At 43.2% G+C, this 72,089-nt stretch overlaps 1 protein-coding gene across 3 annotated transcripts; it reads right to left on the reverse strand.

Moving 5' to 3' along the window:
- Positions 1 to 20,048: 20,048 nt before the first annotated feature.
- kbtbd8 (kelch repeat and BTB (POZ) domain containing 8) lies at positions 20,049 to 52,638 on the reverse strand. Of its 3 annotated transcripts, none has more exons than XM_068051567.1 (4): positions 52,557 to 52,638; positions 30,949 to 31,050; positions 28,505 to 29,622; positions 20,049 to 25,194 (listed from the first exon to the last, which is right to left on the reverse strand). In XM_068051567.1, coding segments are annotated over exons 2-4 (1,584 nt in total). In that variant the 5' UTR covers positions 30,951 to 31,050; positions 52,557 to 52,638; the 3' UTR covers positions 20,049 to 24,730. The 3 variants fall into 3 exon arrangements, with proteins under 3 accessions (XP_067907668.1, XP_067907666.1, XP_067907667.1); XM_068051565.1 differs by having other exon boundaries at positions 30,843 to 31,050; positions 52,557 to 52,632; XM_068051566.1 differs by lacking the exon at positions 52,557 to 52,638 and adding an exon at positions 32,168 to 32,243 and having other exon boundaries at positions 30,843 to 31,050.
- Positions 52,639 to 72,089: the final 19,451 nt, after the last annotated feature.

The following is a 72,089-nucleotide window of genomic DNA, read 5'->3' on the forward strand; positions in this document are numbered from 1 at the left end:
TGCTGGTTTCCAAACAATTTGGATGCTTTCAATGAGGAAAACAAGGTCATGAAGAGCTGCCAAGTGAGTCTGCAGTGACACTTGAAGCATTGGCCAGAGTTTTCCCTGGCCCTTCGGGGACAGTTTGGGAGGCAGGAAAGCTGGCAAAATGGCATGGGAAGATGTCCAACATCAGCCACATCAGTGGCAGGAAAGTTAGCAGAATGGCTGTCCACTGGGAGGCCAATTAAGCCACTTAAGTGACCTATTAAGGGCCACTTCCTTCTTCCGCAGGTATTTTGCCCACATCGGGGGAGCCCACTGCCACATGGGGAGACCACCCAGTGAAACCTAGCGGCCTCCCAATGGATTCTGTTGGGATATCCCTCTTTTATAGACACTTTGTGGCCCACGGAGGGGCCCCCCCAGTTGTCGCCCTTGCAGTAACAGCGCCACTGCGCTCATTGACATTCTCCCGCCCATCCCAATCACCGGGGCCTGCATGTCTGGCCCCGGTGTCCCCCAACCCCACTTACCTTCCTTTGATGACGCCCGTCCATTGAGGCACCCTCTCCCTGATGTTGCAGCCTCAGCACTGGCCACTGCTAGCACTGGCACTGCAGAGGCTGCTGAGCTGCTGACCCTCTGATTGAGCTGGCAACTCTTTGGGGGTGGGCCGCTGTCCTTACTTGGATGGCAACCCTGGCAGCAGCCACTTAATTAGCCATCAGCAATATGCCTCCCCGGACCTCTGCCGTCTCCACAAAATTCAGGCCTTTGTGTCCGCACCTGTCATTACCTTGCAACTGACAATCATAGATCTCTCCGCATGCACATGTCTTCACCAGATGGTACATTTCCCTTGAGTGCAAGATGTCACAGATGGCACTCATTGGATGTCAGAATTCCTGTGTCAACCCTCGGCCTATATCTAAAGAAAGGGTTTTTACTCAATATTGAAGTATAATACCACAGAAATATCATTATACACATTAATGGTCATTACCCAGGAAGAAGTCATGGTGTCATCAGTAAACAACAAATTATGGTGGCTGCGATTTTGGAAGGAGTAAAACATTGCATGAGGGTGGCTTTTAGAGGACCTTGGTTAACCTCTACATCCATGGTGACTGACACCAATGAACAACCCAACAGCAGTGATGGGGACCATGTTGAAAGCCTGAGCACTAGCTTGCTGTCCATATCGACTGCCTTCACATGTGAAGTGTGCCATGCAGCTTTGGTACAATGGAAGTGTTCAAAAGGGTAATGGCTAGAAATACAACTTAAAATGGCATATCGTACAGGGGATGGGAGTTTTTACTATGGGTTTGTACAATTCTAGACAGACATCACAGCAACAGGTATTGGCACCAACATGTTGCACCATGGACATTCAACAAAATTATTGGACTCAGCCACAGACATGGGGGAAATTAATCTATATAAAGTGTATAGTCAACCTAATGGCATCAAAACACAGTCTGATTTAAAACATATTTCTCCCTATAAATAAAGTAGCTAAGCATACAAACATCAAAGAACAGCAGTACAACTAGATTAGCTAGCTAGCAAGCAAAACAGTATGCAACGCCAATGCAAATTACTTTTGTTGACAGAATAACACTGCATGTGTAACAGCCCCGACAAACACATTTTTCTGCAGCACCTGTGGAAGAGCCTGTCACTCTAGAATTGGACTTTATAGCCACTCCAGGCGCTGCTCCACACACCACTGACCACCTCCAGGCGCTTACCCATTGTCTCTCGAGATAAGGAAGCCAAAGAAGAAGAAGAAGTTAGCTAAACCATTACATGATAAAAACTAGCACTGAGAAGTAACTTTATGTTATTCAACCAGTAAAATAGCAAATAGTTTTCCACACTGGAAAAAATGATTAGCTAGCTGTCCTAGTTAGCCAGCAAGCTAACACTAATAATAAATTCAACTCACTTTAATGTTTTCAAATGTACCTCACTGCCACAGCTACAAAAAAAATTCTGTTTCCCAAGCTGGGTTGAAAGATTTTTTTTCAAATTTGACCCCATTTTTCTCTTCACGGGTAAGAAAAAAAACGTGAAAAAGGTGAACACAGCTAACGCTTTGTCTGGTTGGATAACAAAGCTTCTTTGGTTCAGTGTCGTCAAGATTCTACAGTAACTATGGCTACTGTAGAATCTTGGCGTCATTATCACTTTACGGGGAGAAGCAGAAGCCAAATCTGGCCCATCTGCTTCGCACTTGTAAAATGTACACAGATAAATCGTATCTTTTTTCGCCAGAGCTTGTAAGTCGTGTACGGACACGTTGCCGACCCCTGCACAAAAAATAGTTTGGATGACACTTACGTTACTTCTTCCTCACTTGCAGCCAGTGAAAAGGATCTGAATTTCTTGCTCCAATGCAGCTTGCACTTGTGCTTTTACTGCAGGGTGGTCTTCCACCTCAAATAGGTCCACTGTCCTTTTGTGCATCTCCTGTAGCAGGGTCCCCAACTATTCAGTACCAAAGGGAACAGTGTTACCAACACAATTACTCCACTTCTCAAAAGAAATCTGTGTAGTAATTTACCATAGAGGAGATGTAAGCATACTAACTACAGAACTTTACCAACCACATTATCTTAAACTGATTATCTACCATGTCACTGGAGGTTGTCAGATTAGTTTTGTAGACCAATAAAGCAGAGGGGTGATATTCCCCATTTTGTGTTTTTTTACATTTGTTGTCAGGGCTTGCAGTATCCTACTTGTCTGGGTGGGAAATTTAGCATCTCATATTGTTTACATCCAGAAATAGGCCAATGGAAGATCCTGCCTAGGGGCAATGTCCTCCTGCTACCCAATGGCACTGTGTGATTCTAGCACCCAGAGTCTTTTTGAGGTGTGGTCTACTCCCTTTACCAGAAATGTTGCAACCCCCACCATCATAAGTCTCCTTATATGATCCACTGATAGCTGATAGATAAATGGAACAAAAAGGAATTGTTTGTGCAAACATGAAAAGAATGTTCATTTCAACACTTTAGGCTATGAATAAATTGCAGATTCCTACTATTGAAGTGTTTCAGAAGACAAAGACCCATCTGTAACTATTTATATATAATAAAAAAGCTTCTATCCAGTTCCTGTCAAATGTCTTCTTTCTTGTCAATCCTCAAATGCCACACTCATATTTCCATGTTATATTAAAAAAAAAGTAAAGAAACAAAGGAAATCATTTCCATATACAGAAGAACATCCTATCAATAGAAAGCATCAGTAAGAATATCTATATCTGTTTAATTCCTCTTAGCAATTAAACTAAAATGCCACCTCAATATCTGTGATGATCAGGAGACTGTGGGAGGGATAGCCAGAATATGCACCATGGAGCAGGAGGCTGCCAAGAGGAGGAGGTGCAAAGTAGAAGGTTTATAGTTAAAGGGGATTCTACAATTAGGGGATAGATGGTACTCTTTGCAATTAGGATCGACAGTCCAGAAGGGTGTGTTGCCTTCCTGGCAGCAGGGCAAGTTACATCTCAAAATGACTGGATAATAATCTGCGAAAAGGAGGGAGAGGATTCATTCCACCCTTCTCTCACCTTTACATGGTCCATCTCTGACACTTCCCTTCCCTTCCTCGACTTCTCTGTCTCCATCTCTGGGGATAGGTTGTCTACCAATATCCATTATAAGCCCACTGACTCCCACAGCTACCTCGACTACACTTCTTCACACCCTACCTCCTGTAAGGACTCCATTCCATTCTCCCAGTTTCTCCGTCTCCGACGCATCTGCTCTGATGATGCTACCTTCCATGACGGTGCTTCTGATATGACCTCCTTTTTCCTCAACCGAGGATTTCCCCCCACTGTGGTTGACAGGGCCCTCAACCGTGTCCGACCCATTCCCCGCACCTCTACCCTCACCCCTTCCCCTCCCTCCCAGAACCGTGACAGGGTTCCCCTTGTCCTCACTTTTCATCCCACCAGCCTCCATATCCAAAGGATCATCCTCCGCCATTTTCGCCACCTCCAGCGTGATGCCACTACCAGTCGCATCTTCCCCTCCCTTCCCCTGTCAGCATTCCGAAGGGATCGTTCCCTCCGCGACACCCTGGTCCACTCCTCCATTACCCCCACCACCTCGTCCCCATCCCAGGGCACCTTCCCTTGCAATCGCAGGAGGTGTAATACCTGTCCCTTTACCTCCTCTCTCCTCACTATCCCAGGCCCCAAACACTCCTTTCAGGTGAAGCAGCGATTTACTTGTACTTCTTTCAATGTAGTATACTGTATTCGCTGCTCACAGTGTGGTCTCCTCTACATTGGGGAGACCAAGCGCAGACTGGGTGACCGCTTTGCGGAACATCTCCGCTCAGTCCGCAAGCAGGACCCTGAGCTTCCGGTTGCTTGCCATTTCAACACTCCCCCCTGCTCTCATGCTCACATCTCTGTCCTGGGATTGCTGCAGTGTTCCAGTGAACATCAACGCAAGCTCGAGGAACAGCATCTCATCTACCGATTAGGCACACTACAGCCTGCCGGTCTGAACATTGAGTTCAATAATTTCAGAGCATGACAGCCCCCCACTTTACTTTCATTTTTAGTCATTTTTAGTTATTTTTTCTTCCTTTTTTTTTTTTTTGGCATTCCTTTTTACATTTTTTACAATCTTTTTTTGTATTTATTTCAGTTCATCTTAGTTTGTTCAGTTTGCTCACCCACTGTTTTTTTCAGGTTGTTTTTCTTCAGGTTTGCACTTGCTGATGTTCAATATTCAGTATATTCACACCTAATCTGTACTAATGCTTTGTCTTTCAACACACCATTAACATATTGTTTGCCTTTGCTCCGTGACCTTTTGGTCAGCTATGTGGCCTGGTCCAATCTGCACCTTCTCCTTTGTTATCTCTTGCCCAACCCCCACCTCACTTGTTTATAATCTGTGACTTTTCTAATATTTGTCAGTTCCGAAGAAGGGTCACTGATCCGAAACGTTAACTCTGCTTCTCTTTCCACAGATGCTGCCAGACCTGCTGAGTGAATCCAGCATTTCTTGTTTTTGTGTGAGAGGATTCATTTGTTGGGCTCCAAGTCAAAACCAATGACATTGGAAAGATTAGAGAAGAAGTCCTGTTAAGGGAATATCAGGAGATAGGAAAGCAGGACCTCAGGGGTAATACTCACACAATTAGTACCCGAGCCATGAGAAAATTGGCACTGGAACAAACAGATTAGGAAAGTCAACATATGGCTAAAGGAGTAGTTTGGCAAGGAAGGTTTCATTTACATGGAAAACTGGCATCAGTACTGGGACATGAAGGAGCTGTACTGTTGGGATGGGCTGCACCTGAACCTGACCTTGGGGTCCTAGAAGAAAGGATAACTAGGCTAGAAATGATTGTAAACTAATTACAATGGGGGGGGGGGGGGGAGGGAAATGCTTGCAATTACAGAAACCAAACAATAAAATAATCTGAACTGCCATACATTATTCCCGGACTGCCATGCACTGTTTCTGGACTGCCAGACCTTATTTACAACCCAAACCTGCCCTAGCCCACTTTGGCCCTGATGCATCCCTGACCTATCCTGCCCCCTGACTAAGTAGGCAATAGCCTGAGAGGCCACAAACAGGTTGGGGCGAGAGTAGAGGTTGGATATGGCCCAAGGCAGTGATTCAGCCCACCTCACTCCAGTGCTGCCAGAACACGAGATAAAAGCCTCCTCCTGCTCCCAGCAGTGCATCAGACTCTGGTGCTCCCAAATTTCAGGATTATTGTCTAGTGCTATTGAACTCTGGGACATTTTTAGTGCTGTTTGTGGAAGCATATTGGATAAAATGGCTGCAATATTTGCCTAGATATTAGCCATTACACTTCTAAGTAGTTTAGTTTGTGTGAAAGTTCGGTGTTAACCTTTCTCTTTCTTTCCCACAGAAAATACTAAGGCCGGGATTTTCACTTGGCACTGGGGGTCTCGACCACTGGCAAAAGCGTTGGCAAGAGCCCTGTCTCACCTCCTCTGGGGATCTGCTGGATCAAGTGACAATTAGGCATTTAAGTTGACAGCGGCAAGCCTTTCCCGGGATCAAGGAGCCCAGCAGCCGAAGTCCTGCCCTCTCACTGGCCAGCAGCTCTTTCACTGAGTAGCGCCACCGTGGATGTGGTGGCTGCTGCCGGTACAGGACTCACTCAAGACCCTGGAACCAGGCCACAGGTAAGTCATGGCGGAGGGGTTTCAATGGTAGGGTTCGCGGGGAGGTGGGCATAGGGGATTCGGCAGCAAAGGCAGGGTTGGCTCTCAGCGAGACCCCCCATTGCCGATGCTAGGTCCCTTGTTCAGAGACTATGCCTTTTAATGAGAGACCCCACCCCAGAGGCGGCAAGCAACCCATATGGGTTTGCTTGACATGTTCCCCGTGTGGCGACAGGTTCGCCTGCCGCTGGTCTAATTCTGGCAGCAGCTGGATGAGGCCCTTAATTGGGCACTAATTTCCCACTTCCTCAATTGGCAGTGGGGTGGGAAGGCCGCTGTCAGGCCTTCCTGCCCAGACTCAATTTGAGTCCCCTCCCACCCCCACCGCCATCACCCCACCTGATTATATGCTCTCCCTGCCTCCAAACCCGACATGGGGGAGAGTATAAAATTCCCCGAAATTCATCTCCATAGCACTACTGGATGTGGCACTAGAGAGCCCTTGTGCCCTTTTTCTGGGGTGCACTGCTCAACCAGCCACTTCTGGCCTGGCCCATGTGGTTGACCCTCTTGAGAGGGGTGCCCACACAGGCATCTCCAGCATGCGCCAGATACCTCAGAAGGAGCACATTTCTGATATCACAGCCCTACCAGCTGATGTGACACCAGAATGCCTAATTCAGACTAGGTGTATCCACACAACAAACTTGTGTGTCACTCTAAAAAGAGCAAGCGCTGGGCTTAACTAGCATTATTTAAAGAGCCAGACATCCAACTTTCAGGTAAGAAAATTTTAAAGAACTTCTGCTATTGCAAAGCGTCTGGAAGTACTCTGGAGTGCTTTTGGAGGTGTAATGGTGGGTTCCTGGATTTGTCAGAAAGTGTTGCTGCATCCTCACAAGATTCACTGTGCACGATCCCTTCTGCCAACTTGGAGCTGAACTCCTCCATTCTCCTTGACAGTGACAGGAGGCAGTCTGGCAGGCCAGCCTATACACCCAGCATTTCATTGTGTATTCTCATTAGCGCTCTCCGATATGCTACCCATTGAGGTCCTCACCCGAGTCCTCTGCAGCAGAACGCATCTGCGACCTCGCCCTCCAGTGAACTGGCAGTGAACCATCCTTTCTCCTTGCTGTGGCTGCAGCCCACTCTACCTAGTGACTCACCATGTACTGATCCAAACTCTGTACTATCTTCCAATGTACGTGCAGTACCAGTATCTTATCTGGTGGCTGCAAGCGTTTGATCAAGTAACAGGATCTTTTCATCAGTCCTTTGCTGTTGCTCTCTCTCTCTTCCTCCTTGGGCTGCTATGGCTGGTCAGGCAGAATTCCCTTCTATTTTGTACAACCTTATCCTGAAAGAGAAAGGGCAGAATACCAGTGATTGTGCAGTGCTGCGTTGGGGTGACATGCCTGCCATAATCGAAGAGATGGAGATATGTGGACGCAATGAGAGGCCGGCAGCATGGTGGGTGTGTGAAATTGAGGTGGAGTATCTGGATATTAGGCATGAGTCCTGACTGCCAGGGAGTGCTGCTGGGTGATTGATAGGAGGTGACGCATTGAGCAGCATGAGAGACTGGTGGAGCGGTGGGTAGGAGATGCCATGTGAAGACAAATTCACTGACCTTCACCACCCACATGAAGTCATTAGACTTCTTATGGCATTGCTGCCAGGCCGTCGGGGGTCCTAACGGCAGGATTGGCCTTGCTCGCCACCTGTTCCCACTCCCTTCTGGGAATAGTGCTTGAGGGTCTCCTGGCACTTGGCAGAACCATGGCATCTCTCCTCCTGTCCACTTCCTCCATTAATGCCTCCAGCCTGCATCAGTCACCCTGGAACCCTCTTTCTGTTCTGGTGTTTCATTTTCCATATTTTAAATTGCTGCAATATTACTCCCTGCAGCTTCCCTTTAAGAGGGACTGCCTGCCTTTGAGAAGGGCAGGCTGGCTGCACCACATGCTCTCAGCACAGGCTGTTCGCAACCCGCTCACACCATCGCCCGCCCAAACCCGCTGCTGAGTGCAGAAGTAACTATCAGTACAAAGAGGCAGCTAGCAGCGAGAAGTCCACTCAGCCCTACACTACAATCATGGTAATGAGGTGGGAACACCAAATTTATGTGTTGTTCACCTGCAACGGAATTGGTGCAGGTATGTCATGAATCACAACCCCCATACTCAAAAAACGGGCTAGGCCAATATTTTCCTCCATTGAAAGCCTGTGAAATGATCTTCCTAATTGTGCGTGAAGGTTGAAGAATGAGTAGTATATTTTTCAGCACCTTAACGCATGTCACTTTACATCTTCTGCTGTACACTGCATTTTTATTTTAGCACTTTTGTGTTTTTATTCCTCCACTCCCAGGAAAAATCTAAGTGGTAGAAATTCCCCTGCTGCACTTTATTTTATTTGATATTTAGAGATACAGCACTGAAACAGGCCCTTCGGCCCACCGAGTCTGTGCCGACCAAGAACCACCCATTTACACTAACCCTACAGTAATCTCATACCACCTACCTATACTAGGGGCAATTTACAATGGCCAATTTTACCTATCACCTGCAAGTCTTTGGTGGTGGGAGGAAACCGGAGCACCCAGCGAAAACCCATGTGGTCACAGGGAGAACTTGCAAAGTCCGTACAGGCAGTACCCAGAATTGAACCTGGGTCCCTGGAGCTGTGAGGCTGTGGTGCTAACCACTGCGCCACTGTGCCGCACTTGCCAGGCTATGATTTTTCACTCAGTCAATTTAAAAGAGGAAAATTTGTGGTTGGTGGGTACAGAAGCGGAATTTCTAAGTGCAGCCATACCCCTCCCCCGTAATAAGCACTGTTTGTTCGCTTTCCCAGAAAAGCGTGCTTAATTCTTTGTACTGATTATTACAAATAACTCTCACTGAAATCTGTTCTTGTGCATCTTTTCTGTTTGATCTTAAGCCACTTACACATACACATTGCTTTCCCCGTTTTGTTCATTAAATCTGTAAATTTGAATAACTTCAACTAAAATGTGACTAAATTATTTAACTTACTATCAGCAATAAGTTGAATCATGGAGGGCCCCAATACAGGGTGCGAGTGGTTCAGCGGCACATTTATGATGTGTTTGGGCCTGTCGTGCAAATATTTAGCCCAAAAGTTGTAGCATCAAAGTCTTACCCAGAAAAAAAGTCTCATCTGTTACATGACATTGAAGAAAACGGATCTTTTAAAAATCAAAATATGTGAATTTCAGTACCTAAAGCTATGGATATCATAGTTTTATTGCTTATGATGTCTTTCAATTGTGTCATAAGTCCCTTTAAAAGCTATCTCTAAAATGTAAATTTCCGTTAAAAATCTAGTCATTTCCTTTCAAAAGCTACAATTTGAAGGGATGCAAACTGCGTTAAAATTTTTTGGCAGACTCATGGCACATGACATCATCTGCATAAAACATGCTATTCTGTCATAAAAACGTAATTGTATCGCTTGTGTTTTATATTATGCTCAATTTCCCACCTCTGCTTCCCCATGACATATTCCTTTGACACAGCACAAAAGAGCTTCTTCCAATCTCAAATTCAGGTGATGCTCCTAGATTTGTAAACAGATTTCATTTAAGCTGCTGCTGTGAGCCCAAGTATTAAGCAGCTGGTGGATTTAAAAATGATACATCAAAGTTCAAGGGTAATTCTGACCCACCGTATCACAAGGATGCGACTGATGCTGAGATGGAAGTTTAAGTAGTTAGAAGTTAAGAAAACATTCGTAACACATTTCATATGATATGCCCTGCCTTTGCTGGCAGCAGCATATTTATCATGTAAAATCTTAAATAGCCATTGCAAATGACTATATATGATGTGACAAAATTTGGACTGCTCATTGCTTACACTGACAGTAAGCTGCATAGATTTGGACATGCGGTCCAGTTTCATGATCTTCATAACATTGTAACATTTTGTTTGTCAAATCTGATTTAGTAAACTACAAGAAGGGACGTCTTTGAACTTCAATGAGGTCTTGATTCATGGCCACACAAAAATGGGTTCTCATCTTTGATAGGTACAATTTAAGAGTTAGCCTGCTTTTTTATATCATTCTAAATTGTGCATTATGTTTATTGTTACATTTCTTAGTTATGCTTTGAACACATTGATTTAAGGGCTACTTTTATCTACTGTGTGTGTTTGTTTTTAGTATGATCTTTTACTAGAGTCAAGATTGGACTTATTAGGGACTATTATGTCCTTTTTATAGGCCAAAGAAAAACTTGTGCAGAATTACATAGGAGGGAACGGATACAATTTTGAACTCATTCAAATCTGAGGTAGTTGTGCAAAAGATAAAGTTAGATTTGCATGTTCCACCACAACATTGTCAGAAGTGACTAGGGTAGCACTTTTCATCTCCATATTGTGGGTGTAGTACCAATTACCAATTATCTCATTGTAAAGCTGGTTTAGGAAATTAAGACCCAGGAGCACTAGGTGTATAGGAAATGTACCACTTGTGGATGGGGAGCCAATCAAGCAGGCTGCTTTGTCCTGGATAGTGTCGAGCTTCTTGAGTATTGTTGGAGCTGCACCCATTCAGGCGAGTGGAGAGTATTCCATCACACTTCTGACTGTGATATGCAACCACCACCAGAAAATAATGCTTTCTAGCGTGTATGCATGATGGTTTCATTCTGAGGCAATGAAACATGGCACAGCATAAGAAGGATGATTGACAAATTAGCTCCTCTGAGGTATTGGTTATACAGTGCTAACACTGCACAACTCCTGTGTCCCAGCAAAATTATTTCTGCAGTTCATTTGCCTTACTCCAATGTGTTAAGCCAGCTGAGGGAGGAGTGACACTTAGCTAGTAAACTGCCTGAGAGTCAGAAGCTATAATACCTGCATTTGCATCCATCTCTGATGCATTAGTCTTCTGAAGACTGTAGAGGCTTTAATTTTTCAGGTGGTCCTGATAGTCAGATTGCACCCAAATGTACATCCATTCGGGGAAGTCTGCTTTATGATCAATAATGGAACATTCATATACAATCAATATGTTTAGACATAGAAAGCATAGATTATATAGGCCTTGTGTTCCTCAGCCTCCCAAGGATTGGATTATTTAGGTTTTGTGCAGTTAAAAGGCTTCCTGTAAGGATCCACTAGCTGTTCCACCCCTTACCCCTCTGATCAGTGCAAATTTGCATTTAAACATAGCAGTATGAATTTAATATCTTTATTTCATTTGCAATCTTTGAAACATTGACTTTATTTACATACATGTTCATCATATTAAAATAAGGAAATATCCTTCCTTTATATTGGTGCTCTTACACAACTTTAGACTTCCTCCCAGGTCCGAAGTGGCTGACGCCAAAGCAACTCAATCTGATCATCCTCTCTGGGACAAATTTGTCACCCATCCACTAAAACATAACACTAAACACATTTTTCTATAACACTATTCCTAATATGCAAAAATTGGCTGCTGCATTTCCTTACACGACCAGTGATTACTCTTCAAAAATAAAGCACCTGTGTAAGGTTCTATATAGATGCAAGTTTCCTTTAGTCACCATTTTGTACAATAAAAACTTGTATTGATGAACCCACCATGGGCAATGCCACAGGCAATAATCATATCTAGTATGACATGCTAGGCAAGAATGAGGCAAGAATTTTGTCATGAACATTGATTTTTAGCTGTTGTTGGGGTGAGGAAATGACTTGTTAAACAGGTCAGCTGTGGCTGGAAAAAAACATTTACTTACTAATAGACATCAAAGGTGAGGAAGCGCATTCCAGGGCCTGCTAAGGAGGATGTAATCCACAAGGGCCTGGACTGGTTAGACCAGCTGGTCACATGACTGTTCCAGGGTTTTCTTGTGAACTGGCCACAGAGAGTTTGAAGGCAGAAAGCTGTTTGCTCCTGGACTGAGATCTCTCCTGTCTGCTCCCATCTCTTTCTCACAAGCCTCTGAATCCACTGAAGACACATGAACCCCAAGAGAGAAAAGTCTCCTACAGCAAACAAGGTTTAAGAAGAATACTGGGCCCCAACGAAAAGCAAGAGATACCTACAATCAAGGACTCTATAGTGAGCTCGAAGAACCTTAATAACACTTCAGATATTGCCTCAAGCTTTTCCACTTTATTTTTCTTCTGCTCTTTGCTGTCACTATTAGAATGTAGGTATTGTGTATGCATGCTAGCATGGGGCGCTCGTGTATCCGTAGGCATTAACTAAATTAGAGTTTAAGTTTAAAAAATTTCAACTTTTCTTCTTTAAACCTAAGAAAGCCTGTTTGTGCTGGTTTCTTTGCCTTATAATTGAAAAGCAGTGAACAAGGATTCACCAAGGGGGAGCTAAAAACAGTGTGTTTAAAATTAAACCCTGTTGCAGTAAGACCAGGTGAAAGCTGAAAGGGAACCCTAGACCTCTTTCTCACCTGGTCGTAACAAGTAATACAGATCATATCACTTCCACAGATGCCAAGAATAGATTCCAATATCAAAACTGAACCAGGAGTATACTTCAATTTTTAATATTTACTGAAAAGTAACAATCTTATTCTTAAGTGCTAAAGGACCAACTGAAGTCTAGCAATAGAATTCCAAGTTTTCTTGTAACTGATCACAAGTTAACAATTCTTCAAAAGGTTCATGCCAAATACTACTAGCTCTTGTAGCTAAAATGCTTAAATTGCTGACACCATTATTCAAGGAACTAGCTGTTCCACTAGAATATCTAGCATTATATAGAATGGTACAACACAGAAACAGGTCATTTAGCCTAACTAGTCCATGTTGATGTCTATACTCCACACAGGCCTCCTCCCACCTCTTCAGCTAACCCTATCAGCATAACTTCCTTTCTCATCTAGCTTCCCCATAAATGAATCTGTGCTTTCTGTGTTAACTATACCTCATCTCCATATTCCACATTCTAATCAGTGAGTAAAGATGTTTCTCTTGAATTCTCTATTGGATTTAGTAGTAACCATCTTATATTTTGGCCTCTAGTTTTAATTTCCCCCACAAGTGGAAACATCTCTACGATTATCCTACCAAACCCTTTCATAATCTTAAGAGCGTCTCATCATGTCACCCCTCAGCCTCCTCTCGGAGAAAAAAGCCCCAGCTTGTTCAATTTTTCCTGATAAGTCATCTCAGTTCTGGTATTATCCTGGAAAACCTATCTTGCACTTTCTCGGTGTCTCTTATAATATGGAGACCGAGAAATGTAGTACTTTGGTCTAACCAAGGCTCTATAAAGTTTAACAACTTCCGCTTTTCAATTCTATCCCTCTGGAAATGAACCCAGTGCTTTCTTTTATATTCTTTTGGGCCTCCTTATCTCGAGAGACAATGGATACGCGCCTGGAGGTGGTCAGTGGTTTGTGAAGCAGCGCCTGGAGTGGCTATAAAGGCCAATTCTGGAGTGACAGGCTCTTCCACAGGTGCTGCAGAGAAATTTGTTTGTTGGGGCTGTTGCACAGTTGGCTCTCCCCTTGCGCCTCTGTCTTTTTTCCTGCCAACTACTAAGTCTCTTCGACTCGCCACAATTTAGCCCTGTCTTTATGGCTGCCCGCCAGCTCTGGCGAATGCTGGCAACTGACTCCCACGACTTGTGATCAATGTCACACGATTTCATGTCGCGTTTGCAGACGTCTTTATAACGGAGACATGGACGGCCGGTGGGTCTGATACCAGTGGCGAGCTCGCTGTACAATGTGTCTTTGGGGATCCTGCCATCTTCCATGCGGCTCACATGGCCAAGCCATCTCAAGCGCCGCTGACTCAGTAGTGTGTATAAGCTGGGGGTGTTGGCCGCTTCAAGGACTTCTGTGTTGGAGATATAGTCCTGCCACCTGATGCCAAGTATTCTCCGAAGGCAGCGAAGATGGAATGAATTGAGACGTCGCTCTTGGCTGGCATACGTTGTCCAGGCCTCGCTGCCATAGAGCAAGGTACTGAGGACACAGGCCTGATACACTCGGACTTTTGTGTTCCGTGTCAGTGCGCCATTTTCCCACACTCTCTTGGCCAGTCTGGACATAGCAGTGGAAGCCTTACCCATGCGCTTGTTGATTTCTGCATCTAGAGACAGGTTACTGGTGATAGTTGAGCCTAGGTAGGTGAACTCTTGAACCACTTCCAGAGCGTGGTCGCCAATATTGATGGATGGAGCATTTCTGACATCCTGCCCCATGATGTTCGTTTTCTTGAGGCTGATGGTTAGGCCAAATTCATTGCAGGCAGACGCAAACCTGTCGATGAGACTCTGCAGGCATTCTTCAGTGTGAGATGTTAAAGCAGCATCGTCAGCAAAGAGGAGTTCTCTGATGAGGACTTTCCGTACTTTGGACTTCGCTCTTAGACGGGCAAGGTTGAACAACCTGCCCCCTGATCTTGTGTGGAGGAAAATTCCTTCTTCAGAGGATTTGAACGCATGTGAAAGCAGCAGGGAGAAGAAAATCCCAAAAAGTGTGGGTGCGAGAACACAGCCCTGTTTCACACCACTCAGGATAGGAAAGGGCTCTGATGAGGAGCCACCATGTTGAATTGTGCCTTTCATATTGTCATGGAATGAGGTGATGATACTTAGTAGCTTTGGTGGACATCCGATCTTTTCTAGTAGTCTGAAGAGACCACGTCTGCTGACGAGGTCAAAGGCTTTGGTGAGATCAATGAAAGCAATGTAGAGGGGCATCTGTTGTTCACGGCATTTCTCCTGTATCTGACGAAGGGAGAACAGCATGTCAATAGTCGATCTCTCTGCACGAAAGCCACACTGTGCCTCAGGGTAGACGCGCTCGGCCAGCTTCTGGAGCCTGTTCAGAGCGACTCGAGCAAAGACTTTCCCCACTATGCTGAGCAGGGAGATTCCACGGTAGTTGTTGCAGTCACCGCGGTCACCTTTGTTTTTATAGAGGGTGATGATGTTGGCATCGCGCATGTCCTGGGGTACTGCTCCCTCGTCCCAGCACAGGCATAGCAGTTCATGTAGTGCTGAGAGTATAGCAGGCTTGGCACTCTTGATTATTTCAGGGGTAATGCTGTCCTTCCCAGGGGCTTTTCCGCTGGCTAGGGAATCAATGGCATCACTGAGTTCCGATTTGGTTGGCTGTATGTCCAGCTCATCCATGACTGGTAGAGGCTGGGCTGCATTGAGGGCAGTCTCAGTGACAGCATTCTCCCTGGAGTACAGTTCTAGGTAGTGCTCAACCCAGCGGTCCATCTGTTTGCGTTGGTCAGTGATTATGTCCCCCGATTTAGATTTGAGGGGGGTGATCTTCTTGATGGTTGGCCCAAGAGCTCTCTTCATGCCATCATACATTCCTCTGATGTTTCCGGTGTCTGAGGCCAGCTGAATATGACTGCATAGGTGTTGCCAGTAGTCGTTTGCGCAACGCCTAGCTGTTCTTTGTGCAGTACTTCTGGCTGCTTTAAGTGCTGCGGATGTTAAATCGCTGGGGGCTTTCTTGTAGTTCAAAAGTGCAATGCGCTTAGCGGCTATGACAGGTTCCAGCTCTTCGTTATGAGATTGAAACCAGTCTGCATTTCTCTTCGCACTTTTGCCGTAGGTGGTCAAAGCTGACTCATAGATGGCGTCTCTGATGTGGGCCCACTTGGTCTCAGCATCCCCTGTGGGAGTGTTTTGAAGGGCTGTTACAAGTGAATTTAGAAATTTTTGTAACAGCTGTGGGTGAGAAATTCTGCTCGTGTTGATGCGCGGGTGGCCCTTCTGCTTGGAATGATGCAACTTCTTTGGTCTGAGTCTAACCTTGCTGCACACCAGGGAGTGGTCGGTGTCGCAGTCCGCACTGTGGAAGCTGCGTGTGATTTGAACACTGTTTAAGGCGGCTCGCCTTGTGACAATGAGGTCTAGCTGGTGCCAACGACGTGATCTTGGGTGCCTCCATGAAACCTGGTGACAGGGTTTAGTGTGAAAGAACGAGTTGGTGATGCAGAGGTTATGATAGGTACACAACTCAAGCAGTCTCTGCCCGTTCTCATTCATCCTTCCAACGCCATAGCGCCCAAGGCAGGAGGGCCATGAGTCATGGTCGGCCCCAACCCTGGCATTAAAGTCCCCCAGCAGGAATAGGTGTTCGGTGTTGGGGATGCTGCTAATGATGTTATGGAGTTGTTCATAGAACTGGTCTTTAGCTTCAGGTGCGGAGCAGAGTGTTGGAGCATAGATGCTGAGTAGGTGTACTGGACCAGAGGTGGTGAGCAGTCGGATGGACAGTATGCGTTCCGAGCCATTTGAGGGAGGCTCTATCATGCTGAGCAAGGAGTTTCTGATGGCGAAGCCCACTCCATGCTGTCTTGGTTCTTCAGGATCCCTGCCCTGCCAGAAGAAGGTGTAGTCTTGCTCTGCTAGAGAGCCACTCGCGGGGAGGCGAGTCTCCTGAAGTGCTGCAATGTCCACATTGAATCTACTGAGCTCGTTGTTAATGATGGCGGTCTTCCGAGAATCGTTGATTTGTGTAAGGTCTTCCGACAGGCCAGGACACATAGTTCTGACGTTCCAGCTTGCAAAGCGAAGGGCTGGTACCTTCTTTCCTTTTTTCATGTTGTTTGGTGCGGTGTATCAGTCCACCTTTCGGGCAATGACCCTGAGCTCCAAGCACCCATTGAAGCAGGCAGACTGTGGCGGGACAGAACCTTATTGACCGGGGGCTGCCCGGTTTGAGGCGGGCGGTAGCTGTCCAGTGAGGTGCAATGACCTCTCCCACCGACAAAGGCAACCCGTGGCGCCCAGTTTCTACGCCAATTTATCTGGACTTATAACCCGTAACTGCTGCCTTCCGTGTTGTTTTAGTCGCTGTGAGGCAACTATGGAGTGACCTCTCCATGGCGCATGCCTGGGCAAATTTATGGAGGTTGAGAGTTGCCCAGTCGTCAAAACCCCCCTCTCGGCCTTTCTGGTGGGGTCCAAAGGAGTGCAGGACACGACGTTTGGCACCAGTATGGCTGCAGGAACTGCCGGAAACATGCCAAAGGTGACACATGACCGCCTACGGGGTTCCGCTCCGGATTTTCTGTTAGGGTTTACTCCCTTAGCCTTGGTCTCTCCCGAGACGCCCACAAGGCAGTGGGGTTGTTGGGGCCCCTACACAGGTGTAGGATGGTGCTGGTGGGAGGAGGGGATGCAAGGGGGAGGGGTAGAGGGAGGGGGTGGGGGGGGGGGTGCAGGGGAAGGGGGTGCGGGGTGGAGATGGTGCGAGGGGGGGGCGGGCTGGGACGGGGTTGTGAGGGGGTGAGCTGAGAGGGTGGAGCAGGGAAGGGGACGGGGTGGGGGGGGGGGGTGGAAGGGGGGTAAAGGGGGGGGGAGGGGGGGTGGAATCTGGTGCAGGTAATAAGCCATTTCCTCAGTGCCCACCATCGACGTCCGGAAAGCTCATCCACGTCCTTCGGGAGGTGAAGCATCATTTGGCAGACTTAGAGGTGATTACATTTGCTAAGGGTTTTTTTTTTGCAGTGGTTTAAATAAAGGCATGCAGCATTGCCGACAGTGCGCTGCAGATGCTCTCCGAGCCATCTCCCGCGGGCGCTTTGAAGTTGCGGCCGAGGGGGGCCGTTCGTGGATGTTTTGGGTGTTCGGGGCACCTTTTCACAGGACTTCTCTCGGGTCCCGCAGCTCCTTCTTCACCTCAATGGACTTACCGCATGCCGTGGCTGCAGACACTCTGGACTGTGAAGACAGCAGGATCGGAGATTAAAGTATCGGCAGCTGTTCTCGTCAGTTACATCCGGATCAATTTCATTGAGAAAACAAAGAGCAGGTGTGGCTGGGGGAGGGCAGTGGGCCCAGGTAACATACACTAAACTAACTGTTAACTTTTAGATAGGGCTAAAATGAACTGATTTAAAGAGCCAGGGGAATTTAAACAGTTTAAGAGGGCAGATTGGGGGAGAAAACGTTAGGGATGGGAGCAGATGGCCATGGATAGAGTTGAACAGCAAGGGAGCTTCCTCGGGAGCTTCCAGCCCAGGAGCCATCTTGAAATATTAAAAATTGTCTTATTAACCTGTGTCACTACTTTCAGTGATGTTTCCCTTTGTGCTCTGCTCCATTTAGACGCCTATTTCCCATTCTTTCTACCAAAATGCACCACTTCACATTTATCTACATTGCAATTCTATTTCATCTCAACCTTGCTTGTATTAGACCCAGCGGACAATGCCCAAAGTATCAAGAAGTATCAGTAGTCTCCTTACTTCAAAACATGTGAAGTGCCAGAGACGGCATACTCAGAGCTACTGCATCTAAATTAATGACTTCTGAACAAACTGGTCAAATTTTTACAATATTCTGGTCCAAAATGTATTGATTCCAAAACAAAAGTAAAGAAGCCTTATATAAGGATATGGCATCCTGACCTACTTGAGAAACTGGCCTCTTAACTAAACTACATATAGATTAATTGGGGACTCAACTGTACTCATGAGGCTGAAAGTTGAATTATTCATTAGAAGTGCATGATATGTAATGAGCAAAGGTAAATAAAAGTTTGTGTATGGCTCATTCTTCGCCTGGCTATCGGAGTTCTAACAACCTGTCTGAAGAAATGTTTGCATCCCTGTAGGTGTTGACTGATCTGTTGTTTTCTAGTATGTATACTGATGCGTTAGTTTGCTTTTACCTCTTTGATAAGTCATATTGTGAACCTACATCACATTAATTCCTTCTTCTATGGAGGCACTGCATGGCGAGTTGCTGGGTTTCACCTCCTGCCTCATGAGTTACTCGAGTGGTCGCCTGCAGATGACTAAATAATGACCCCAGCATAACCAGAATATGGACAGAGGAAGGCAGAGCCTGTGGCAGAAGCCGGATCTGCTGGGGAAGGGCCAGGTACAAATCATTCAGTTAATTATCAATTCCTCCCCCCACGCCAGGGGAAATTGTGGGCTTACTGTCTCCAGGTGAGCTGCTAGGACTATCCCCACGCATGCTGTCGCCAAGTACATTCTTCACCATCGTGCTGCTAACTTCCAATCGCTGTCCACTTTCCAGTGACCTCACTAAACCACATGCACACTCTGCAGCTGTGAAAATTTGAGAATGGGGACCATTTTATTTCGTTAGGGTAAATAAAGGATTACTTTTGCTCACATATTGGCAGAACCCATGGAACTTTATGAAAACTTGGTTGAGAACCCCTGCTGTAAACTACTTTGGCAAATGGTCAATTTCTCCACCCCGGACTTGGCCAAGAAACAAATCTAAAGGTCACAAGCGATGGTGAGGCATCCTTGCTGTTTACCACATCAAACAGTTTGCCCTTCACTAAAGATTAAGGCAGTACATTGCTTGGTACCAAAGTTGCAATTTCTAATACCACTGGACAAGTCATTCATATCAAAGAGAAGCACCAAAGGTACATTCCTTGGTGGCAATGCCAAAGTAAACTCAGCAACAGCCAGTAGTTGGGACTATTTATGTAATCTAATTAACTTTTTAAAAAGCCTTCTGCAGGATATTAACCTGTGATTTCCTCAAGACATTTAGTCATTCAACTCAATGTTGAAGTACGGCTAGACGTCACTTTACAATTTATTCACCAGCAAATAATGATCCCTCGAGCAGAAAAGCCACAAGCTTATACTGTACTTAATGGCAAACACCATAATTATCTAAAGCTTGAAACTAAGATATTAGGCAAACTACTTTTGCAGTAGATGCTGGTAAAATGCCCTTTAAACATTCCATAAGGAAATCAGACAGTGCTCCTAAAAAGGTGCTGGTCGGAGTGTCATGTTCCCAACTATATCCATTGGACTTACTGTGTGGGGTGTGGGGAAGATGTAAAATAGGAAAGGAATAGCCAATCAAAATAATTACTGTTTACAGAATTCAGGAAAGGTCAACCATCCATCTTTTAATCAGTTTATTTCAAGAATATAGTTTCATTTTGTTACAAGTCACACAGTACTTTTAAACTACATCACATATCAAGTAAACCAGCTTAACCCATCTGAACACCAATTCTGAAGCATTCAATTCAAATCATGTGCAAGTACAGCTAGATGTCTTTTTACATTTCTCAAAAGATTCAAGTGATTACATATAAAACTGAACATACATTTAAAGTCACATCAAAAATGTTAACTATAGCCAAGTCTTTGCACACAATGGAATGAGCAGCTTCGATAGCTGAAGCAAAGAACAAATAATTCAGCAAATCTACAGTGCAAATATATCTAAATGCTACAAATTCTTTTACAAAAATGCAGATTCAACTTCACAAATCAGAAACCAGCTTTTGTATTTGTACAATGCAAGTCAGATGGTTTGAATATCACATGGTGCAATGAGGACTTGTTTGCTAAACCAATTCTATTTTATATATTTACTTTTTCAGGCCAATTCAAATTTTTCCAAAAGTCAATCAATCCTCTATAAATAAAAAGATTGTCCTAAACAGCAGCAATGTTGTCTAATAAAGAAAATGACAGGATTTCTGAAAATTAAACATTACACTCTTCCATAGTACAGCTTCTTACACTACTTAATGTAACACTATAGCTGGAAAGGTGCTTCAAAAAGTTTGCAGTTACAGAGTTGTACAGTGGTTAAAAATACAAAGATTGGAGCTAAAGTACTTCAATGAAAATTCAATGAACTAAAAAGTAAATCATTTTGAACTATTAGGGGATTTCTTTGTGGTGCACTGCTGTAACTAACCAGTGTTGCAAACAACTGTCAAGTTGGTATCACCAACTTTTGTAAAACAATGCCACACCTAAAATGTTACTGCCCATAAACTGTTTTCTGGAACTTCATTATTGCTTTTAACCTAATTTAATACATAACATTCAGTATACTCCCACATTCAGCATTGAAGGAAAACTTACGTTTTGCCATTTTGATTTCATAAGACATAGCTGCCATATTAACATTTTTCCAGGCAGTACCTTTTGAATGTTTATTTCAGATTTCCTCCATTTCTATTAAGGTGTGGGTAAAACACAAGTCAAGTTTCAGGGCAGAACTCCCCCTTCAAAGAGGTTTTAATAACTTCAAGCATTTATAGGACAAAAAAAAACACGGAGATATTTTGGAAGTATATAAAATTGTTAAATTGGAAAATGTGCAATACCAGCTAGAACAAAGGCATTACACCTATTCAAGATGCATCATCTGGTAAATAAAGACTACCTACATGGCAACTAATCATGTGCTATAGTTGGGGCTGTGTATTAGTTTGAAGCAACAACTGAAAGTGAAAGATCAAGTTTACTTATTAGCTAGTGGCTTACTTACCAGTTCACTTGAGGTAATGTATGCTTCAGAGTTTCTAAATGCTAGTTAATATAACTGGTATCGACTGTGGATGTTCAACAGAATATTGCCACATGTACTACTACACAATTGCAGGGCTTCGGAGATTTTGCATTTTGCCACAAGAAACTGTGGCAAGCCCAAGGTAGGATGGAGCTCTGGAATTCAAAGCTGTAAGACGCCAGATACAGGAAAGTCACAAGAAAAAAAATCCCTAGGCAAGGATGGAATTGGGATCAAAAGGCAGTGATACTTGCATCCAGTTGTAGATAGCAGCTCCCTACAGATGCAATTTTGCTGTTTGTATAACTCAATTTATTTCCTGGGAAATTTTGCATGCTAATGCAGAGCACAATAATTTAGTGACATCTTTTAATGAATGGAGCAACAAGTTAAAGACAAGGGTTTCTGTTGGAGATGGAACATGTAGCCATTTGAAATTCCAGTGTCAGCCATCTCCAGTTTACCTATAGCACTCATATGGAGCCTCTGACCTCAAATTGCAGTCTAATTGGGTATTCAGAAGAGTATTCCCTATGTAGCTAGGGCACTTTTTTCTAAAAAGGTCTGAATCTGTCTAATTTGTGGGTAGCTCTGGACACTGACCAGGTTCCCACAGTCATTGCCTGTAGTACCTTGATAGCCAAAGAACGCTCCCATCAGTGTCAACTAGAGTTCAGGTTCATAAGAGTGTAAGCAAACCCACTGCACCACCCAGTCCCTAAAGGCAACAACCATACTCCTCATACATCTATTTCCAGAAGCAATACTCACTGAAGATGCCCAGCTCCTGAGTTAACAGTTAAAACCCATCTAATTACAACTGACTGCATTGTTGAACTACTTACAAGTGTGGTGAACACCATGCACAGAATCAGTGATGTGCACTGCTCAACTGGTTGAAAAAATACAATGCAAAGTTATGAAATTATTTTCATGCCAAGACTGGAGTGGGGTGGAACTACTAGATATCCATCAATATAGGGATTTAATTATTCACTGACAGTTTGATTGACTAGCTCTGCTTAGATTACATTGACTTATCTGGTTCTCAGACCATCATTCCATTTTAGGTAATTTTTCAACGAGATGATTCTGGCATTGTTATGGACATTAGGAATTTTAAATTTATCTTCACCTTGAATGAAATGCAAAGACACTTTCAAGGATTGAATGTTGCAATTTATACAATCATTAGGTTTTAATTCACTAAAACGTTCTGCCAAGGTGTCCAATATACTATTGTTTCACTGTAATTTTATTTAATAATTATACAAGATGTAGAACGCAATCAATTCTACAGGTTGCAGACTAGGATAGTTCAAATCAGTGCCGTTGACCTCAAATTATTTAAAGAGGAAATGTAAAAACTTGGAAGGAATTAGGATTGACTTGCTCAACTAAAGTTACTGCTTGCTGATGGGCAAGGATGGAATTGACCACAAGCTAGTGTGGTACTTCCATCCATCTGTAGATACCAATTCCCCAGATGTAATTTTACTGCTTGTATAACTTTTTCCTGGGAAGGTTGTGCATGTTAATGCAGAGCAAGATGATTTAGTGCCATCTAGTGCATGCAAACTATTTGCTGCATTAGGTAGCACGTTTGTTATTTCCATTCAATTTTAAACAGCTTGCCAACTTGGTGTAGCACATAAAATATCTGTTACAGGTGCACAGGACATGGTTTTAGGCTATACAAGGTAAGAGTTATTTTTAGCAATTTTAAAAACATAAAAGGAAATGCAGCTTTAATAAGTGACATACTTATACGAACAGCTCATCAGAACAGTTAGTATTTGGAAATATTTTGGGTAGGTTAGTTTGCTTTAGCTGTACTTGGCAAGACAAGGATATTTTTAAATTAAAAATCCATGCGTGATATGCATATCTGCATTAATGAGCAGTATGTAGATGATAATTAAAATAGGGCAATCAATACTTTAAGTTACAGAGTTAGGAAAATTGTGCTCATGTGAAATCAGTCAGAGATATGGATGGATTTCATCTGTGCCAATTCACACCTTAGGTGGATTATGCTGCATATTCAAAAAAGGTAAGTATACAGTGGATATGAAAATAAGATTTACTTCATGCAAAATGCACAAAAATAACACTGCTCCATAGAAGAAAGGCAATCATAGTTTTCAGCTTCTGTAGTAGTTAGAGGCGTATTCAAGAGGGAAAAATTCACAACACATTATCCACTTCATTCTCAAGTTACAAAATGCCAGACTCACCACTGCAATTCCAGTCTGTTTAAAATTAAGTGAAGGAGACATTGAATGCTGCCCCACGAAATTAAGTTGATTGGTAAAGTTCTGGTTTTACTGCAGCACCAAGAACTGACCACAATACTTGAAGCCATTTCTTGCCAAAAGATTTAGTTTGCAAAGTGGATACATCAATGTCTTTTACCCCCACCTCCCACCCCCTCCACCGCAGTCTGCTCCACTCAAACTATATACCCTGTTATCACAGTAGGTAGATGCACCAAGTAGTTGTTATATCCATTTCATTATCTGGCAAAGGCTTGTCACTCGTTAATTACATATTTTCAGTCTTTCAGTTTTATCTGCACAGCTGTGAAAGATTTACTCAGGTTTTTAAGCAATGAAGGGACAGTGTGAAATAATTTTACATACCTGCTATTCTATACAGTTTGTACTAATTCCAAGGCTTGATCCCAGTATAACATTTCAATTGTTACATCACTGGTTATTCTAGGTCATATAGAAACCTTTCAATTCACTTGCTTCCCATTAAGATCTAGCCATCAAAATACCTTCACATTTGAGTCAGGTAACTAAATGTAAAATGGTCAATTCTCAAATACAGACACTTAAAAATACAGATGCTATTAATTTTGAACAAATTTATACCCGTATGTCTTATTAAAGGCTTTAGTTTTTCCATACCATTGGGCAAAGCAACTTCTTAGTGCCAAGCTGAATTTTGTCTACTAGTCTGCATAGTTTTAAGATTGCCAGGCAATGGACAACTGCTATATAATTCAAGAAATGCCATTGAATGAGCTGGTTAAAAATAATAAGCTATAATCCATGTAAGTAATTGCACTTTTATATTCCCCAGCACCAGTGAAAAGTTAGTAAAATTTGATTATAAAACTAAACTTCTGAACAAGTTCAAAAAACACTGCTACTTTCAAAAGCACCTATCCGGTTTCATTAGTGCTTTTAAAACAGCCATTTTGATTACACAAAATACTGTTAGCCCATGTCACACCATTAATTCATGCAAGTTGCCAGAAGAAAATCAAAACACTTTCTGAAGACATTGGGGATAAAGTTTGGCAACAACACATTCAAAATGGCGGCCAAGGTCCCATAGCTTGTCTGGTGACTCATACACTTTCTTCCACTGATCAGATTCTTCATCATATTGGTACAAAGAGTTCTTGCGGCTTGTCCGAAAAACATGTTCCTCCACTACCACTTGCGTAGCTCGCACAAAAAGGTGCAGTTTGTTAAGGAGCAAGAAGAGTTTAATGTAGGGATTTGTGGACTGATCCAGTGGAAGGTCCTTCTTCCGCACCCATTTATTAAGTTGGATGTCATAGGTCTCTACTGTAAGTATTCGTTGATGTGCTTTACAAATTCCAGCTACATAGTAGATAGAACCTTTGCAGACAGCTGACAGCCCCTGGGATCTAGGCACATTCATTGGGGTCAAACAGCCCCAGTAGTCTTTATGAGGGTTGTAGCACAGGAAAAATTCACCTAAACAAAGGAAATAGGCAATTTAGACTTTGAAGCTGGAGTTCTGTTATCAAATTCATTAACCTAGATGTTAAAAAATAATTAGTTCACTACCCATAGAGCTCATCGTATGCATTGGACCACCGACCAACTGCACCACAGTGACGGATGAGTTCACACATAATTGTTATAGTGCTGAACTCTCGATTTCAACCACATCACTGTGGGACTAGGACATCCCTAGACATTTCCTCATACCCCTAGCTCAGACCACTTGACAAGGTGTGGGAACTGATCACCTATCTAGTCCCAGTTGATGCATATCAGAGGAGGTAGTGATATAAACCTTGCAACTCAAATTATTCCACACATGGATAATTTTTTTGTAGTTCACCAACTTGATTCATCCTTTATATGACAAAATGCAAAGGAGAAGCTCAACTGTTCCATCTTGGCGGGGGGGGGGGGGGGGGTGGCGGGGGATGTGTAGTTAAAAAAAAAACAAAAGCACCTCACCGTGATGGTGAAAAATGACTAGGCCTGGGGTCAGCAACTTTAATAACAAGAGCCATTTTTAAAATGTAGTCAAAAATGAACTGCAACGCTGTTACTCAAATGTCAATAATGAAAAACAAAACTCTAATATAATAACCTTTAAAACGTTGTTGAAATTGTGTTACAAAAAAGTTGGTAATTGAATACTTTCTCACAGGTACAATCTTAATAAAATTTTAACAAAAAACAAAACAAGTCATTTAATTATCATCAAAACAGATTCAATCAATCAAGGTTGGGAGCTGTGAAAATCCTTAATGAGCTGCATGCATCTTTGGAGCCACAGGTCGCAGACCCCTGGAATATGCATTTAACCTTTGGTATTCTACATTTCATTTAAATTCTCTATCACAACCCCTTACTAGGCCAATACATTTTTTATGCCACACTCAATTTTCATTTTTAATTTCAGGATCATAGCAATGGGAGGGGCGCATTTGCACACAAGGTTGGTCAACATTGACATTCATGCAACATTAATGACCAGCTTCCCACTGATGGTTAAGACAATTTAAATTGCACAAATACATATGGTAGTCTCCAACTCGAGTACACATTACACAAGCATAAAAGTACATCAAGATTACACCATTAGAACTTAGATTGTCCTACTTCATAATCAAGTAATAGATAAAAAGCTGAAACAAGTGCTATTTAATGGGACACCATTGTCAGAATGTTAATAGAATGATTCCCTATGGTATGTATAATGGCACAGGTGACAATATTTTAGCATTATAACCTGCTAGCATACTCAATGTTTGCAGAAAATTCTTGGTGGTTCAGTCTGTTCCCTGTTAGCTAGTTTTAAAAATATTGCAAAGATGTGCAACATACCAAAGAAAAATGTATTAAGCTGCAAAACCCAATGCACACAAAACCACTGATGACTGGCTAAGTTCCATCTAGACAGTCCAGACCCATGCTTAAAATATATACTGCCAACTCGTACACTGCATGGAGATTTATTTTTGGCACTCATGCTGTGACGAGGACATAAAACCATTCCAATTAAACAGATATTATTTAACCAGTGATTTTCTTCAGAAACTATACTGTAAATAATTTTCAAATTCCAATACAAAACAAAAGGCATAGAAGATATTCTGCAGCTTGAAGCAAGAGAAGTACAGTTAATTTTTTGAAGTGTTAAAGGTAAAATAAATAAGCTGAAAATGCACAACTATATATCAGAAGCAGCAAAGGGATGTGCGTCACCCCACCCATTGTCATATGGTCATGCTTTTATTTTCAACATTCTGGTTTCGATGACAATTAGCTATTCTGTTTACTCAATTTTGTTAACTTCCAAGTGAAAGATGAATTGCAGGAAAAAGAATAGTTTAAAAGTTAATGCTTCTTTTGCATAACCAATTGTGATATCAGTATTTGAGCTTCTGCAACCAAATTCCTAACTGCCCCTGCACTAAAAATCTATTACCCATTATGTAGTAGAGGGAAAATAGTGCTTTAAAAAGATCATTTAGAATTAAAAATAAAGATGTTTGGATACAAAACTAGCATTTAAGTTGCGACTTGCCATATGGGAAACCACTAACTACAAGTTCCCGTCTAAGTCACACACCATCCTGACCTGGAAATATATCATTCTTCACAGTTGCTGGGTCAAAATTCTGGAACTCCCTACCTAAAAGTACTGTGGGCATACCTTCACCACACGGATTGCAGCAGTTCAAAAAGGTGGCTCACCACCACCACCACCACCTTCTCAAGGGCAATTAGGAATGGGCAATATATTCTGGCCTTGCCAGTGACGCCACATCAATTGAATAAAAAAAATTACACAAAAACCATGCAAGGTGCTTCAAAAGGTGTGATCAGAAAAATGAATGCCAAACCAAAGTGGTACGGTATTGGCAAGGGCAGTCATCATCAAATAAGCCTCAAAATGATAGATAGGATAAATCCAATTTTTGAATGTGGTCTCCTGCCAGGATGTCATCATACCGGTGATCAAGATGATCAGTTCAAGCAAAACACTAATGAATTAACCTTTTATAGGTCACCAAAACAAGTTACCCATTACTTGAAAGCAGGTTGGTGGCACAGTAGCACTCTATGCACTAGAACAACACAATGCATCACAATGTATCAGTACAAAAAAAAATTGATGAAAGGAGCCAACTTTCCATTACCATCCGCTAGGTATCACAAACATAACTTTAACAGAATAAAACCGTACCATAACATACACTTCAGCACAGAGCAGATAACATTATCATTTTGTTTTCACTATTCCATCTGAACCTTTTAATTGGTCACAGCCTTGTAACATATCCCTTCAGTTATCCTTACTTCACTAAGAAATGCTAGACTCAGTATCCTCTGCTTGGAGATGGGGGGGGGGGGGGGGGAGCCATTCTCATTCCGATACAACCTATTGCCTGACAGCAGCAGAGAATGGGTCACTTAGCCAGCCTCTTAGCTCAAGGAATACTGACATGCATCAGAGAAATTGAGGGAAAAAACATGAGTTAAAATAGGGTGGGAGGAAGGGAGAAGGGAAGGAAAGGGATTTAAATGCATGTCTCCGGATCCTTAGTACAGGCCTATGGATTACTTTCCAGTAACATAACCACTATGCTACCGTACCCCCAATTATCACTACATTTGTACAGCTATATTAAGATTCAGATTTAATCTTATTCAAGCTGCTTTTAATTTGAACTGCGTGATAATTGTCAGATCTTTGCAAACCAAATGGTGAAATTTAATGCAATACAATAATGAGTACACTGGGCATCCACACCCTTACCTTGTAACACATAGATATTATCCTGATACTCCACAGCAGCATGAAACTCCATAGCAACAGGCATCGGACAGACAGCTATCCAGCAATTGTCCCTGGCATCATAGCACTCCACTGATTTTAGTGCATTCCGTCCATCACCTTCGTATACCCGACCTCCAATTGCATAAATTTTGCTACAGCAATAAACTAGTTTACACCCTATTCGTGCCCTCAGCAATGGAGCTCTGGGCAACCACCTGTTTGTGGCATGGTCATGCATCCAGAAATCACTCTCTGCTTTATGATCTATAGATACATCACTGTTACTTGGCCTGTAACCTCCTGCAATATAAATGTCATTATCAGGTGACACCAGGATTCCCACCTCCCTTAAATCATTGGGAGGCTTGCATAATTTGAAGACTTCTCCGGTGACAGTATCTAAACAAGGCACAGTTTGTTTCTTTCCTGAGTGTTTGTTGGCAGCCTCAAAGCAGATAATCATCTGTGAAGCAGTCATACCAAGCCTTGGCCTACAGCCATCAGCCCCTTCATTGTTTCCATCTTCGGAGGAGTTTCTAGCCATAGCCTGTGCAAAAGTGCAAGGGATGTTCTGTAAAAAGGTTGTTTCCATCAGAGGTACACGTATACATTTGGCAAAAATGTCTGCAAGATGTGGCTCCCTTTTGTCTCTGTTATGCTCAAGCCACTGAATTATGCTTTCATAAACACACTCTTCCTTTTCCACATTTAGGTCATCACTGTTTAAAATGCTTGTGAGCTGGTCTTTAGTCAACTGGAGGAACTCCTGCTCTTTGGCAACACACAAGATTTTCTTTCTAATATAATCTTGTGATTTCTCCTTCAATTCCTGGTGCCCATAAGCATCAGCAAACATGAAAACCCCAATGGAGTTCTGTGGATCCAGTCGGCTGATCATATACTGGGCGCACTGGTCCTGCAAGGATGGAATCTGGAAGAGACTAGCAGCTGTGAAAAGAGCCTGCACATTGACCTCCGTCAGCGATACTCTGGATGTATATGCATAGTCCAACACAAGCCGCATTGCATCATCTTCCACTCCTACAATTCGCACCTTTTTTTGTGTACTTTCTGTAAGGCCACTTGTGAACATAGACCTATGAAATAAAAAAGCTTAAATGAATTCAACCCATTTTGGAATTTAAAAAATGTCATCCATATAGTAACGCATCACAAAAGCTTGTTAGCATACATTTAGTTATTTCACAGGGTATGGGCAAACGGGAGTTATTTTTATACAAGAAATTACAAACATCAATGGGATGAATGACTGATCCATTTGTTTTTGATTATATTGGTTGCAGGGTTGTTGGCTAGGGAATCGGGAAGGCCTAATTATATGAATAGACCCATTGATCTTGAATGTTTTTGAACTATTGGAACAAACAGCTGACACCTCGAAAATCTCATCTGAAAGACATCTCCCCCGATACTGCTCTGGGGCATCAGCCTAAATCATACATTCATGCCCTTGAATCGGATTTGAACTCCTAGCATTTCCTCTAAATTAGGCTACCAATTGATAAATTGAATTTTCTGAATTCTCCAACACTAACTATTTAACTGAAAAGCTTTGAGAAACCACATCTCAACATGGAGCAAACTGAAAAATTAAACACAATTATGAATAACTGCTATAATCCAAAAAGGATTGAAGAAATAGCTTTTCATAGATTTAATCCCAATAAATCAGCTCTCTGCTGAACTTGCCATTCTTTCCTACAGAAAATAAATTCTTTTAAAGAGCAAACTATGAAAAACAATTTAACTTATTTTACTGTGGCTTACTGACATAAGGCTATAATGAAGCTCTGGAATTATGTTCTGAAGTCTAGTCCCTTATAACGGTTACCTTAAATACCATCTGGGATTTCCTTAAAACAGAAATTAGGCTATTCATTCAATTCCATGTCATTTGCACATGGATGATTAGTTCCAAAATGGTCTTGCAATAAAAGGACTAGAACTTCAAATCCTTCACAACTTAAATAAAAACAAGAAATGCTGGAAATACTCAGCAGGTCTGGCAGCATCTGTGGAGAGAGAAGCAGAGTTAACATTTCAGGTGAAACGTTAACTCTGTTTTTCTTTCCACAGATGCTGCCAAAACTGCTGAGTATTTTTAGCATTTCTTGTTTTTATTTCAGATTTCCAGCATCTGCAGTATTTTGCTTTTATTCCTTCACAATTTAGTAGAATCAAAGAAAAAAAATGGTTGTTTCAGTTCACATCTATTGCCTTCATTCCCACCACTTTGATATGCCGTAAGCTGGTTTGTAATATTATGTGACGAGCTACCAAAACAGCAAAAGCATACCTAAAGTAAGGACTAATTGCAGCGAGTACATTTCGGTGACAGGAAAACGTTTTTCCATGATCTACCTCCACCGCAATGTCTGTCAGCTGCTGCTCATCGTACATACATTTAAGCTGCTGCAGAATGCTACATGCATGTGTAGGGTCCATCCCGATAGTCTGGCTTGTACTTGAAACTCCATTGTGTCCCAGCAAAAATTGATTCAATTCTGTGAAAACAATAGGATACTAGCATTCATTGTTTACATCAGACAAAAAAAAATCCAAGAGTCATATAAATATATTCACACATACAACTTACTTTAGACCTGAAAGGAAACAAAATATAGTTCAAAATATTAAGTGATCGCAATTTGATACACATCGCCAATATCACATTTGGCTAACAAGAGAAGACTAATTTCAAAGGTTAGTCTGTCATAAGTATCTCACCTCTGGGGAGTCTACCTGAAATATGAACCCTTTTTTTTTAAAATAAAGGGGGCTTGCTTCATGTCTATATCGGGCATTTTTATTCCAACAGTACCAATATCAGCACCTTGAGAACACGACGTGACATACAGGGATTGGAACATTTCCCCAGTCTTAGGACATAAAATCAAACCCAATTCCAGACAGACAAGACCGACAGCAGAGGGGAAATGTTCAGCCCAAGTAAAATAAAGTTTAGTTAGTCTCAACCTAGCTCCTCATTGATGCAGATCAGCACTCAAAAACTACGAACAATTCTTAGTGATCACTAGGATAGGGCTACCAGTGTGACATGAGAGGTATAGACAGGTTGGATAGCAAGAAGCTTTTTCCCCAGAGTGGGGGATTCAATTACTAGGGGTCACAAGTTCAAAGTGAAAGGGGAAATGTTTAGGGGCGATATGCGTGGAAAGTTCTTTATGCAGAGGGTGGTGGGTGCCTGGAACGCGTTGCCAGCGGAGGTGGTAGACGCGGGCACGATAGCGTCTTTTAAGATGTATCTAGACAGATCCATGAATGGGCAGGAAGTAAAGAGATACAGACCCTTAGAAAATAGGCGTCATGTTTAGATAGAGGATCTGGATCGGCGCAGGCTTGGAGGGCCGAAGGGCCTGTTCCTGTGCTGTAATTTTCTTTGTTCTTTGTTCTATATCACCAGTGGGAGGTGAAAGGGATTCATGCACATCTTTACAGCAATGGAGTACTACATTGCAGGGTGCTTTAGTGACAAAACCCACATTGTACAGTTGTGGTAGATGTACACTCCATCTTGTGTCATACTGACTGGATCTTCCAGTCAGGGGCGAAACTGTGGTGTACGCCGCTGACTGCACAAAGGGAAAAGCACAAACTTACCTGGTTTGTGGTTTGCAGGCAAACCTTCCTCTTCTTCCTGCAGCAGGACTTATCATCAGGTCAAGCAGCATGGGCTTCCAGCACAGCATGCTGCCGGTGAAGCCATGCGCTGACGACATGTCCCTCGAAGTCTGTGTTCAGCTCAGTGACAGGTAAATTTTTGTTAATGATTTTTAATATTTTAAAACAATTAGGGCACTTTAAAACTTTATAAAGGTGTTAAACATATTTTAACAGTTTTAAAAGTTTGCTGGGATCTGACCCTCAGATATTAACGCCACCCAGCTCCTCTTCCCCACCCACCCCCCACCACTCCCACTCCCCAGCAAACTCCTTACCATCCCCCAACCCCCACTGGCTCCTCAGTTCCACCAATATTGGAAACAACACTTGGAGGGAGAAAAACACTGCAAAACCATCAGCGCTTTCCCCCTCCATCAAGTGCTGTTTCCGACAATGGCAGGACTGAGGAGCTGGGGGTGTGGAAGCGGGTGGTGGGGTTGCAGGACTGGAGGGTGGTGGGGGGGACCATCAGCGTGCGCTCTGCCAGAACCCATTGAGGCACATTGCAACTTCCGTTTTTTGACGCTAGTGCGACCGCTGGAAGTTGTGGTGCCTTTGCAGTCCTCAATAGCAGTAAACATCTGAGCATTCGCCACTACTGGGTCCACAAGATCTGGGCCACTAAGTACAGAATTCACAAACATTAAGATAGCTCTACCATACTGACACTACTCCTGCATTAAGTTTAATTTATAAATATGGTACTTACAAAGAGTCACATTAAATCTAGAATCTGCTTTGTTTGATGTACAAGTAGTTTTTTTTTAATTTAAGGGTTTTTTTGTTTAATTTTTAGCAATGACTCCAGATATTGTGCATTTGAAGTCACCCTTTCCTTGTAGGAGAGGGAGGTCGTGCTAATGTGAGTGGTCTTTGAAGCTGAACACAAGAAATAACTAGCAAAGTCCAAAAATAAGTTCAGTCTACAGTAATATGCTCAAAATTACTTATTTACAATTCATATTTCACTCAAATTGTGGCCCAAAAATATTGCAGCACCAAAGTAAAATGGAAAAGGGATTTTATTACTGAATTAATCTCGCATCCTGGATCCACTAACTGCGAAGGAAAGGTATTTGCATTTATATAGCACATTACATCAAGACATCGTAGAAGAGCTTTACATGCAATAAATTACTTTGAAATGCAGAGACTTACAGCAACTATTTTGTACACAGCAAGGTCCTACAGATATCAATAAGAGATCAGTAAATGCAAAACGGTTATGGAGGAATGTAGACTAGAACAAGGGAGAACACCTTTGTACACCTGACACCCACCCCGCCAGGCCCTAAATTTAACATCTCCACTGGCAATGCACTATTCCCTCAATACTGCACCGGTATCAGTCTGGTTCAGGCACTGATGCCAAACTCCAACCTACATTCATCTGGCACAGAGAGGATCAATAGTGGAGCAAAGTTGAAACCTTCACCAGATGTACATTTCAACCCAAATCCTGAGCTCCAGATTCTAGATTGATCCTAGTTTTCCAATTCTGCTCAGTCACTGGAGGACAAACTTTCAGTTGTTATGTCCCTGCCCTCAATAACATGCTTCTAAATCCATCTTGCCAGGTAACTGCACTCTGGCTTTAAACCTTCTCAACTTGCACAAGTCTCCCTTAACCCTTTCACAAGTTCTTTATTTCTAACTCTCCTCTACTTCTTTCCATGATGGTGAAGGGAGAGATTTAAACTTTCAACAGCAACTACACAAGTTATTGAATTTCATCATTGGGAGAGGTTATATGTATCTGTATAATTCCATTAGAAACATTACATGAAAGCTAGGAGCAATTTTATTTTCATAAAAGACATTTCAAAATCAAACTTTAGAATTGAGCAAAGCAGAATGAGATTGACCAGTTGTCGGCCCTCATATTTTGTAATAAGCACTCTTTATGAGAGAAAAGTCAAGAAAGCAAGCAGAATGATCAGGATTGGACATGCAAACTTGTGTTTCCTCTGCCGTTAGGCCAGAATGATAGAGGGAGAAGCGAAGTCTAAATCCACCAGCAACAAAACAGAACAATTGCCCTAAGCCTAAAGCCTTGGGAATTCAAACACAGCCGAGTTCAGACAGAGTTGGAGGTGCAGAATGGGAGAGGAGAATACCCATATAGCAGCAATGTGGAAGGATGGAGTAAGACAGCAGTGGCCACCTGTTTTCCCTCACATTGGGCTGAATTTTAAAGCCCTTCCAACATCGGGAACGTTGGGGGGTGGGGGCAATGAAGATCGGTGCAGTGAGGCCCGCCACTGGCAGGCCCCGTGCCAATCTTGGCAGCAAGGCCTTGTGGCAGCCACCCCGCCACCTGCCAAAGCGACCCCCCATTTCAATATGTAAACTAATTTACATACCTAATTTAATGAGGGTCCATCGCCTCCTCAATCGCTGCACCAATCTTCATTTGGACAGCTGACAATGCTACGCCTTTGAATCCCTGTTTGGGGCAACATGGTGCGTCACCTGCCTGGGGGGGGGGGGGGGGCGGGGGGCGGGGAAAGAGGAGGGCAGGAATATTTTGAGATGCCATTGGGGGGTGGTGGGAAAATGAATTTAAAGGTAATTTATTTCTGCCTGTTGGTAATTCAACTGACTTGGCCCTTGCATTTTTAAATCTCCATTAAGGGCTGTAAGCCCTTTAAAAATGGTGTCTGTGCATTGGTGCCGGACGTCATTGCCGGTGACTGCTCAGCCGCTCCCTCCACGTCATCGCGGGGGGCAGGCGCCATGGCTATGCAAATGAGCCGCCGCATTTGAAATCGCGGCAGCTCCGTGATCTGGTGCCCATGTGGGCCATGCGCATTTTTTTTTTTTTTTAAACATCTGCCGCCTACTTCGGAAGCGTACTCTTAAAATGCAGCCCATTATCTTTTGATACCAAAGCACTGATATTGCCAATACTTATGGCCAATTCTTGAGCACATTGATTGCTCTTTGCTGCTGGTAAAATCAGCTGCTTATAGCACTCATACCACTTAAAAAGCATCTGTTGAGTAAGAATTATTTCTGATATTAACTGCTACGAGTGCTTTTTTTTTCAAAAAGCGAACAGGAAGTCTCTGAGCTACAAAAAGCAGTCAGCCTGGTGTTACCTTGTCAGAAGGTGCAAGGAAGAGGGGAAAAGGGGGAATGGAAGAGAAGTAAAAAATGAAAAGCGCAAGGGGATGCAAGGAGCAAGACATAAAAAGACTAAATACGGCAAACGATTTGAGTAGTTTACAGCCATGGATGAACTTATTGGATTTAGTGGAGTCACCCATGTGAAACATTTACAATGTGATGCCCTGGAGCAAAATGATTTTAAGATTTTGCTGCAAACAAATTAGATCTTGCTACTCCTGGTGAATAAAAAGGCTCTCTGGTAGTCAGTTCAAATGACATTTAGTATGGTAGTTTTTCAAAGTAGATGTGCTGCCAAAAATTAAGTGCATGAATAGTACTAGATAATTTGATGCCAACTTTAGTTAAAAGATGCCTACAGTCCCAGGGAGCTAGTCATTAAACATGTACAACGGTAGCACGCCTTTTCATAGCAGATATTCAGAATAACCAATAACCTGAGGGTTTTAATAACGTTCAGTCACTAGGGTTTTTGCTGGCAGCATTCCTAATGCATGGGTAACAAGGCCACTCATTTACTTTGCACATTTATCACAGAATTTGATCTCAATATATCAGCATCTTGTGCTAAAGTTTTATTCACACTTTGGATTAGCAGGCCAATCAGAAGTAGAGTTACAATAGTGACTATATCCATTACTACTCAAATCATTCACACCATCACTGCTTGTTTAAATTGCCAGGAAGGAAACAGGACTGTCAGGGATACCAGACTGAAAACAACTGACTTTGGACCAATTCAAGTTACTTCCTAGTTTGAATTTAAATCCACTTCCAGCTTACCCAAATATTTTTACAAAGTGATTCCTGACAAGACAGCGGCCCGCTGACGTCAGCAGAGTGCGCCAAGCTGCGCGCACACGCAGTTACATGTTGCCAGGACTAAGGTAGCGACTGAATGGGAGACTTTGAGGCTGGAGCTTGATCCCGGTCACTCGCTCCTGCCCACTAGCCGCTCTCCCCCCTCGGCAACTCGCTCCAGGCCTCGTCGCTTCATGCTCTTAACCGCTCGCTCCAGACTTCGGTGTGCCACCCCGCTCTCCGGCTGCTCGCTCCCCGCTTCCCCACTCTCCCCCTCCAGCCGCTAGCTCTAGACCACACCACTTCCCTCCTCTCAGTCACTAACTCTTACATCGCCCCACCACCCCTCACAGCCCGCCTTGCTGCTTCGGGCGGCGCGTGCAGAACTATCGAATGTGGGAGTGAGTGGCCAATAGGAGGGAAGGGGCACTGCCTATAACTAGCAGCTGGGGGGTGGGGGCAAAGAAGAGAAGCGAGAACGAGCAGCTGGAGAGCAGGCTGGCATGAGCGGGCCACATTTGGCCAGGGGAGTGGGGGGAGCAATGAGGGTCTTGAGCGAGCAGCTGAAGTGGGGGGGGGGGGGAAAAAAAGAGAAGCAGCCGGTGGAGAGGAGGGGGAGAAAGCGAGTTGCCGAGGGGGGAGAGCGGCCAGTGGGGCGGGAGCTAGTAGCTGCGTTTGGGTGAAATCAGTCCTGGTCAGTCATATAAACGAATCACAATAACAAATTGGCAGCACATTTTATACTCTGCCCGATTTTCATTTCCATCAATCGGGGTGCCAATTCACTATCTTTCAATGGAAATTCAATCATAAAATTCCTTTTGTACTTAATAGGATTACTGGAATATTAAGTGGATCTGAGGATTACAGTTAGTATCCTAGAACAACATAGTAGCATATTACTGGGCTTCCATCCAACGTAATGTAAGGCTAGTTACCTAGAACGATCTAGCCATAAGCATTTCCTGTGAAAAACTGAGCAGCGCCATTTTTAATCCTGGCAGCTGCCTGAATGTCACAGACACCGACATTCCAGTTGAAGAGTCTGCATTCGTGCATGTGCAAGTACTGCGCCACCTAGTGGTTGCGTTGTCAGCAAACTTATCACAGTACTTTTTTTTTCTTTCGTGGTATGTGGGCATCGTTGGCAGGCCAGCATTTGCTACCCATCCCCAATTGCCCTACAAATGAGTGTCTTGCTCAGCCATTTGAGGGCAGTTAAGAGTCAACCACGTTGTTGTGGGTCTGGAGCCACATGTAGGCCAGACCCAGCAAGGATGTTAGATTTCCTTCCCTAAAGGACATTAGTGAACCAGATGGGTTTTTATGACAATCATATCATTACTGAGACTAGCTTTCGATTCCAGATTTTTTTTAATGAATTGAAGTTCCATCAGCTGCGGTTGTGGGATTTGAACCCATGTCCCCAGAGTTAGCCTGGGCCTCTGGATTACTAGTTGTGACATTACCATTACACTACCATCTGCCCTTTAGGTACTAATGAGCTTAACTGCATACTAATACATTTGCCATTTTCACAAAATGCTTAGCAATCTACAATCTGCTTTTTTAAAAATGTATTTAGAAATGGCAGGTACTCTTGCTGGCACCATTCAACTACATTAAATTTCACAAAGAACCTCCAAAAGTCAAAACTTATGGAATAAAATTGAATTTTGTGGAAAATTAATAGAATTAGAATTCTAGAATGATGCAACACTGGAGGCTGCCATTCAACTCATCGTGGCTGTGGTGGCTCTTGGCACAACCATCCACTTAGTCTCACTCCCTCGCTTTTTCTCCATAACACATTATTTAATTCATTTTTGAATGTTACTATTGAATCTGCTTCCACCACCTTTTCAGACAGTGCATTCCAGATTTTAAGTTGTGAAAAATAACCTTCCCTCATATTGTCTCGGGTTCTTTGGCCAATCACCTTAAATCTGTGTCTTCTGATACTGACCCTTCTGCCACTGGAAACAGTTTCTCTCTATTTATCTATCAAAATCATTTTTCAACACAAAATCTCCTCTTAACCTTCTCTGTTCAAAGAAAAACAACCCCAGATTCTTCAGTCCCTCCACATAACAAGTCCCTCAGCCCTGGACCCATTCTAGTAAATCTCTTCTGTACCCTTTCTCAGATCTTGACATTCTTCCTAAAGGGTGGTTTCCAGAATTGAACACAATACTCCAGTTATGGCCTGCCCACTTTTTAGAAATGTTCAGCATAACATCCTTGCTTAAGCCAAGAATCCCATATGCTTTAACAACTTCTCAATTTGTCCTGCCACTGTCAAAAGATTTGTCTACATACACCTGCAGGTTTCTGATCCTACATTCCCTTTAAAATTGTACCATTTAGTTTATATTGCCTCTTCTGGTTCTTCCAAACACGATGTATCTCTTCACATTTCCCTGGGTTAAATTTCATCTGCCATGTTTGCCATTTCACCAGTCTATATCCTCCAGAAGTCTGTTATCCTCCTCACTATTTACTACATTTCCAAGTTTTATATCATCTGTAAACTTTGAAAGTATGCCCTGTATACCCAAGTCCAGGTCATTAAAATATTAAAAGTAGTGATCCTAATATTGACCCCTGCGGAACACCCTAGTATAGGTAGGCGGTAGGGAAAATATAGGGACAGGTGGGGCTGTGGTAGGAATATGGGATTAGTGTAGGATTAGTAGAAATGGGTGGTTGATGGTTGGCACAGACTCGGCGGGCCGAAGGGCCTGTTTATGTGCTGTATCTCTAAAACTAAACTAAACCACTGTCTACCTTCCTATAGTCAAACAACTGTTCACCACTACTTTCTGCCCCTTAACCAATATTGTATCAATGCTGCCACTGTCCCTTTCAGTCCACGGGCTTTGATTTTGCTAACAAGTCCATGATGGGATACTTTGTCAAACACCTTTTGAAAGCACATATTCAGATCATCTGCACTACCCTCATCAACCCTTTCACTTCTCTGGAAAACGACTCCTTAATCTACAAAAGTAAAAAGCTTTTATTACTCACTGAGCAAATGATTTTTTTTTGCAAAACTTATCTACAATAATACAGAGAGCAAGCAAAAATCTGTTTCCCTCATAAGATCATAAGAAATAGGAGCAAGATTAGGCCATTCAGCTCCTTGAGCCTGTTCCACCATTCAATAAGATCATTGCTGATCTGATTGTGGCCTTAACTCCTCTTTCCTGCCAGCCCCTCATAACCCTCGACTCCCTTGTCGATCAAATATTAACAGAGTCATCCAACCTCCTTTCCCTCTCTTCCTATCCTTTCGAAATGTCAATTACTCTTGAACATTTGGTCCCCAGGCTTGGTCACCTTGCAACCATGTCTCTGTAATGGCTATCATAGCACAAATAGAAATAAATGGATATGAAATCAATTCATCCATCTTGTCATGAATGCTACGTGCTTTCAGATAAAGAGCGTTTAATTCTGTCTTTTTACCATTTTCCCTACTCTGACGTTATTTGCTGCTGCACTCTTGTGTTTGCACGCTCTGTCCCTTCCTGTTACACTCTGGTTATCATTACCTGTATTGCTACCCTGCACTACTGACTTTCCCTTTCTCATTAACTTTCTAAATTTCCACTCACTTGAAACCTTCCCCCCCGCCAACTACGTAGTTTAAACCCTCTATAGAACCCTAATTATATGATTTACCAGGACCTAAAGTTTTTTTTAAATGCTGCAAATGAAAACCAGATTTTTTTACTTGAATCATACTGGTCTATCATTGAACAAATTAATCACTACTGTGAAGAAAAATTATCAAACCACAAGCAGGCTAACGACGTCCAATTTATATTCTGGTATAAAATGAAACACCGTTTCTTAAAAAAAGTTACAAAAATAAAAGTTTAAACTAAAGCAAGGAGGAAATAGTATGCAAAACAAATTATACAATTCAACTAATTACTGTTACTCTAAATTGGACCAAAATTACTTGATAATTCTTTGTGTGATCACACAAACATAAGGATAATCATGAACTATACATTAACAGATACAGAACTGTTTGGATGGTGAATATTAAACACACACACAACCCCCGAAACTGAATTGAGGAAAACACAAACTGTACATAAGCCGCCAAACTGTATTGCATAAAATTACACAACATATGCTCACTATACAAGGTAAGAGTTCTACTGGGGCATCAATGCAAAAAATTATGCAAAGTTTGTGATGCGCAATTTGGCTCCATGTCAACCTAAACAGATTCAAATTAACGAAATCCAACTACACTTTTAGCAAAGTTAACCTTTTTCAGTTTAGATAGTAATATAGCAGGTAGCAATCATATGCTTCTTGTTTACTCACCAAAATCTTGATTTATGTAGTACCTTTCCTAAAAGAAAACATCCCAGGGTGGTTTGTAAGAGCACAAGATAAAACTTGACAGTCAAATGAGATATCAGGATAAGACAGGTGACAAAGTTTGATCAAGAACCAAGTTTTAAGGAGGGTCTTCAAGGAGAGAGGCAGAAAAATTTGGAGGGGGAAGTCAGGCTTAGGGCCAACAAAGCTAAAGCTGTGGCCATCAACAGTGAGTCAGAAGGTAGAGTGGATGCACAAGAGGCCACAGAGTTGGAGAAAGGCAGAGTTCTAAGTGGGCTGCAGGACATTAAAGATGGGGAGAAGCAAGGCCATGGAGGGATTTAAATAAAACATGAAAATTTTACATTTGAGGCACTGGTTAGCAAGCGCAGGGAGATGGGCAACAGAAGCTTGTTGTAGGTTAGGATATGGAGAGCAGAGTTTTGGGTGAACTCAAGTTCATGGGTGGAAGATGAGGCTTAATAAGGCGGCATTGGAATAGCAGAGTGTGGAGGTAACAGAAGCATAGATGAGGATTTCAGCAGCAGTTGGGCTGAGGCAGTGACAGAGTAAAAGCATACTAGAGGAAGAAGTAGACAGTCTCTAACGGAGAGGATATGGGGTAAGAAACTCAGCTTAGGACCCAATAGGTCACTGAGATTGCAAGCAGTTGGGGTCCAATGACCAGGCTGATGGAATTAGTGACAAAGACTGAAGACAATGGCTTTTGTTTTCCCAATGTTTTAATTGGAAGAAATTGCAGCTTATCCACGACTAGGTGGTTGAGAACATTAGAGACAGTGGATGGATTGAGCGATGTGATGACAGTGCTAGGTGGTATTAGGTACATTACAAGTTACTGCAGGAACTAAAGTTCATTCTTTTGCAGAATAAGCCCTAATGAGTTGTATCCTTCAAGGCTTTCCCACTTTCCTGACTTCTAAAGGACATCTTTATATGTACTTTTACATTTGTCAGATGAAACTTTACATTTTTGCACATACCCATTCATTTTACTATACTTGAGGCCTCCAGTTAATGTTTTTTTTGATTACTTACATGAAACGGGTAGTGTTCTTCTGTGTCACCCACTTACAAGTGCTCCCATGTTCCCATACTCCAACAATTCCCTTCTCAATGCTCCCAAATATCTCTCACATGCAATCACTCAATATTCCCGTGATTCTCCATCGCCAGATCGCCCAACTTCCTACTATTACGACATGCAGTTCCTACAACCTACCTCGGGCAATCTTCCCTGCCATCTCCCCGTGTCCTGACACATTAGGATTCCAATTCAAAATGCACAATAAACCCACATCCAATTACACCATTTTAAGACACTGTTAATGCTATCCTAAAGCCTTGCTCATTTCTGCTCTTTATCTAAAAATAGACTCCTTTACGGGACTGAATCTGAGCTTTCTAGGATTAACTGTTCAATCAAACTGCACCTTTTACCTGCAGGTGCTTTGCATCTCTAATTAAAGGCTAATCAAGTGCATTTAAAATCTGACAGAGAAACTCAATTATGTTTTTATACCATTTCCTTATCCCAATTAGAGATTCAATACACTTCAGTTCAAAAACTTTTGTGTCTTACTGTATCATAATCTTGAAGTACCTTTTTTAAAAAAAGTGTCTTACTGAATTCAGTAAGCAAACATTTAACAATTTGAAAGATATTCAGATGCAAATGTGGGCTTGCACAATTTCTGCCCTGCAACTCTCCAAAGCACAGCTAATGAACTTAAATGGCCAAGGCACAATATCAGGATCTACAACTTTTGCCACTCTGTCTGGTTAGCATGGGGTAAAAAGTAATTCACACTTCAATTATTCCACAATTGTATGAGGCTGAATCAAAAATGATAAAAATGGGGCAGATGCTGAAAGAGTAGGAAGGAAAATCAGTTCCTTTTGCATAGTGTTTTCTCCTCTCCCCTGAACCAGTTATTTTCCAAATATTCCAACAGAAAACCTAAACATCCTCTATTGTTCAACCATCCTTTCAAACTGCAGATTCTGAAGTCCTGCGCATGATGTCAGACACACAACTAGAGTCACTGATTTACAATAACTGATGCCAAATTCCATTTCGATTACTATCAGCTACCAGATTTTAAAAAAGAGTTCGAGAGCTTTGTGATTCATTCCGTTTTCCACATCTGTGACCACCACAGCTCAAATAGGGTTGGTTTTGCCTAAACATAGGGGATCTTACAAAAGCCTAAATTTATGCTTGACATTTTCAAATATCATGCATACCTGCAACTTACTCAAGACAAAGTAGTAGCAAACCCCCCACTTTTTCGTGTCTTTTGAGAAACTGGCAAGGCAGTTAAAATGGCCAGCTGAGAACAGGTCTCTTTTACTGCAAAACAAACTAACTGGAAAAGTCCATGAGGTTTATTCCTTGCTGACAGATGAGAGTTCATCAAATTATGAACTGACCGAAAATGCTATCCTCGGGGCATATGAATTAGCACCCGAAGCCTACCTCCAAAAGTTCAGAACCCTCACAAAGCAAGCCAATCAAACTTATCTGGAGTTTGAAAGAAGCAAGCAACTAGCTTTTGACCAGTGGCTGAGGGCTTTAAAAATACAGCTCAGCTATGAGACTCTCAGAGAAGTAATCCTGTTAAGAGGAATTTAAAAACTTTTTCCCATTCTCAATAAAAACCCATGTAGAGGAGCAGGGTTCAGGGTGTTCAGCAAGTAGCCATTATGGCCAATGAGTTTGCTTTAATATTTAAGTAGGTTTCCCAGGGGAGAACCTTTCCTAATCACCCCCACAAATCCAAAAAGGACAAAGGGTGGGAAGGTGATAGAAGTCCAGGTAGCTCTGGAAGAGAAAGGAAAGCAGGAGACACGGGGGGCCCTCCTCCAGCCAAAAAGGAAGGTGCTGTGAGCAGGAGTGAGACCCGGAGACCTATGTCCTTCCATTGTAAAAAGGCAGGGCATTTAAAAGCTGACTGCTGGAAACTAAAGGGGAAACCGGTAGGGTTAATCAAGGCACACCTGCTCAATGAAGACAAGGCCCTGATGGAAAACACAGAACAAGCTGTGGCTTTAACTGCAGTAAGAATGCAATCCAGGAAGCTTACTACAACCAGTTCAGGAAAAGTTAATAGGATTACGCAAGGTTATCAGGGTTTTGTACTTGAAGGGAAAGTAACCCCATATTCCTTGAGTGGGGCAAGTAAGCCGTACAGTGAACACCAGAATGGTGGTGAATGGTATTGGAGGGCAGTGTATACCTGTACCGGTCACCTGGAGTGCGACCTAGTTTTGGGACCAGTGACTGTAGGGATTGTCCCTAGTTTGCTTGTGGATGGGGTTGACCTGTTTCGAGGTAATGATCTGGCAGGGGTGAAGGTGGTAGCCCCCCAGTTGTGAAAGAAAGACCGCAGGAGGTCAGAGAGACAGGGCGGTGGCAGGAGACGGTCCCCTGCAGAGTCCCTGAATGTGTAGTGGATCAGGCCATGATCAAACCAGTTCCCCCAGAGGAGACTGCATTGGCACTGCAGGCAAATGACCATGAGGTCTGCCTGTCCAAGACTTTCTTCAGAATGTTAGGAGACCCAGGGAATGAATTAAATGGATCTTCCCTAGCTGTGGAGCCCTACTAACTCTCCGGAGAAAAAAAAGAGAAAATTAAAGCAGCCCTGGCACCCAGGACAGACTAAAGACCGGCTCGGGTCTGCAAATTAAACCCGACCCGAGCCTGACAGAACCACATCGACCCCGAGCCCAAACCGGCCAGAGTCCTTCCATTTTTTCCCACGCCCTACCCGAACATCAGTTAACCTACCCTCCATTTTTCACTTTGTTGCTTATCTGCACAAGCTTAAAATAACTAACAAGCCCAAAAAGTAAATTAACATTGAAGCCACTTACCTGAGGTTGTGATAGAGCGTGTCCGACCTGGCCCGACCCAACCCGAGCCCGAATGCCGGACCTGGAAGTGCACCCGACCCAAACCGAACCTGACACATGCTGCCGGGTCCCGTTGGGTTTGGGTCGGATAGCCGGCCTTTAGAACAGACCAGTTTTTAAAAGCTTCAAGATTGGTGAATTAATAGAAACAAATGAGAGAAATGCATGGATTTCTTTCTGTATCTTATATTTCTCTTAAACTCTGTAATGAAATGTGCCATTTTTCTTCAAATCGCATTTCATTCGCCTGGGTGTGGAGATGTCAGGCAAACCCCCACCTGTCAAGACTGAGGCACACATTATTTTGCCACATGAACATTAAAACTTAAAATGGCAAGCCCCTGACTGGAAGGACATTTGCATAGTAACAGACAGTGTTGAAACAAAGGAACCAGTCCCCGCCCCAATGCACAGGAGAGACCTGGACAAACCAGTTGGTCAAACGACCACCTGCTGGCCAACTAGGGGAGTTTTAAATTGGAGAAAACAGGATTTGAACTCATAACGCAGTGTGCTCCTGGAACTGAAACAAGAATTACCACCTCTCCAGTCCTGCCTGCCTCCATTTCTTTCCCACGGAACTGAATCTTGTGAAAACACGTGAACCACAAAGAGAAATGTTTCCTATGTGAACAAGGTTTAAAAGGAACACTGGGCCCCGACGAAAAGACTCTCTACAATCAAGTGAGCTAGAAGCATAGTAAACAAGAAACTCTTCTGAAATTGCCTCAAACCCCTCTCTACTATATTTTCCTCTCCTCTTTTCTGTCCCTATTTGCATATGTACATCGCACGTGCATGCTAGCATGGGCGTGTTGTAAGTTTAAGTGTAAGGTTTAATAAATTTCATATTTTCTTCTTTAAACCAGAGAAAACCTGGTGTGCTCATTTCTTTGCCTTAATCGGAAACTGTGAACAAGGATTCACAAAAAGGGGAGCTCAAAATACCTGTTACAACAAGACCAGCTAAAAACAGCAAAAGACCCCTAGACACATTTCTCACCTGATCCTAAGATTAGGCTTCCACAGTAGTGGGCGTCAGTTTTAATATGCACCGATAACATGCAAAATATCAACTCCTATTTCAAGCTAATTAACCAACAAATGTCTATTTATATAACTAAATAAAAACAGCCACTTGTACTGCCTTATTCCTGACCCCATGAAATGCACCAACGCTCAATTAGATAATCTACACCTAAATTAAAATTCAAACCAAAGATATGGAGAGTAGAAAAGTTTTTAAAAACCAATGGGATTTTACCAGATGCATTGTTCACTTGTTAATCTAAGAAGTCTTTACTATCCTATTAATTTTGCAAAATTATTTTAAACCTAAAGTATACTTACAGTCAGTGTGGTAGCAGATTGTATAGATAAGGAAAATCACAATGCTGGTCCTTATGCTGGGTTCGGCAGTCTCAGCCACACAAGAGGGAAGGGTGCTACATCTATTAGCTGTAATCTACTTGGAGATATCCCAAAAACAGGAAAGCCACTGCATAAATTGCTTTCTTTTAAACTCAGTGCACCTGACTACACAAGTAAAATACTCAACCTGATTACTTGGAATATCCAACGCACATGGGGACTAGACTGGACTACCAGTAGGTATGGTTTTGAAGCTTCACCTCCTGCCACTGACTGTAAAAGGACAGATGAATAATAACTAATTTGAATGGTGGGGCCCAAGGGAGGAATGAAAGGAGGTGGGAAAGGAGTCTGCGATGTTTTTTCCCCCCAATTTTCTACCCTTTTACAGGCACTGATCGTCCTCCAATACTTCACTTAAGTTCCTAACCTTCATGTGTTACCCTAAATAGTAAATGCCAGGTTAGGTTATTTAATGGGGACAAACCACCACATACTATGATCTGGTTCTCAGGTGATATGCACACACTGTCTAAAACAGATCATTGCAGTTGAATACATAGATCAGTAACATGATGCAATTTAATCATGGCAGGCTATGAACATAATGGAGGCGTGCAACCTAAACAAAGATATACTTGTGTCAAAAAAAGAGGATTTTTTTTAATTCAACGGTTGGAAACCTACATTAAGCTTGTAATGAGAAAAAAAAGAGCTGGAATCCTACAGTTAACTTTTTAAAAGCTGGCAGCCAAGAAAGCCACCACAATTTGCATCTGAAATACCTCACATTCCAGGACATTGAAAGGGAGACGCATGTCTGATTAGCCTTTACCCAACACAAATGGCTTGCCCTATTGATTGAACGACCGGAGATTGCTTTTATTAGCAAAACATTCAAGGCTATCTTGAGGCATTCATGAGTGGAGACGTCCCTCCAGGAGGTTAACAATGACAATACCACCTGAGAGAGGTTGTGGGTTTTAGACTTTGGAACACATTAAAAACAAAGGGGATTGAGAGAATCATGTGACCGTCTCCCCAGACTGTGTAAAACTGGGAGTTTTGTTACACACAGGAGACAAGCTGAGACCTTGATGCAGAGGCTTCATGTGCTAACCAGGCAGAACCCCAGTGGGACTGTGTTCGTCTCTCTCTCTCCAGATAACATCACAAGTTTAAAAACCGTCTGCGACTGTGAACCATGCGAGCCTAAACAATACTACTGACAGAGACCCCAGGGGAAGAAAACCCACCCACAATTCTGTCTCCAAGAAAATCCTGAGCTAGGTGGGCCAGCCACAAAGTGCACTGCTATCAGCCACAGACTTCAAGATCACAACTTCAGCCAGAAGACAACGGAATCACCCAATCCCACAGACTGTTGCATTAATTTTTACTTGTTCCGGACTCTAACTCAAACCAAACTATTTATCACTCTGTACTCTATTTGTGTAAGAGAAAGTGTAGCGTAATTTCATTATTTAATCCAGATCAGGTTTAGTTTTTTTTTTAAGTACAATAACCTCACCTCTTTCTTGTTTAAACTCAAGAAAACCTGTCCAATTGGTTCTTTACGATCACAACAAAGGTAAAAGGTAAAACACTCACTGAAGTGGTAAACATAACCACTATTTAAAAAGCAATAAAACCTATTGGTGTCAAACAAGAGGAAGGGTAGAGGGGAGCCTTGTGACCCCTCCTCACCTGATCGTAACACTTGCCATAGAAGGAGTGCAACAAAAGGTTCATCAAACCTTTTCCTGGGATGGAGAGATTGTTCTATGAGGAAAGATTAAATAGACTGGGCTTTTATTCTCATGAATTTAGAAGAACAGCTGATCTCATTCAAACATACAAAATTCTTACAGGGATCGACAGGGTAGATGTAAGAAGGATGTTTCCCCTAGCTGGGGAATCTAGAACCAGGGGTCAGTCTCAGAATTAGGGGCAGGCCATTTAGGACTGAGATGAGGAGGAATTTCTTCACTCAGAGGGTGGTGAATCTTTGGAATTCTGTTCCCCAGAGGGCTTTGGAGGCTCAGCCATCGAGTATGTTCAAGACCAAGATCGATAGATTTCTACATATTAAAAACATCAAGGGATATGGGGATAGTGCAGGAAAATGGTGTTGAAAATGATCAACCATGATCTCATTAAATGGCGCAAAGGGCATAAAGGGCTGAATGGCGTACTCCTGCTCCTATTTACGTTCTTAATTGACCTCCAAGCATCTCCTTCCAGCAGCTGTCATCCCAAACCTTAGACCACAAATGTGCCTTCACCATTATGAAATACATTCAGGAAAGTGTGAAATTCTAGTCATCTTAATAGCCTGGACACAGCAAGGCCAATGCTGCATATCAGCTTGCTTATGGCAGAGGTTTTGGCAAAGATGTTCCAAACAGGAAGTCAACTCCCCCACCGAGTACTGAGAAAGATAAACTGTCCCTTCACCTTACCAAAAATTCAGCCCACAATTTGGTCCTGGATCTTAACAGCCAAATGAAGCTCTGTTGTGCTCTTATTGGCTTCAAGCTATAAACCACTCATCTTGTTTGCCAATGCCCACTTGACTAACAATGGAACTCAAATGGATTGGAAGTCAGTTAAGATGGGAAAAGTTGAAGCACCCTTTTCACCTTTGCAAAGCCCTGAAGAACTGCACAAACCAATGCTGGCATCACAACAGAACAACTGAGATAATATCTTCTTTCAATGGATAGTCTGGAGACCCTATAGGTTGATTCCCATAATTGGACACAGTGCAATGTCTGCAGCTTTCCACAGAAAACAAGCTGAGGCTACAAACAGTACAGTATAAAAAATACATGTACAACAGGAACCTTGAAAAAGGGAATGTTTATTACAGGAAAAATTATGGGGTGAAGTAATGTTTAGAATTATGAAAGGATGGGACAAAGATAAAAAAAATGACAATTTCAAGTAGTTTAGAGGACTTGAATGAGTCAAATAAGAGTAAAATTTCAGACAGAACAGAACTTGGTTTTAAGCAGACTTGTGAAAGTTATGGAATACAGTACAGGTGTTAGCAATTGAAACAGAAGCTTTATGCCATTAATGGGATGTGGGCATCACTGGCAAAGCCAGCATTTATTGCCCATCCCTAATTGCCCTCAGGAAAAAGGTGGTGAGCCACCATCTTGAACTGCTGCAGACCATGTGGTGTAAGTACTCTCAGTGCTATTCGGTGGGGAGTTCCAGGATTTTGACCCAGCAACAGTGAAGGAACGGCAATATATTTCCAAGTTAGGATTGTGAGAATTTGAGGGGTACTTGCAGGTGTTGGTGTTCCCATGTGCCTGCTGCCCTTGTCCTTCTAGGTGGTAGAGGCTGCAGGTTTGGGAGGTGCTGTTGAAGAGGTCTTGATGAGTTGAGGCAGTGCATCTTGTAGTTGGTACACAATGAAGCCATGCTGCGCGCTGGTGGAGGAAGTGAATGTTTAAGGTAGTAGATGGGGTGCCAATGAAGCGGGCTGCTTTATCCTGGATGGTGCTAAGCTTGAACGTTACAGCAGCACTCATCCAGGAAAATGGAGACTTTTTCATCAGATTCCTGACTGGTCGATGGTGGAAAGGCTTTGGTGAGTCAAGTGAGTTGATCACCGCAGATTACCCAAAGGTCCTTCGACAGCACCTGCCAAACCCATGACCTCTACATCTAGAAGGACAAGGGCAGCAGATGTATGGGAACACCACCATCTGCAGTTGCCCTCCAAGCCACCCAGACTTGGAACTATATCGCCGTTCCTTTGCTGTCACTGGGTCAAAATCCTGGAACACTCTTCCTAATAGCACTGTTGGTGTACCTACAACCCAAGGACTGCAGCAGTTCAAGAAGGTAGCTCAGCACTACCTTCTCATGGGCAATTAGGGATGGGCAATAAATGCTGGCCTAGCCAGCAATGCCCACATCCCCCGAATGAAAAAAAAAATTCACCTACTCTTGTAGCCAGAGTATTTATATGGCTGGCCCAGTTAAATTTCTGGTCAATGGTGACCCCCCAGGATGTTGATGATGGGGCATTCAGCAATGGTAATGCCATTGAATGTCAAGGGGAAGTGTCCCAATCACACTAAATAACACCCCATGGGAGATGACTAGCAAACTCTGTTACCTTGGGTCCACAGTGACAATCTGTCCCTTGATGCAGAGCTCAATACACACATAGGGAAAGCAGCTACCACCTTTGGCCGATTTGCGAAACACACATGGAATAACACCATGCTGACCGTTCGGACCAAGCTGATGGTTTCTAAGGCCGGTATTCTCAGCACCTTGCTGTATGGCTGTGAAACATGGGCAGCTTACAGCTACTAGGAAAACAAGCTCAAACAATTCCATGTTCTCTGTCTGCAACACATTATGGGTAGATCCTGGCAGGATAAAAATCACAAATGTGGCAATACTCTCAAAGGCAGAGCTCCCAAGTGTGTTGGCACTAATCAAACAGAGGTGGCTTCGGTAGATCACTCACATCCACAGGATGGAAGATGGTTGCATACCCAAGGACCTTCTGGTTGATGAGGTAGCCAGGGCCAGACGACCAGTGGGGCACCCAAAGCTCTGCTTCAAGAATGCTTGCAAGCGTGACATGAAGGCCCGAAATATTGGTCATCACACCAGAGTCACTAGCTGGTGAAAGAGAGAAATGGTGATACATCCTGTGGACTGGCTTGCACTACGACTACCAGTAGCTACAGCAGCTTGGCAACAGGCACCAATGCCGAAAACAACTCAGCGTCACTTGGCAGCTTCACATGCAGCACTTGCGGCAGAACCTGCCTCTCAAAGACTGGCCTTCACAGCCAAAGGTGCGCCAAGAGTAGACACCCAACCTAAATGGATTGTTTGCTGCGTGTTCATCTTTCATAGATGGAAGGATGCCAACACATCTTGGTGCCACACAGAGTCAAATGTCGCCTTGATATCAAGGATCGTCTCATCTGTGACACTCAGCTCTTTATCCCATGTTAAGAACAAGGCTGTAATGTGATCTGAAGTAGAGTGGTCGTGGCAGAATGCAAACTGAGCAATGAACAGGATATTAGATATTATACAAGTGCCACGTGACAGCACTGTCAATGACAGGATGGTAAGTGGCTGGATTGGATTTGCCCTGTTTTAGTGGACAGGACATATGTGGGCAATTTTCCACTTTGTCAGGTGGTCCATCCGGTTTTATTCTTATCATTGCCATTTCAGAGGACAGTTCAAGACAACCACATTGCTGTGGGCCTGGAGTCACCTATCGGCCACGCCTGCAAGGGCAGTTGACATCATTCCCTCAAGGACATCAGTGAATCAGATGAGTTTACGACAAACTGATAGTTTCATGGTCATCATTACTGATATTAGCTTTTTATTCCCGATTTATCTAACCAACTGAACTTAAATTCCCCAGCTGCCATGGTGGGATTTGAATGCAGGTCTCCAGATCATCGGTGCAGGCCTCTGGATTACTAGTCTAGTAACATAACCATTGCTACCCACATACCCGTATTTCCACGTTTAATAGATTAGATAGGCAGTTAAACAGCGATATACGAAGGAAATTTCTTTTAAAAACAACAAAAACTGTTTGGATCAGTCTATTTCAATGTTGCAATCCCCACTAAATAGTCAACTAGTCATGGTAGCAAACAGAAGACAAATCCTCCAAAATTAGTATCACAATTCTCTCCAAAATGCCTAAAATAAGCACTCAAGATTGCCCCTTACAATGCTATCCAACACAACCAATAGGCATCAAATGAGATGGACAAACACTTGAAAAATATTGCTCAGTTAGTCTCACACCTAGCCAACTCAAATCTTAGAGCTGCAGTGCACTCCTCGAATTCAGCCAGGTCTCCCCAAATCAATTAAAGTTGATGTCCCATAAGCTGATGATCTCGTCTTCTGTAAAGCTACAACTTACTGCCCAAACTTCTTACAAGCGAAAATGTCAGCCTGATCTTTTCAAACTACTCCATGATATTCCAAAGTATATAATATGCATGAAATTAAGTTTCAATGATTTTATCCCCCCCAAAAATGTTCAACCTCACATCTAAAAACATTGACAAACGTACAGAATGGTACAACTAAGAAACTCATCACGTGGGTAGGGACCACTATATTTCATGTACTCAATTTACCTCGTAAGGTACCTCGGAAGCGCATCTTACCACACTCATAACAAAGCTTTTGCTCGTATCCATTTAGGCACCTAAAGGTAATCTCAATTGAAATGAATCTCCATCTCAAAAGGTATAACGAAAGTGCAATGCTATTGTGCTTCAGTAAGAATTGTTTTCTCTTTTAGAATTAAACGGAGTTTTAAAGTCGAGCAATCACCCCTGTTTACACCGTTACGACAAAATAACCCCTAACCTAAATCTCAAGGGGAATGATCAAACAAAGCAAAAAAAAACTTCCCTCAGAGAGAGAGTATAAATGGCAGGAGTTGCCAAGAAGGAGCAACAGGCACAGGCCAGTTCCCCAGGTACTGGGCCTACTAATTCACCCACTCCGCCCCTCAACCCTAAACTACCCCCTCCATCAGCCACCCATTGTTTCCAGGGTCACACCACTCTCTCACTCCCACATACACAGCCCTTCAACAGCCGGCCATAGCGACCACCAGCCCAGAATTTAAAGGCACAAGATTGCCGAAGATGACCACTGTCCGCTCTGTGTGCCTCTGAAAACAAGAAAAGGCGAGTGCCCAAATACTGACCCGCCGCTGCAGCCATTCTACCGCCTCGAATGAAGGGAAACGGCCACCCCTTCACCATTCGCAGCATTGCCGGCTCGGCAACAGCCAATCGCAAGCGGCCGTCCCGCGGCGTGCGCGTACATGTGTGCGTGCGCGGGAGACGGTGCGCGTACATGTGTGCGTGCGCGGGAGACGGTGCGCATACACGTGTGCGTCCGTGCGCGCGAAACGGTGCGCGTGTGCACATGTGTGCACATGTGTGCGTGCGCACCCTTTACGCGAACTTTAAGGTAAATTTAAAATCTGGCATCTTGTCATCTCAGCTGTCCTTTTTGTGCTGAAAAAGAAGTGAAAACGATCATGGACAGCTCTAACTAATACTGTCAACAGTTAGGTGACATTGCAGAAAGCATAAAAATAGGAAGTGCTGAAAAGACTCAGCAGGTCTGGCAGCATCTGTGGAGAGAGAAACAGAGTTAACGTTTCAGGTCTCAGAGGTGTAAAAATTTCTTTCTTCTTCTTTTGGGCCTCCTTATCTCGAGAGACAATGGATACGCGCCTGGAGGTGGTCAGTGGTTTGTGAAGCAGCGCCTGGAGTGGCTATAAAGGCCAATTCTGGAGTGACAGGCTCTTCCACAGGTGCTGCAGAGAAATTTGTTTGTTGGGGCTGTTGCACAGTTGGCTCTCCCCTTGCGCCTCTGTCTTTTTTCCTGCCAACTACTAAGTCTCTTCGACTCGCCACAATTTAGCCCTGTCTTTATGGCTGCCCGCCAGCTCTGGCGAATGCTGGCAACTGACTCCCACGACTTGTGATCAATGTCACACGATTTCATGTCGCGTTTGCAGACGTCTTTATAACGGAGACATGGACGGCCGGTGGGTCTGATACCAGTGGCGAGCTCGCTGTACAATGTGTCTTTGGGGATCCTGCCATCTTCCATGCGGCTCAGAGAGAGAAACAGAGTTAACGTTTCAGGTCTCAGAGGTGTAAAAATAATAGGGTAATAATAGTATCTAATTTCAACTTCCATAGTATTAACTGGGATAGTCTTATTGCAAAAGGCTTATAGGGGGCAGAATTCTTCAAGTGCATACAGGAGAGCTTTTTGAGCCAGCACATAGAAAGTCCTACAATAGAAGGGGTAGTACTGGACCTAATCTTAGGGAATAAAGCCGGACAAGTGGGAGAAATGTCAGTGGGGGAGCATTTCAGGGATAGTGACCATAATTCTGGAAGATTTAAGTTAGTTATGGAAAAGGACAAAGATAGACCAGAAATAAAGGGAAGGCCGATTTCAATATGATAAAACAGGATCTGGCCAAAGTGGACTGGGCGCAGCTACTTGTAGGAAAATCTACATCAGACCAGTGGGAGTCATTCAAAAAGGAAATAGTGAGAGTTCAGGGCCAACATGTTCTCGTAAAGATGAATGGTAGGACCAACAAGTCCAGGAAACCCTGGAAGTCAAGGGATATAGAGGATTGGATAAGGGGAAAAAAAGGAGGCTTATGGCAGATTCAGAGTGCCGAAAACAGCAGAGACCCGAGAGGAGTATAGAAAGTCTAGGGGGGATACTTAAAAAAAGTAATTAGGAGAGCGAAGAGGGGGCATGAAAAAACACTGGCGGGCAAGATAAAGAAAAATCCCAAGGCGTTTTATAAGAATATTAAGGGCAAGAGGATACCGACGCACAGTGGCAGCAGTGTGTGCCATCTACAAGATGCACTGCAGCAACGCACCAAGGCTCCTTAGACAGCATCTTCCAAACCCGCGACCTCTACCACCTCGAAGGACAAGAGTAGTAGATGGGTGGTGCAGTGGTTAGTACCACAGCCTCACAGCTCCAGCGACCCGGGTTCGATTCTGGGTGCTACCTGTGTGGATTTTGCAAGTTCTCCCTGTGACCATGTGTGTTTCCGCCGGGTGCTCCGGTTTTCTCCCACAGTCAAAGACTTGCAGGTTGATAGGTAAATTGGCCATTGTAAATTGCCCCTAGTGTAGGTAGATGGTAGGAGAATTGTGGGGATGTGGTAGGGAATATGGGATTAATGGAAGGATTAGTATAAAATGGGTGGTTGATGGTTGGCACAGACTCGGTGGGCTGAAGGGCCTGTTTCAGTGCTGTATCTCTAAATAAATAAATAGATGCATGGGAACATCACCACCTGCAAGTTCCTGTTCAAGGCACACACCATCCTGACTTGGAACTATATTGCTGTTCCTTCACTGTCGCTGGGTCAAAATCCTGGAACTCCCTTCCTATCAGCACTGTGGGTGTACTTACCTCACATGGACTGCAGCGGTTCAAGAAGGCTTGAACTTCAACACCACCAACTTCTCAAAGACATTTAGGGATGGGCAATAAATGCTAGCATAGCCAGTGAGGCCCACATCCCATGAATGAATAAAAAAAAAGAAAGGAGTAGGGCCCATTAGGAACCAAAGTGGCAATCTGTGTGTGGAGCTGGAGGATGTAGGTGAGGTTTTAAATGATTACTTTTCAGCTTTGTTCACTATGGAGAAGGACGATGTAGGTGCAGAGATCAGGGAGGGTAATTGTGATATACTTGAACAAATTAGCATTGAAAGGGAGGAGGCATTAGCAGTTTCAGTGGGCTTAAAAGTGGATAAATCCCCAGGCCCAGATGAGATGTATCCCAGGCTGCTATGTGAGGCAAAGGAGGAGATGCAAGGGCTCTGACACAAATTTTCAAATCCTCTCTGGCCACAGGAGAGGTACCAGAGGACTGGAGGACAACGAATGTGGTACCATTATTCAAGAAGGGTAGTAGGGATAAACCAGGTAATTACAGGCCAGTGAGTCTAACATCAGTGGTAGGGAAACTATTGGAAAAAATTCTGAGGGACAGGATCAATCTCCACTTGGCGAGGCAGGGGTTAATCAAGGATAGTCAGCATGGCTTTGTCAGGGGGTGATCATGTCTAACACATTTGATTGAATTTTTCATGGAGGTGACTAGGTGTGTAGATGAGGGTAAAGCAGTTGATGTAGTCTACATGGACCTCAGTAAGGCTTTTGATAAGATCCCACATGTGAGATTGGTCAAGAAGGTAAGAGCCCATGGGATCCAGCGCAATTTGGAAAATTGGATCCAAAATTGGCTTAGTGGCAGGAGGCAGAGGGTGGTGGTTGAGGGTTGCTTTTACAATTGGAAGCCTGTGACCAGTGGTGTACCGCAGGGATCGGTGCTGGGACCCTTGCTGTTTGTAGTGTACATTAATGATTTAGACGTGAATATAGGAGGTATGATCAGTAAGTTAGCAGATGACACAAAAATTGGTGGTGTCGTAAATAGTGATGAGGAAAGCCTTAGATTACAGGGCGAGATAGATAGGCTGGTAAGATGGGCGGAGTAGTGGCAAATAGAATTTAATCCTGAGAAGTGTGAGGTGATGCATTTTGGGAGGACTAACAAAGCAAGGGAATATACAATGAACGGTAGGACCCTAGGAAGTACAGAGGGTCAGAGGGACCTTGGTGTACTTGTCCATAGATCACTGAAGGCAGCAGCACAGGTAGACAAGGTGGTTAGGAAGGCATATGGGATCCTTGCCTTTATTAGCCGAGGCATAGAATCATAGAGCAGAGAAGGCTGAGGGGGGACCTAATTGAGGTATACAAGATTATAAGGGGCAGAGTTAGGGTAGATAGGAAGAAACTTTTTCCCTTAGCAGAGGGGTCAATAACCAGGGGACATAGATTTATGATAAGGGGCAGGAGATTTAGAGGGGATTTGAGGAAAAAAATTTACACCCAGAGGGTGGTTGGAATCTGGAACACACTGCCTGAAGGGGTGGTAGAGGCAGGAACCCTCACAACATTTAAGAAATATTTAGATGAGCACTTGAAACGCCATAGCATACAAGGCCACAGGCCAAGTGCTGGAAAATGGGATTAGAATAGATAGATGGCCAGCATGGACACAATGGGCTGAAGGGCCTATTGCTGTGCTGTATAACACTATGCCTCTATGACATTCTATCCACAGGTGCTGCCAGACTTTCTGAGTGTTTCCAGCACTTTTGCTATCAGATTTCTAGTATCCGCAGTATTTTGCTTTTATTGCATAAAGGGAGTGGAGACAGAATCACAGAATCGTTACAGCGCAGAAGGAGGCCATTCGGCCCATCATGTCCACACTGGCTCTCTGAAAACGCAACTCCCTCAGTTCCATTCCCTTCTCCCCATGACCCGGAACATTCTTCTTTTTCATATAACTGTCTAATTCCCTTTTTAATGCTTCAGTTGAACCTGCCTCCACCACGCTCTCAGGCAGCGCATTCCAGACCTTAACCACTCACTGCATGAAAAAGATTTTCCTCATGACACTTTTGCTTCTTTTACCAAATACTTTAAACCCGTGCCCTCTCGTTCTCGATCCTTTCACAATTGGGAACAGTTTCTCTCTATCTACTCTGTCCAGACCCCTCATGATTTTGAATATCTCTATCAAATCACCTCTCAGCTTTCCCTTCAAGGAAAACAGTCCTAACTTCTCCAATCTATCTTCATAACTGAAATTCCTCATCCCTGGAGCCATTTTCGTGAATTTTTTCTGTACTCTGTCTAATGCCTTCACGTCTTTCCTCAAGTGCGGCGCCCAGAATTGGGCGCATTACTCCAGCTGAGGCCGAACTAGTGTCTTATACAATAAAAACAAGAAATGCTGGGAATACTCAGCAGATCTGGCAGCATCCATGGAGAGAGAAGCAGAGTTAACATTTTAGGTCAGTGACCCTTCATCAGAACCGGCAAAGGTTAGAAATGTAATAGATCTTAAGCAAATAAAGTGGGGGTGGGGCAAGAGATAACAAAAGTAAAGGTGTTGATAGGACAGGGTCACAGAGAATAGCTGACCAAAAGGCCATGGAGCAAAGGCAAACGCTATGTTAATGGTGTGTTGAAAGACAAAGCGTTACTGCAGAGAGGGTGTTAATGGACAGAGAAATGAGCAGCCCTGGCCCAAAGCACAAACATGAAAAAACCAGTGGGCAGGCACATGGCAAGAAAACTGACTATTGATTTTCTCTCTAACTATTTACTCTCGAAGTTTTCCCACAACCAAAGGTAAAGTGACTGGCCTGTAGTTGCTGGGCTTATCTTTACATCCTTTTTTGAACAAGGGTGTAACATTGGTAATTCTCCAGTCCTCTGGCACCACCCCAGAGTCTAAGGAAAACTGAAAATTTATGGCCGGTGCCTCTGAGATTTCCACCCTCACTTCCCTCAGTATCCTTGGATCCATCTCATCCGGCCCTGGTTGTTTATCCACTTTAAGTACAGACAGCCTATCTAATACTTCTTCTTTATCAATTTTAAAACCCTCTAGTGTCTGACTTACCTCCTCTTTCAAAATTGCCTGGGTTGCATCCTCTTCCTTGGTAGAAGCAGATGCAATGTATTCATTTAATACCTCAGCTACGCCCTCTGCCTCCATGTGTAAATCCCCTTTCTGGTCCCTAATCGGCCCCACTCCTCCTTTTACCACCCTTTTACTATTTATATGCTGAAAGAAAACTTTGGGATTTCCTTTAGTGCTAGCTGCCAGTCTCTTTTCATGCTCTCTCTTTGCTTCTCTTATTTGCTTTTTCACTTCCCCTCTGGACCTTCTATATTCAGTCTGGTTCTCAATAGTATTTTCTACCTGGCATCTGTCATAAGCACACTTTTTCTTCTTTGTCTTAATCTCTACCTCTTTTGTAATCCAGGGAGCTCTGGATTTGTTTGCCTTGCTTTTCCTTTTTGAGGAAACATACCTTGACTGTGCCAGAACTATCACTTCTTTGAATGTAGCCCATTGTTCATCTATCGGTTTTCCTGCCAGCTTTTGACTCCAATTTATTCGCCCCAGTTCCATTCTTACCCCATTGAAGTTAGCCTTCCCCCAGTTAATTATTCTTATCCTGGATTGCTCTTTATCCTTTTCCATAGTCAGCCTAAACCTTATGATGCAATGATCACTATCCGCTAAATGTTCTCCTATTGATACTTGATCCACTTGGCCCACCTCATTCCCAAGAACCAGGCCTAGCAGTGCCTCCTTTCTCGTTGCACTAACAACATACTGTTGTAGAAAATTTTCCTGAACACACTCTAGGAACTCTTGTCCCTCACTGCCCTTTACATTGCTATTATCCCAGTCTATGTTTGGATAATTAAGTCCCCCATTATAACTACCCTATAATTTTTGCACCTTTCGGTAATTTCCTTGCGAATATCTTCCTCCATGTCCTTCCCACTAACTGGAGGCCTGTCGACACCGAGTATAGTCTTTGGTGGCTTATATAGACCGAGTATGTTCTTTAGAATGAAGTGGGGTTAGAGGGTGAAGGATAATTGGACTGGGGTAGGCAGGCATCATTTAGTTCCCAGATTGTGTCATTATTATTAGTTTCTCATTATAATTCAAATAGCCATGTTTATAATTGTAACTTCCTATGTAAACTTCTTACACTGCAATTTCACCTTCCCACCAGTGATGGTACTGCAGTGCCTCTACTGGAGGGAAGGTTGTAGGTACTACAGCATGATAGGGTTACTTAAACAGTTTTAATTACAAATGTGGATATAGGAATTTACAACAGAAAACGTTGATATAAAGCACATGCAAGACAGAGATCTGCTTGTGGAGAAAGAGGGCATGCCTGAGGTGTTAAATGAGTATTTTGCATCTGGCTTCATGAAAGAAGAGGATTCTCCAAATATCACAGTAAATGAGGAGGTAGAGAAATTTGGCAGGATAAAAATAGACTAAGAAGTGGTAATTAAGAGGTTGGCAGCACCCAAAGTAGAGAAGCCACTCACTTTGGATAGGTTGCATCCTGAGATGCTGAACAAAGTAAGGGTGGAAATTGTAACGATCTGCTCACCATCACCTTTTTTTTTGTTCCTGGGATGTGGGTGTTGCTGGCTAGGCCAGCATTCTTACCCATCCCTAACTGCCCTTGAGAAGGTGATGGTGAGCTGCCTTCTTGAACCGCTGCAGTCCTTGTGGGGTAGGTACACCCACAGTGCTGTTAGGAAGGGAGTTCCAGGATTTGACTGAGTGACAGTGAAGGAACGGCGATATAGTTCCAAGTCAGGATGGTGTGTAGCTTGGATGGGTACTTGCAGGCTCTCATGCATCTGCTGCCCTTATTTTAGGTGGTAGATGTCGCAGGTTTGGAAGCTGCTGTCTAAGGAGCCTTGGTGCATTGCATCTTGTATATGGTACACACTGCTGCCACTGTGTGTCGTTGGTGGAGGGAATGAATGTTTGTGGATGGATGCCAATCAAGCAGGCTGCTTTGTCCTGGATGGTGTTGAGCTTCTTGAAGTGTTGTTGGAGCTGCCCCCATCCAGGCAAGTGGAGCGTATTCCATCACACTCCTGACTTCTAATCCTCCTTAGATTTGGGTGTGCTGCCAAAAGATTGGAGGATTGCAAATATTACACTGCTGTTCAAAAAAGGGGAGAGAGATAAACCTGACAACTGTAGGCCAGTCAGCCTGATGGCAGGAGTGGGGAAACAATTTGAGAAAAACTGGGATTAAATTAATTGGCACTTGGAAAAATATGGGTTAATAAATGAAAGGCAGCATCGGTTTGTTAAAGGAAAAGTTTGCTCAAATAACTTGACTGAGTTCTTTGATAAAATAACAGCGAGAGTTAATGAGGGTGATCTAGTTAATGTGTACATAATATACTTTCAAACAGTGTTTGACAAAGTACCAGATAATAAATTTGTTAGCAAAATTATTGGGACAGTGGCTGCATGGATATTAAAATGGCTGAGGGGTTGAAAGCAAAGAGTAGTGATAAACAGTTGGTTTTCATACTGGAGGGAAATATATGGTGTTGTCCCTGATATTAAGACCTCTGGTCTTTTCGTTATATATTAATGACCTGGACTTGAGTATACAGGGCATAATTTCAAAGGTTGCAGATGACACAAAACTTGGAAACGTAGTAGATAGTGAGGAACATTGTAACAAACTTTAGGAAGCCATAGACAGACTAGTGAAATGGATGGCACACAGCAGATGAATTTAACATAGAGAAACGTGAAGTGATTTAATGTGATAGAAAGAATGAGGAGAGGCAATATATACTAAATGGTAGAATTGGAGGTGCAATAACTAAGTGACCTGTGGGTGTACATGCACAATAAGTTGAAGGTTGCGAGACAAGTTGAAAAGGCTGTTAAAAAGACATACGGGATCCTTGGCTTTAGAAATGGACAATAGTGTACAAAAGAAAGGAAGTTATGCGAAACCATTAAAAACCTGAGTTAAGTCCTAGCTAGGGTTTTGTGCCCAAATTCTGTGCACCACACTTTACAAAGGATGTCAAGGTTTTGGAGAGGATGCAGAGGAGATTGTGTCAGGAATGTGGATCCCCAGTTATGTGCAGAGACTAAAGGAGTTGGGATTGTTTTCTTTAGAATAGAGAGTGTTAGGGGGAAATTTTATAGAGTTGTTCAAAATCATGTGCGGTTTTGATAAGAGTAAATAAGGAGGAACTTTTCTGGTGGCGAAAGAGTTGGTAACCAGAGGATATAGATTTAAGATAATCGCCAAAAGAACCTGAGGCAAGATGAGGACATTTTTTCTAAGAAGCCAGTTGTTATGATCTGGAATGCACTGCCTGTAAGGGTGGTGGAAGCTGATTCAATAATGACTTTCAAAAGGAATTTTATAAATACTTGAAGGGAAAAAAAATGTTGCAGGGCTTGAGGGAGAGAGCAAAGAGAAGGACTATTTGGATAGCTCTTTCAAAGAGTTAGCACAGGCCAAATGGCATCCTGTGTGCTGCATCATTGTATGATTCTATGACTTTTAATATATTATGGTCGATCATCTGTGATGTTGAACACAGGAAGTCAATATCAAGTACAGTTTTAGATGAAGGAATTTAGAGGGGATAATTGAAGGAAGGGGAGGAGAAGCTTAACTGGACAACAATATAAACACTGGGGCCACAAGGGCAGGAAAAAGGCTTGGGTAATTTGTGGAGTAGCTCACCTCCTGAACGCAAAGCTGCTTCACCATCTTCAAGGTTTGTCAAGAGTGTGATAGACTATTCATTTTTTGTCATAACAATTATCAAGATGCTTGACACCACTTAGGACAGATCAGATTGCTTGATCACTGCTAATGGACTCAAAATCCATTCCTTCGATCACCTCCATACTGTGCCTGCAATATTTCTCATCTATACAATATATTGCAGTAACTCGCCAAAATTAATTCAACAGTATTGCCGTTCCTTGTGACCTCTGCAAGCAAGAAGAACAGGAGCTGCAAGGTCATTGGAACACTTTCACCTCTAAATTCCCCTCCACTGCACACAGTGTCCGAACGTTTCAAGTACCTGGAGACACTTCCTAGACGTGGTCCCCCAAGACACATGAGGTTTGCTGAAGTTCCCACATGGCGCAGGAATTGCAAGCAACAGGTCTCAGCTGCCCATCCATGATCTAAAAATCTCGATCCCCTTTTTTAGAATCTAGTTAGTACCTTATTTAAAATATTAATTTTAATTAAGGCCATTAGACCTCAGGTCTCGCTGTCTCCCGTTCCCTCTTTTGGACCTCCTTTGTTTTTTTTTACATACCGGAACAGCACCTCGTCCCTCACTCACCAAGAAGCAGTTCTCTTCTATAGGTTTTCATGTGTCTTGGGGGACCACATGTAGGAAGTATCTCCCGCTGCTTGAGCTCAAGCTCAGAATTTCCGAGCTTGAGATGTAGCTAGAGTCACTGCGGAGCATCAGGGAGGCTGAGAGTTTCCTGAATTGCACGTTCCAGGAGGTGGCCACCCCACGGACAGAGAGAGTTCCGGACAGTAGATGGGTGGACATCGGAAGAGTAGGGAGAGGAATGAAGCGCAGGAGTATTCGGGGTGTGTGCCACTCTCAAACTGGTATTCAGCATTGGAGACTGCTGGGAGTGATGATACCTTGAAGGAATGCAGCCAGACCATGGCACCAATGGACAAGGGACTGCACAGCGGGGTACAGCAAAGTGTAGAAATACAGTTGTTATAGTAGATTCCATAGTTAGGGGAACAGACAAGCATTTCTGTAACCTTCATCATGAGTCACACATAGTGGGCTGGATTTTGTTCTCCCCCAGGCGCGGATTCCGTTTGGGGGGTGGGCCAGAAGATACCTCCAGTGGAGGGCTGCCATGCACTCCGATGCAGGGAGGGCCTGGCCCAATATTACTGGCGGCAGCAAGGCCTCATGGCGGCCCCTCCCCCCGCTGCTAGGCAACAGAACCCTAATTTGAATATTTAAATTAATTAAAATGAATAAATTAATGACGCACACGTCACCGCCTGATGACCCGCTGCGATACTCTGCCCAGTGACCGGCACTCCCTCACCTTTGGATCTCCCTCTGGGGAAACGATGCGCCACACTGGTGTGAGGGTGAGGAGGTTAAGTTTATCAGTGCGGTGTGGTGGGGGGGTGGGGGATGGTGGTGGAATGGGGTCAAATTAACGTCATGGGTGTAGGGGATAGTGGGAAGGGTTGTAGTTGAAAGTTTGGGGGGGAAGGTCAGATGGTAAAGATAAGTGTTTTTGGGGGGAAAAGGTGCGTGGGAACACCACCACCTGCAAGTACCCCTCCAAGTCACATACCATCCTGGCTTGGAACCACATCACGTTTCCTTCAATGTCACTGGGTCCAAATCCCGGAATTCCCTCCCAAGCAGCACTGAAGGTGTACCTACACCACATGAACTGCAGTGGATCAAGAAGGTGGCTCACCATCACCTTCTCAAGGGCTATTAGGGATGGGCAATAAATGTTGGCCTTGCCAGCAACACCCACATCCCATGAACGAATGAAAAAAAAAACAAAGACAATTCAGGTTCTAGGCACATGACGAAGAAGCTTTGAAGTATCAGCCGAGATTATGCGTTTAACTCCCTGGAGGTAGTCTCAATCAAAGAAGGTTTGTGCAGATTACAGGCTTCCGCCAAGTTCAGGACATTATTGACTGCACACACATTGCCATGAGGACTCCTGCAGGTGAGCCCATTACCTTTAAGAATCATATTAACTTCCTTTCTATTAAAGTGCATCTAATGTGTCATCACCAACAGTGCATCATGCAAGTCTGTTTTTAGTCCCAGACTCAGCACTGTGCAAACAGTGCAAACCCAAACAGAAAAGCCCAAGCCCAACTGAAAATTGGGTCTAAGGCCACATTTAAATATTGAGAATGAGCTGCAGGCACTTATGATGCCTCCGCAAGCAGCTCGCCCCACAGGAATAATGAATTTCAGGCCACCTCACCTGCCTTATCAGCAGCAGCCTTCAACTACGTTCTGAGGTTGGGGGTGGGGGTTTGGAGAGGGCATTGGGAGGGGTTGATATTGCCAGGTCTGTAGAGTTGGGAGGAACATTCTACTAGGGAGCTCCTTCTAACTGCATAGAATGCTTTGATAATTAAATTAGCATTTACCTTTTGCTGATAGCCACGTGAGATACTGAGAATCCTGAATGGGACAGATATCGATAACTAATTTTGGAAAACAGGCTTACAACAGGAATTAGGCCCCTCATTAAAATATTCAAGGGGCCTAATCTCTGTTCAAGGTGTTCACTCAGGACATCTAAAAATGGGCTCCATGAATTTAGCAGCACGTATTGATTGGCCGTATAAATTTCTACACTATGTCTTCAATGGGGTTGTGATGCAATTTTGCCCTCTGGTGAAGCATTTCCTGGATGTCCTGTCTACTTGCACCTGTGGCTGTGCGCTTGTGCTGAGTGAAATACCTTGTGCCGATCCTTCTGATTCACTATACCATCTGGGGTCCCAATCTCAATGAAGGTGCTTGGATAGATGTATGTGAGTGGCAATGCATCTTTGGGAGTGTTGTCCTCCCTGTTCATCAGTTGAATGCAGGCCCCAATTCATTGGAAGAACCTAGAAAAACTGCAGAGACAAGGGTTATGCGGTAACAGCAAGGGTAAGCAGTAGCAGATGAGTGGCAGTGTGATAAAACCCCAGGGTATGTATGTATGCGTGTGTGTCTGTTACACTAAGTGCAAAGAGCAAAGGAATGAATAAGGGTTAAATGCCTTGCTTTGTGTGGCCTCCAGTCTCCTCATCTCCAACACTATGTGACCTCCTTCTGCCAATGATGTGGCTGGTGGTATCTCCATGGGAGTGTGTGTTTTCACCATCGCTGCACCACACCCCCCCCCCCCCCCCATTCTTCTAAACCCCATTCTATTGTGTGGCCTGGGTGTTATTGTGTGTCCTGTGAAAGGGCTGTGAAGGTGCATCAGGCAGCATAGCACAGAGCGCATGCTGGGAGGAAGAAGCAAGTGTGTGCAAAAGGGTGAGGTCATTGGAAGGAAGTGAATACAGTGTGGAACACCAAAGAATTTAACAGAAATGTGAGAATTAATCAAAGTAAAGTCCTGTGCCCAGTTTTAAGGACAGTGGCAGGTGTTGAGTATGTGAGTGTAAGCAGAAGGAGGCATAATGGAGGTATAGTAATTGGAGGAGAGGCTTGTGAGGCAGGGAGAGAAAGATGGATAGTGCTGGGGGAACTGTGGTGTTTCAAGGCCATATTCAGTGTAAGAGAGATGTGAAGAGGAGTCTTATACCCATACTTTAATGCGGCTGGATCACCAAAGTCGAGCAAGGCTTTCGCCATCATTATCTGATGGGCAGAGTGGATGCCCTGCCCACTACCTGCCTGATAATGCTGCAGACGGAAATAGCCCCAGCTCCATGTCTTTTTTATTTCCTTTGCAGATAGACAGAGACCAAAGGACTTTCCAACATAACGGGAGTGAGATGTTCTCCAACTACCTGGACAAGATAACAGATTACTTGTCGTTTAATATCCAGGGAAAGCAATTTATATTTAGCATATTACCTACTTTTTTGGCGATAAGCCTTTTAAAAAAAACTTATGGAAATACAATTTGTTTAAAAAAACTTAGAAGTAACATTTATTTTGAAATCCTTTCTGTAAAAAAAATTGTCAAAAAATCCTGATCATGACAAGTGGTTTGAGATAGTGTTTTGAGATTGCAATGTGCATTGTGTACACTAGAGGCTGCTGTAGAACACACATGCTAGCAAAGGGAAAGTAAAAACAGAGAATAAAGAAGACTCCTTTAGGTTCAACACCTTGCTGCTTCTGTCTCAATCTCTGCCTCACATATCCTATACTAAACCTCACTGCAGTCCTGAGGAGCCTGTCACTCCAGAATTGGCCTTTATAGCCACTCCAGGCGCTGCTTCACAAACCACTGACCACCTCCAGGCGCGTATCCATTGTCTCTCGAGATAAGGAGGCCCAAAAGACAGTCCTGAGGAGATCACAGTAGCAACAAAGTAAAAAGAAAAAGGATGGTGACAAACTGGAAACATTGCTTTCAGGTATGAATATTTTGGAAAATTTTTCTCTGCTTTTACAGACAACATTTTAAGTTGCAGACTATATTAGAATGATACACAGGAGGCTTGTACAATGTAGACACACACACACTGATCTCTCTGCAATAACCATCCAATCAAAAAAAAATATATAATCTCGGATCATTGCAGAGAATTTTTGTCTGAAAAGCAGCGCAATCCCGGATCCTTTATCACTGCACTGCTGATCAATATGGCGTTCTCTACGCACAATCTACCACATTTTGAAGTGCATTCAGAGCCATCATCCATGTCCCCTTGTTGGCAAAAGTGGCTGCGATGTTTCAAAGGTGTAATCACAGGTTTTGCAATCACAGATGACACAAGGAGAAAAGTCTTGCTTCTACATTATGGAGATGAAGAATTAGAGGATATCTTTCAGACAATTACACCTAAGCAAAATGACTAAACTTAGCAAAAAATGCACTGACAACCTACTTTACTCCTAAAAAAAACACCATATATGAAACCATCGTTTTCCAACGCACTAAGCAAGAAGAAAATAAGACAATTGACCAATATTGCATGCGATTGAGGCACCTAGCAACCAGATGTGACTTCGGTGATGTTGAAAATGTCTTACTGAAATCAAAACACAAATAGTCGAAGGCTGTCTCTCCAGTCAACTATGCCGAAAAGCATTCGAGACAGAAAGCTGTCAGAACTGTTGGAGTAAACAAGATCACTGCCAGAGTCCAGAGCTACTGAAGTTGAGGCTGCTAACAGGAACTATCACACTCCAATTTCAACTCCTGTGTACATTATTCAGCACTCATGTGCCAGGAAACCACCTGCAAAGCAACAACAGCCATCTCACAAACAGATTTACGACTTGTCCAAAGAATGTTTCCACTGTGGTGGTGCTTACCCACACTGGACAGGGCGTCCTGCTACTAGTAAACTGTGTAAAGCCTGTGGAAAACCCAACCACTTTGCTCATGTTTGTCGCTTATCAGAAAAATCAACTACTAAGACCAATACCAGCAGAAGGGTGTCACACATGTGCACCACAGCAAAAAGGTATAGCTAATGTAGAGGTGGATGACCCTGAACATACTTTTGAACTCTCTCTCAGACACATCTAACAGACACATGTGATAGCAACCATTGGCCGCTCGACATAGATGCTCTCCTAGATATAGGGGCATCTGTCAATGCCATGGGAGACAAAACTTTCAACAAACTTCAGGATTGCCCCAACCTCTGCAACCAGGGAATATGAAAATTTTCCTTTGTAACAGTGACAGACCACTGAAAATCCTCAAAACTTTTGAAATGCCAGTCTCATTCAAATACACTACAACAAATGCACTATTGTATATCATATATGGAGAATGTGACACGCTTATCAGTTTCCACACAGCATCAGATCTGCACATGATTGCAGTCACATATGCAATTCCTACGCATAACAAAAATGCTCTTGAACTGTATGCTGATCACTGTTACCAGTGTTCCATGCAAGCTGCATGTAGACCCTAATGTGCCCCCAGTTGTGCATCAACGGCGATGAATATAATTTCATGTCAGGAAACAGAGAAGAAACTTCAACGCCTACTTGACCTTGCAATTAATGAGAAAGTTGGGGATGAATCTACCCCTGGGGTCTCACCCATACAAGTCAACAAAAAATCCAAGACTGAGAACCAGATTAGAATCTACGTTGATATGCGAGCACCAAACCAAGCCATGTAACAAGAAAGATACTTGACACCAACAATCGATGATATCATAGAGAAAGTGAATAGTGCTAAACACTTTGCTAAACTTGACCTCAATGCATCAAATTGAGCTTGCAGAAGAATCGAAATATCTTACGATGTTCGCTACTCACATTGGTCTTTTCCAATACAAGAGGCTCAACTTTGGAGTTAGCTTAGCAGCTGAGGTATTTCAGCACTTGTTTCAATCTGCACTTCAAAGATTTGAAGGCACGCTGAACATCAGTGATGACATTCTCATATCTGGCCGTACCGAAAGGAAACTCGAGACATGCCTACATGCATGTCTACAACGCTTCAGAGAATGTAACCTCACCTTGAACAAAGACAGGTGCTGTTCAGCAAAAGCAGAATTGAATTCTTCGGTCGTATGTTCAGTGGTGAAGGAGTATCACCAGATCCACGGAAAATTGAAGCCATTGCAAACACTGCAGATCCTATAAACGTGCAAGAAGTCGGGAGTCTGCTAGGATTTGTCATGTACTGTAGTTGCTTTATTCCTGACCTCACTCTGCTATCTGTCCCATATGTGATTTGACAAAAGAGACCACCCAAGTGGGAATGGACTAAATCACACAAACAGGCAGTACACCAGATCAAATGATCAATCTTAATTACGTAAGCATAAATGTGGTGCCAAAGTTTCTAAAACTAGCTGACATCAAAGCAGCAACAAAATGAGATGAGGCTTTGCAATTATGTCTGAAGGCTATGGATACACAAAATTGGAAAGACGTGATCGAGAAAGCGTGTACAAATAAAATTGCTCACACACTACAAGGTCTTCACAATGTTCAAAATGAGCTAACTGTTACAATCACATCTGATCTCATATTACGCAACAACTGTATCATCATTCCACAGTCATTGAGGGAATGTGTTGTCAATACAGCACATGAAGGACACCAGGGAATTGCCAAAACCAAACAACTCCTTAGGGAAAAGGTAGGGTTCCCAGGAATTGACCGTATGATAGAGCACAAAATCAGTCAGTTTGCCATGTCAAGCAACCACAATGTCAAATCTTCATGATCCACTCAAGATGTCCGAACTACCTCCAGGACCATGGGTTGAAGTTAATATTGACTTTGCATATTTACCCGCAGCTGAATACATACTTTTGTCACTGACAACTGCAGCAGATTCGCAATCTTGGGAACTGTTATGTCAACTTCAACGAAACAGTCATCCCAAAACTTGACCACATCTTTGCCTTGCTTGGAATCCCTCAAATGGTAAAAACTGACAATGAACCACCATTCAACAACAATGAGTTCAGTAAATTCGCAAACTATCTAGGGTTCACTCATCGGAAAATCACACCCCAATGACCAATGGAGAAGTTGAGAGATTTATGCGAACCTTGAAAACAGTGATACATACAGCTACAGCTGAGAACACGTCATGGAAGCAAGAGCTATATCACTTTCTTCGTAATTACAGAGCGACTCCTCACTCAACTACTGGAAAACCTCTAGCAACACTTGTTTTTGCACATCCTATGCATACGTCTTCCTGAGCTACCCTGTGGAGCTAATGATCAGCATGTATGCCAACGCGATCGAGAACAGAAGGATTGAATGAAAGGAAATGTAGAGTGAAACAGGAAATTTAGAGCTACATCATTAAAGCCAGGAGATAAAGTACTTGCGAAACATGATGGTCATGTTGGAAATCAAACAACCCCTTGTGACATCCAACTATTTGTTGTGACTGACACAAAAGGATCAATGATCACTGCTAAGCGCGGTTCACAAATCATCACAAGAAACGTGTCATTCTTCAAAGCACTGAAAACACCACTAACGAGCATTGAATCCGATTCCGACATCAACACCTCAGATGAAGAACATAAGTCAAATGAGACCACATCTGATGTCAGATGATATCCTACTCATGAGAGAAAATGCCTAGCATACTTAAATGACTATGTTACGAAGTGAACTATTATGTTCAGGTTTATTGTTTACATTTTTAGAAACAAACCATTGAAACATGCTATGTCTCTCATTTACTAAGAAGGGAAGGGATGTAGTGTTGTAGTGTTGTAGTGTTTTGATATAGTGTTTTGAGAATGTGCATTGTGTACACTAGAGGCTGCTGTAGAACACACATGCTAGCAAAACAAAAGTATAAACAAAGAATAGAGACTGTTCAACAGCTTGCTGCTTCAATCTCAATCTCTGCCTCACATATCTTATACCAAACTCAGCTAAACATCACTCCAGTCCCAAGGACATCACAACAAGCACACTATTCTGGGAGTACAGACAGAGAGAGAGAGAGAGCTTTATTTTGAGTCCAAACTGCGTTATGCATAATGTGAAGTGGATTACACTGTCGGTGGGTTCCAGAGTTGAAAAGCATAAGCATTATTTCCCCTTGATTAAGATGAGGAAAAAAATCACCAAAAGTATATTTTAAAGAAGGTTCATGATGTAGGTCTAGTTGATCTACACATTTGGGGTTTCTGTGTGGAGAATTGCCTGTCAGCATTTGAATCATATTGAACTTCTTGATAACTGTTGGAATCTGGTTTTATTTATGAGCCATGTGAAGAGAATAGGACTGTAAAAGGAATTAAGGCAGGGAATTTCAATGTATTGACAATTTTAGCAAAAATATTAGCAATTTATTGTTATGAAATGAAACATTTAAGAATTTTCATTAAGTTATAAATGTATATGCATTAAAATACATTTTCTAGAAGTTTAAAAAAAAACATATCCCTGTGTCAATATTTGGGGAGAGGCGAGGGGTGAAATAGTTCAGTTGGGAATGAATGCATTCATGATTTATTTACTGGGCTTATGGATGCCACTGAATCTTATCTTCCATAGAATTTTGAAGGCTTTGGGCTACACTACTTCTGTAATGTAAGGCTGCAGATGAGTCTCGAAGGATCAGTGACTGGACATACACATTGAAGTTGTTTATAATGAAATGCTATAAAATGTGTTTAAAATAGGCTTCTAAGCATGTTTCACCAAAATGCTATATTTAACTGACCACTGCACAAGACTTAAACTTGGGTTTAGTAAATCAATAATAGATATATTTAAAATGTATCATGCTGATATACGTTCAAATCTAGGATTTAAGCTCCCACTGATTTAATGCTCTGCATCCACTGTACTGATTTTGGATTTGGACCAGAAGGAAATATTATTTTGAACTCCAATATACTGGATTCTACATCAAATATCTGATTTCTGCCAATGGAGGCACTGTACAACCTGGTGGCTGAATTTGCTGTAGATTTGCTTCGGGCTCACTTCTTTGACCAGGAGTCCTTCCCCCGATAAGTAGACCCATTCATCCGCCTCCAGCATTCTCCCTCTACCTGGACCCCTCCCCCTGGCTTCATACCAACTCTTGATCTTTTCATTGAAAACTGCGGCACGACATTGGTCATCTCAATTTCTCTGCCACCCGCACTTACTCTAACCTGTCCCCCTCTGAACTCAGGTCTAACCCCGACATGGTCATCAAAACTGCAGACAAGGGTGGTGCTGTTGTTGTCTGGCGTACCGACCTCTACCTTGCAGAGGCTTAGCGCCAACTCTCAGACACTTCTTCCTACCTCCCTGTGGACCATGCCCCATCACCGAACATCAAGCTACAGTCCACAGGACTGTCACTGACCTCACCTCCTCTGGAGATCTTCCCTCTACAGCTTCCAACCTCATAGTCCCACAACCCTGGACAGCCCACTTCTACCTCCTTCCCAAAATCCAAAATAGGACTGTCCCGGCAGACCCATTGTGTCAGCCTGTTCCTGCCCCCCTGAACTTATTTCTTCCTATCTTGACTCTATCTTTTCTCCGCTGGTCCAGTCTCTTCCCACCTACATCCATGACTCTCCTGATGCCCTACGTCATTTTGACGATTTCCAGTTTCCTGGCCCCAACCGCCTCCTCTTCACTATGGACGTCCAATCTCTCTACACCTCCATCCTCCACCAGGACGGTTTGAGGGCTCTCCGCTTCTTCCTTGAACAGAGGCCCAACCAGTCCCCATCCACCACCACCCTCCTCCACCTGGCTGAAATTGTTCTCACATTGAATAACTTCTCCTTCAACTCCACTCACTTCCTTCAAGTAAAAGGTGTTGCAATGGGTACCCGCACGGGTCCTTGTTATGCCTGTCTTTTTGTGGGATATGTCAAACATTCCTTGTTCCAGTCCTACTCAGGCCCCCTCCCCCAATTCTTTTTCCGGTATATTGATGACTGTATCGGTGCCGTTTCCTGCTCCCGCCCCGAACTGGAAAACCTTATCAACTTCACTTCCAATTTCCACCCTTCTCTCACCTTTACATGGTCCATCTCCGACACTTCCCTTCCCTTCCTCGACTTCTCTATCTCCATCTCTGGTGATA

Source organism: Heterodontus francisci, chromosome 19 (assembly GCF_036365525.1).
Source record: "Heterodontus francisci isolate sHetFra1 chromosome 19, sHetFra1.hap1, whole genome shotgun sequence".
Classification (NCBI taxonomy): domain Eukaryota; kingdom Metazoa; phylum Chordata; class Chondrichthyes; order Heterodontiformes; family Heterodontidae; genus Heterodontus; species Heterodontus francisci.

Coding starts and splice junctions, on each gene's coding strand:
- kbtbd8 (XM_068051565.1), bottom strand. CDS start 52,623: ATGCTGCGAATGGTGAAGGGGTGGCCGTTTCCCTTCATTCGAGGCGGT. Junction 31,051..52,556: donor TAGAATGGCTGCAGCGGCGG/GTCAGTATTTGG, acceptor TTGTTTTCACAG/AATTGAATCAATTTTTGCTG. Junction 25,195..28,504: donor TAATATCTATGTGTTACAAG/GTAAGGGTGTGG, acceptor TCCTTTGTTTAG/GTGAATTTTTCCTGTGCTAC.